General features: G+C 39.1%; 1 non-coding gene across 1 annotated transcript; it reads right to left on the bottom strand.

Moving 5' to 3' along the window:
• Window positions 1–33698: 33698 nt before the first annotated feature.
• TRNAP-UGG (transfer RNA proline (anticodon UGG)) lies at window positions 33699–33770 on the bottom strand. The gene has a single exon. It is a non-coding gene; the product is annotated as a tRNA-Pro (tRNA).
• Window positions 33771–72089: the final 38319 nt, after the last annotated feature.

Genomic DNA, 72089 nt, shown 5'->3' with positions numbered 1-72089 from the left:
AGGTTATACACTTATCTTTGCTTATGACCCTAGCATATAACATAGTAACAAAGCTCCTGAACTCAGACATCATAATTACTCATCGATTTATTTCTCTGAAATGTTTTGGGACTTTGGGTTAAAAGGACTCTATGATTATAAGAAACTGATATTAACTTGCAGGAATTTGAAGATGTGTATACTGGATAAAATCCAGGAAAGCTACCGCATATAATGTTGCTAGAGTTCCACTTAATTGCCATGAAAATACTGAATGTGATTCAATATAGGGCCAATCAGTTCCACTCAGATACCAACGCAGCAATACAAAGCCACTTCAATAATTCCTATACCTTCCAGGGCTAAGGTGGAAGTCTAAACCAGCTTAAAACATGTGAGTATAATCCTGTATGAGACTTTGCTTTTCATACCTCTTTTGGCTGAAAATGCGTCAGAGAGTATTTTATCATTCTCACTATTAATAACTGAAGAGAATTCCATAGTCAGTGAATATCTTGTTACAATCCCCTGGATGTGATGTTCAAGTCCATGAATAGTCACACACTAGTAGCAGACAAATAAGTAGACAGAAATCAGGGTGTAGACCAGAAAGAGATAAAATATAGGATATCTCAAGACACAAGAGCCCATGCTTTCCACAAAACCTTTAAATAAAGTATTTAAGCATATAAAGCATTTATTTTAAAAGAAGACTTTTGCTGAGCATTGGCTAGCAATCATCCCCTACCCCAGAGTTGTCTGTGTTTTGAGAAGTGTGATCTCCTCCTCTGGTAGGTAAATGCTTCATTCACTGTGATCCCTATAGGTTCCTGGTATGTTTGTTGTACCTTGTGCAAGTCGAGCTTCTTCTTCCCTGACATCAGATATTTCTTTTTATTTAATACAGATTTATTTTCTTGCTTGAGACCAGTTGTTCTTTCTCCATTATTGTGGAAATTGTCACTGTTCAGGCCCAAAATGCCCCATTTTCGTATGTTATTTCAGTCATTCTCATATCTGGAAGGCTGTTCTAAGGCCTATTTCTTTCTTTTTTATTTGTTTCATAATCATCCTTTGACTTCTTTATAGGACTGTTTCAGCATTTGATTTTTGTGCCACTGTTTCTTTCCATTATTGTAGGTACCACTGAACTTCAGTGGTACAATGGTGAATATGCATTTACCACCGAATCAAAAACTTTCATGTTTGCTGCAATATTTTTGACATTGCTAAATTCTAACAGCTGTTGTTTTGGTTGTAAAATGTTTTCTACAGGGTCTGCTGGAAATGAAGGGGTCTGGGTAGCATGCTGTACTAATACTTTTTTTATTTTGAACAGAACCATCTCATCCTATTTGGCTGCATTGTCCATCATAATTTTAAACAAATTAAATTGTCCAGGTCAAAATCGAATTCTATCCAATGTTTTCTGTACCTGGTGGGGTGGAGATGTCTCAGTTTGATTTGACTTACCACCTTGGTGTATGCGGGGCCCATTTCTGCCCCTGGCAATGTATGAGAATCAATATATAGGTTTACATTACAAAGAGATTCCTTGTTAAAAATACAGGTATATTAGTCACAGAAATTCTGGTGCAAATTGGTCTGGTTCTCTCAGATCATCGAGTCATAAAGCTTAACATCAGCAAACTAAGACTTTTTCCTACTTTCAGACATGCCAGAATTACTGTTCTCTACCATGTGAACTTGCAGTGAACTGTCTATTCTAACAGGCTTCATCTTCATTACAGGATAATATACGATATAAGTGTGAATCAGTAATTAGATGTTAGTGGTCTTGAAGTGTGATTTACTACGAGGAAGTTAAATTCTAGCATAACAAATATACTACTGTTAGAATGTTGACAGAAGATAAGTCTGAGAGTTCCTTATATCTTTAAGAAGTGGCTTCCTAATAAAATCAAATAATTTAGATATCTAGATTCTAGCTCAAGACTTATTTGACATTTCATTATCATATGAATTACATTTTTAGCTTGGCAAGTTTAGACATAAAACTTAGGTACTATGTATTATGTGAAAAATTGAGTAGGAGAATTATAAAGATTCTAATATCTCAGCATTTTTTTTGCTTTTATTGATCACTGCAATCTAGCTGATGTGTCAGCAACCCAAAAGCATTCTAAGTAAGTTGATATATTAAAAATGATACAACCTTTTATCTAGATTTATATTAGATGCAATCAGATGACACAGTATTCTGATATACTTTGTGACTTTCAAAATTGGTTATGTCAAAATCAAAGGAAATTGGACTGAATAATATTCATATCTCAGTGCTAGTTGTGCTGAGTTATTCAGGTATTTACTGCAATATTATCCCCAACACTTATTCTGAATGAAAGCTTAGGGACTTATAACTGTCTTAAAAATGAGCTTTTAGAACAAATAAAAAACATAAAATTATTTGTATTTAATTATAGTCTATGCTTAGGTGATACAAAACTTTGTAACATATTTTGATTTTATTCAATTTTTATTAAGTTATATCCTGAAAAATACAAAGAAAAACTGTAGGTAGCAAATCTAACAGTTATGTATTAGGATATTTTTTTAGCCCTGACTAGTTTAAATCAAATGTATCTGAAACCTAGTGTATCATGTAATAATCTGTGTGCAATCTGTGACTAAAGCAAAGTGATCTCATGTTGCTTAAGTTATATATGATGAAAAAAGAGAAAGACTTTTAGTTATTAAAATGTATATAGTTGGTAAAACAGCAAAAAAAAAAAAAAAAAAAAGTGATGTTCAACATGAAGGTAGTTCTGTTTTAGAATAAATCTCAGCCAAGTCTAAATTAATGCCCTATCTACTGCTAAATGTTTCATTTTTATCTCGAACACAAATACAACAGGGAGCTGAACGGCCATGCAGATATGAATTTATTCCTTGTTTTGAGCAGTAAGTTATGGAAAGCTGGGGTAGTACAGTGAGCCTAGAGGAAACATGGGCTCATATTCGTATTCTGACACAAAGTTCTTCTGAGGTAAGTAGGGAAAAAACAGTAGGTTCTTACCCAAAAGAAGGGAGTGGTTTGGAATTTCAGAAGACCATAAAGTCCTGAACGCTAATGCAGGCCCAAGAAGACGTCTATGCTCTCCAATTCCCAGTACCCTTAAAAGGAATTATTGTAATTTGCTGTTTCACATTGTATTCTAATGTCACATAATATACTAAAAGCGAAATCTTTTTCTGTTTCTCAATGTAGCTGATGGCATAAAATAGGCTCATCAGGAAAGAAGCTCAGAGCCACCAAGGTCAGCTCCCCTTTTGGGTGGCCTTCCGGGAGCGCCTGACTTCTCCCAGTGGTGCGTTCAGCAGCAGATGTCCTCTGGTGAAGCGAATGCCTCCAGGATACCTCAAAATATCTTACGGTGCCTTGGTGAGGCATATGAATAACTAGCTTGGAGAGTGTATTTTTTGTCAACTAGACATGTTCCTGGGCCAGAGAGTCTGCTCCCGTTATGCTGGTTTGTTCTGTGGAAAGCTGCATCCCAGATCACAGCAATCTAGGATTTGGATTGGACTGGGTAGAATTTGATTTTGACCTGGGCAACTTAATTTAGTTAGAATTATCACGAACAATGGAGCAAAAAAGGATGAGATAGTTCTGTTCAAAATAAAAAAGTATTAGTACAGCATGCTACCCCAGATCTTCCTTTAAGTCCAGACCTATAACCCTTGGCATGGCAAATCTTCCGGTCACACAGAGCAAAATGTTGGCTGAGCCCTCACACATTTCACTGGGCATCAGGGACCCGGTCCAGCCACGTACATGACCTCCTGGGAGTATTTCCTGACAGGATGGGAATGTCTGCTTGGTGCAGGAGGGGTTTCCTAGGCGAGGGAGCAGATGGCAACGAAAGGGGAATCCTAGTAGATATAAGATCATTCTGTAGGGCTTCAGGTCTTCTTCAGCCCTGCAGACTGTCCTAGAAAACTCTGGAGGGATAGAGGGTACAGAGGTTGAGCTCTGATAGAGCTGTAAATTGCACACAAAGGAAATATCAAAAAAATCATACTCTTCCCTCTCCCCCCCCCCCCAAAATGGTAGAGGTCTAGGCTGTCTCTTTCAAAATAGCACTGTGAGTAGAAGAAGATGGAGGGAAAAGTGATGATGAAGCAGTGAACTCAAAGTAATGAAGATGCAGTCTTTAGGCTAAGACTCACTATTGGGACCTGCATGTCTAAAAAATGCCAGGACCCATCAGGGATCATCTTCAGCTTTGGCATTTTTGTGAGAAAACAGTATAATCCTTAAGGAAGTCTGATGTGAGAGGAGTGGGTACCTGGAAAGCCCCCAGGCCAGGTCGCTTCTTCACAGCATTGAGGTGGATATCATGGTAAGTATATTTGCTTTCTGACTTCAGAGGGTGCTTTTCTTGCTTTGATATCCATAGGGTTTCTCTGCTGGGGCAGCAGACCTTTGCATCTGTCTGATCTTTTCTATAGGAAAAGCAAAGCTGGGCTCCAAGTTCTCTGCCAGGTAACTTCTGGGCTGCCTGATGGTATCACATCAAAAAAAACAAACAAACAAACAAACAAACAAACAAAAAAAACTCATTTCTTTTCTACACTAGTCTCAATTCTTCTTCATTTTGGACACCAGGAACACATTTTAGACCTCAGATCACATTTCAGTTTCTTTTTCAGATTAGTTCTATTTCCCTATTGCTTCATAATTTTGGTGTGTGTCACACACATAACTATAAATATACATTGTTTCCTTGTTGTTATTAATTGCTTATGTCTTTTTAGGAGAGGATTGTTTTCCAGAGGGAATATCACTGGTGTAGCTGATACGAAAATATTTTGCTTTTTTTCTGCATAGATGTTACAGATCACCATTTCCAGCAATATTTCAGGGAGGAAAGTGAAAAAAATGTAATATTACTGTCCATTCTGACATCTAGCCTATCTGTTGTGCTGGTTCTTGTAACCGTAGGAGTATACAGCAAGTTAACCAGCTCCTCTTTTCAGTGCAGCAAGGTAGGGTTTAATTTATAGTTTTATATGAGTTCCCTCATTCTGTCAAAACACTTTTTTCTATCATCTCCTATAGCCCATAGTGTCTGTCTGTGTTCCCTTGCATTTCTTCCCCATTACCATTTCCAGATTGAATGTTTGTTGCATGGTCCTGACCACAAAATCATACTTTTTTTTTTTCAGCTTCTGTTTCTCCTGCTCTCTTCTCATTTTGCTGACATATTGCATCTTCAGAACTAAGGAAGATTTATCAGGAATATGCTACACTTCTTCCAAATCAGGCCTTCTTTGAGAGTAGAACAAGCGCTGAGTTGCATTTAAGACTGCTGGCCCTTGCCCAGTTTTCAATGAGAGGATTTTATACTGGAAAAGTGATGCTTGTGTATGCTGCCAGAATGTAAGTCCTCTTCCTATTCAGGGTACAGCTCAAGCAATCTTGGCTCGGGCTTTCCTGCCTTGCTTCACCAATCCTTCCCAAGAAGTTGTTCGAGCCCATTCGTTTCCTTATTTTTCCCAAGACAGGAAGCCATTCAAGCAACTATAAAAAGTGACCATTGTCTTACCCACTGTAGAGTATAAGAGTATAGAAAATACTTTGTATTGAAGGTATATAAAACACTCAGTGGCCAATAAAACTAGCTGAGCTAAAGCCTCTGCTAGCCTACGAAAAGGGCATCTTTGGGTCAATCTCTGGTATGAAGGACTGGAATTGTTTCCATAACAGAAGGGGGTTCTGTTCAGGAGGAGAAGTATAGGGCTTTTATTTTAAAATACATTTTGACTAGAAAAAGGCAGGTAGAGGGTTATGAGGAAGTTATGCGCAAGAGACAGTCCTCTCGGACTGGCCTCAGGAACAGGGCCAAACCACTAGATGGGTAGCTGTGGGGCATGATCTTTTCCAGATGAATGAGAAATAAAGGTTTTAGAGGTAGGTGTGGAGGACTGGGATCATAAAACTATCCTGGGAAGGCTGAAATATCTTAGTAGACTTTTCCTCTTTTAGGGACTGAGAAGAAGCTCTACCTGCCACCCCAGGGGTGGGGGTGAGGGTAGGGAGGAAGCTTAGGGGAAAACAAAAATTCATAAATGAGACTAATGTTTGGAGTCCAGAAACCAACACATAAAACACAAAATGAGGACTGTAAATTATACATGGACAGAAAGGTCTTAGTCCAGGTGACACTACTTTCCTTAATATTTCCTAAACATTGTCTAAATTTGCTTTATTCACTGTTCTACATCCTTACAGTGTTTTATAATGCATGCTAACTTTTTACAGCTTTCTGGAAGGTTAGTGGTTAGCAAAGGTACTTTGATCTTACTGAGCACTGGAGTTGTGAAGGCTACTTTGCGTCTGGTAGAGGTGAGGGCTGATTTCCTGGTGTTACCCACCAAGAGAACTTGTAGCAGCAGGAAATCACAGGGATGCCGGATTATCGGACAAGGCTGCCCTTTAGTTCCCTCTACACACTTTATCTGGTTCCTCTTCTGCTGCCTGCTGTCATGGCTTGTGTGGAGACAGCACTGCAGAAGGCTCTGTGTTTAGCTGAAAGGGCTTTTGCATTGGTGCTGCTTGCTTGACTAAAGTAGGAGTGAGATGGAAGGTACAAGCAGATGCCTGTCTGCTTATAGGGAGTGAGTGCAATGGGATCAGAGGGCATTTATAGATGGGCTTATGGCTGAAGAGAGCATTGACAATGTATTCTAGGGTCCAGGTGACTTAAGTTTTATAATAGTGTAGCTCTTCTAATTTCAACATATACTCCTAACTCACACTGTCTTAAAGGGGATTGGCACTTGAGGCGTGAAGCTCAGGTATGAAATGTCAGCTACATCTTTATGGCATCCCAGGTTGTCCAGAAAGGACCCTTACATTGACGGAATTGCACTGAAATCAGATCAAAACTTCTGGGAGATCAGTACTGGCTCAGTACCTTATGCAACGTGATCTCTTCCTTCAACGAGCCTTAGGGGCTTCAAAAGCACAGCTTCAAAGAGAATTTAAATAACTTGATTGCACAAGGGGGTTGACCACTTACACATGTTACAACCTGTGCATGACATCACCATTCACTGAAATGATTCAGGACAATGATCTGATTTCAATAGAATGGGATTTCACTCCTCCTCCTGGGGGGAATGTGAATAGGAATCATGGAATCATAGAATCGGAAAGGTTGGAAGGGACCTTTGGAGATCATCTAGTCCAACCCTCAAATGAGTGGCCCATACAGAGATCGAATTTCCTTAGTGCTGTGAAATACACCTACAGATAAATCCTGCTGGCATTCAACACTGGGGGTCACCCTCAGGTCAGAGTTTTAGACTTCACACTGTGTTCTTCAAAGTTTCTCTAGAGTGAGAGCTGAGGAAAAGTTATTTTGGGAGTTTCTGAGGTCAGGATCCCCTAACCTAATCAAGGCTATTATGAGGTTATCTGCAAAGATGGGCCCACCTTGTCCAGTGTTCTTGTGTAAAGACCTGCTAACAAAATACTGATTGGGGATATATATACATATTTTTCTTTCAAGAGAGAAAGCTCTTACATTTAGGCTGGAAATGAGACTGTTTAAGCTGTTGTTCATTTTGCACTGGAGCTGCCACATCTGCAGCTGGGACTGTGCCAAGTCTCTGATGGAAGAATAAGCAGATGGACTTCTAACCTTTACAAAGGGTATACTACAGCAAAACAAATGGGAATTGAATTAGTAAGGCTGTTCCCTCAGTTGTTTATGTGAAAATGCGGAAAGTTCAGTCATGTCTTTGTACAGGATACTGTTCTGTCCTTATTTTTTCCTACTTTTATTTTATTTAATTTTGGTGTGAAAAAGAAGGCGTCTTCCCCAGTGGTGTCACAGTGTGAAAGAAAAGTCTTTGTTTCAGCTATGAAATTTCTTAGTGGGACTTTAAGCAAGCACTAGACTAGAATGTGGGCCTGAAATAATTGAAAGAAAGGTTCATAAAGCCAAAGGTACAGGCATTCATGGGGAATGGAACAGATTTTGTGTGTGTGCGTGTGTATGTGTGTGTGTGTGTGTATTATAACTGTGATTCAGATGAACAATTGAAATTCTGCTCCTTAAATTACATTTTTCTGTAGGGTATGATCCTTGATTCTCTCATTAGATTTGATGAAGGTGACACTTCTTGACCTAAGATCCAAGTCTAGAGGGTGATGAATTCTGTCTTACTAGCTCACGTGTTTCACTGGGAATTTTGCTTGGAATGAAAAAGGGTTACTACTGTCATTATTCAGTGTCAGCAGTAATTAAAAAAAAATCACAAAGGAGTTAACTTGGAAGAGGAGCAAGAATTCAAGAGAGGAATCTTACTTAGCATCCTGCTTGTAACCATTTCTTTCAGACAGAATATACGCTTTCTGCTGCTTTTTGCAGTCAAGGGAAGCGTCTGCTTTTCTGGTCTCACACTGGGGAGATCAAACCAGACAAGGCTCTCTTGACTATGTTTGAATAAAGAACAATACACACAAATAGCAGAGAATAAGGCTTACATAGGTCATAACTTTAAGGTAGAGTACAAAATAAAAAAGTTGCGAATAGGTGCTACTGACAGCAAAGAGACTGTTAACTCAAAGAATTAATTTCATATTTAGTAGAAAGTCTCCAGTCTGGTTTTTGAAGGTTGTCTTCAGGTTCAGCAGCACTACTGAAGTGCCTCTGGATAAACTAAGCAAAATCTCATTAAAATATAGCTCCTGGTGAGTCTCATAAAGGCTGCTTTATCCAGAGCAAATGATAACAATAAAAAAAGGAGCGTGTCTCATTGGCAGCTCTGTAACAAATCCTGCTTTACATGCCAGAAATAATATGAGAATGAGTGACTGAGCAGAGCAGTTTTGACCATTTGGTCAGTTAGGTTCCAGTCAACAATGCACATTTTAAATAAGACTGAATAGAGATGGAATTCAGTTATTAAGGTTATAATAAGAATCAAATAATGATATTACTACAGGCTGGGAGGAGTTTAGTCTCAGAGTGAGTATATGGAGTATATGGAGTCTTCATAGACAAAGATGCTGAATATGCTGTGGCTGAAAGGAATGTTTTGATTCTTAGAAGGATAAAAACACAGAACTGCTGACAAGGGAGAGAGGATGAAATCTGCTTTGCATTTAGCAAGGCTTTTGACATGGTGTCTGATAGCCTCCTTGTATCCAAACTGGGATATTATCTTATGGTAAGGGGTTCACTAGGTGGGTGAAAATAACCGTCTGGATCATCAGGTTTGGAGGAGAGTGGTTAATGGGTTGTCCTCAGTCTGAAGACCAGTAACAATTGGACTTCCTTAGGGCTCTATTCTGTGACCTAGCCTATTTAATATGTTTATCAGTGATCTGGAAGAGGAGATAGACTACACCTTTGTCAGCTTTATAGATGACACCAAACTGGGAAAGGAGCCAATGTCTGAGGACAGGGTCACTATTCAGAGAGTAGTAGGTTAAGCTAGAGAGGCTGGCATTCACAGGGCACCTGAGTGCATTCCTGTTCTTCATCAGCAGGAAACTTCAGTAAAGACGGCTGGTTTTGCAAGGATTTGCTCTGGTTCAGCTATGATTGTGGGACTTGAAGCAGGGAAGTCCTATGGCTTGTGCTGTACACAAATTTGGTCACCGTAATGCCTCTGGCTGTGCTGCCAATAGAGGGAAGGGAGGGCACAGACATAATGATATGTCTGTAAGGAGGCTATAAGCATGATGTCTTGGGAAAACTTATGCCAGTCTAGTGGAAATATGGCAGGAAGCATGCAGCAGTGTGGGCATTATGATATACCTCTTAATCTCTTAACTCCGAGGCCATCAGAATTGGCCTCATCAAAGAAGGGTGTAAAAATGTGAATCAAATATTTAACTATTATTTGAGAGACATCTTAATTTCTTAGTCATCATTAAACAATTATGACTGCTTATCCAGTACCTAAAAGGATACGTTGTATATACAAATGGTCTTACAGAATCACACAGAATCACAGAGTAGTTGCAGTTAGAAAGGACCTCTGGAGATTGAAAGGATTGATTGCACGGACTTCTGATAGGTTCTGATCAGAAGACCTTTATCCATATCAGAAGGCAAAATATATATATCGATACAGTAAGCACGAGTCGTGCACGCGACATACACAGCGCAGTGGTTGGGTATACAGCGACAAGCACGTGCTCCAGCTACTAAAGCGATTGGTTATGCCCCTTGATACAATTTTCTCACAAGCAGACACCACGGTTGTCTGCTTGGCTCATATTCTGCATTCTTGTTCTGTGTTTCTCACAGCACACCTGCCTCTAGTCTCAGTTGAAGGACGAGTCGCCTAGCTCAGTGTCTAACAAACCCCACAATTCCCTCTCTTTTATTTTCAAGCGGCCACACGTCCTTCAGCATGCCCTCTATCATGCGTCGGAAACATTGCAATAAGCAGTGAATAATCAGCATTAGAGTGCAAATAACAAGCAATATTAAAATACGGAGTTTAACAAGTTCTTTCACCTTTCCTACGATTTCTAGGCCAGAGAGCCAACTATCAATACCAAACGAGCTGTTGTAGATCACTCGTTAATTGTTGGAGATGCCGTACCTGCGTAAAGATGGAATGGGAGTGATTGGACAGGTTCCTACAACACATGCCCTCAAACTCATCACACCCATGTCATTGGACTAGCAATAAAAAGTTGGTTTTATCAGTATCACAAAAGTCTAGGTTATCAGCACAGTCGGCTGCATAAGCCTGAGTGCTGTGCTTTTCTCGGCAATGGGCTCGGGTACTGTTTAAGATCATAGCATCAAGAATGAGACCGGTTTTCGGTCGTGTAATTGCACCAAAATGTGGCATTGCGATAGAGCACAAGCGTAGCATTTATAACTTGTTTGGTGGTCTGGTTCTGGCAAGTGTAATTAAAACAGAGACAGGCATCCGCTCACACAGTTCCTGAAATGTCCAATTCCTGTGGCTCCCAGGGGGTGGGAGGGAGATGGGCTGCCCAACTGTCCCAGTTATCAACTGCCGTCTGAGAGGTTTTGAGGAGGTCACTTATTGGCAAGGAGAGATGGATCACCGTGCCCCAACTTCCGAGGGGTACACCCACAAGACACGTTGTGAACGGGCTGGTCGGTGTTGCCAGTGACAAGCATAAAGATTGTTGTCCTGTCATGTTGGCGAGGGTGACCTAAACATTTGGCTATGGGAAGACGGAGAGCCATGCTGAACCACAGGCGATGATGGCAGCGAGGAGGACGAGGCCAGGAAGGGTCGAACTCCCCGTGCCGGAACCCATCGCGGCCCGTGACCTGTGGAAACATAAGCATACCCTCGGCCCCATGTGATTAGTCGGTGAGGTCGAAGTGGTTTGCAAGGTGTTAGACAATCTGCCAACGCCCACCAGGCCCCAGGACGATGTAACTGTGGGCCAAGTAGCTGGCCAATCCGACGAGGAAATGACGGTCACATCTGCTCCTGTATCTATAAGCATGGTACATTTAATGTGTAATGGGTGATGCTGTGTATTATGCACCGTGATAGAAAGCGTTGGTCCCTGCTGTGCAATGTCAGTGGCCCAAAAAATGGCTGGGGCTCCTGTGGAGCCAAACCCAGCAGATCCTCTTTTCCTGTTAGTTGTTCTGGGTACTATAGCTTTAAACAACATTAATTGGGCAATCCGAGTGTCCTTGGGCACAAACAGTGGAGGCGACAGAGGCCATGCCATTGCGTGAATCTGCCCTTCATAATCAGCATCAATCACACCAGGTAGTATAAACAGCCCTGCCAGGGTCGTGCTCGAGCCTTGGAGCTGACTCTGTTACAGGCCTCTATCATTTCGACTAGGGAGGCATTTGTAGACATAGCTTGCAGGACCTTTTTTGCAATCCGTGTTAGCATTTTCTACTGCTAGCTTTAATAGCAGCACCTCTTTTGCTTCTCGGTTATCAACTTGTTTATCTAATGCATCTCGGAGTCGGTCAATAAAGAGCATATACGGCTCCACAACTCCTTGGAGTATTTTTGTAAAAGAATGAGCTGGCTTCCTGGTCTCTGGGATTTTTAACATAGCTTGTAAGGCTGGAGATGCAGACTGCCTTAAAATCTGTGGATCTAAACAGGCTTGAAGCCGCGGGTCCTCTAGAGGTGCTTGTCCCAAGAGCTGCGGCAACCCTGCAGTTTTACATGGATCGCCGACGGGTCTATCTAAGTTTTCTAGAGAAGCAGTATAACATAAATCTCGCCACTTTTGTTCCCATAAAAGCTTCTGTGTCGGGGTTAGAATCATTGCTGCCAGCTGACGGAGATCATACGGTGTTAAGAGCTGTCCCGTCAGAACATTGTCTAGCAGTGACTGAGAAAAAGGGGCAGATAAGCCCCATGTGGTCACTGTTTTCTGTAATTCTTTAATCAAATCCCACTGAAAAAGAAACCACTCACTAGGGCCCTGTTGCCGGACCTGGCCTGGGAGTGCCAGGCACAGGTCATCCCCAGCGGCCGCTGCATCACGGTGCAATTGCGCCCAACGGGTCCGGGGGTCAAACCCCCCTAAATCCTTCCTTGTTGGCTCCGGCAGCAGCGCAGGGGTCTCTGATTGACAAGGTGCCTCAGCCCCCCCTTTCCCCTGCGTGAAAGACAGCAGCGGAGGGGAGGGACCACAACGCACCCGCGGTGGCGATTCCGTATCTAAATCTATGAGGTTAGTGTTTAACAGCGGGGCTGGATGGTCTCCAGAGAGTTTAAGAGCTTTCGCAGTTTCATCTGTCTTTTTACTTTTTTCAGCTTGCCACGTTCGCAAAGTTTCTATTATCAAACGCCAAGTCGTCATTATGTCCCGGGCGGTCAAATCCCCCCAAGACGCAGCTTCCCAAATCATCCATCTGACCTGCATTTCCCCATGTTTCAAGATCAAACACCTCCGATACCGTGGACGGGGCCCCTTTTGCTTTTAACCATTTAAGTAAAAATTTCACTGCTTTCTCATCATAACTAACACCTTTCTTAGCTAATATCTGCAGTAACAACTTAACGATAGCTTCCTCTTCTGTCGACAGATTAGATCCCATAGGTATGCTCCAGCTGCTCACCTGTAAACGGCGATTGCCCAGGCTTCTTGCTGCTGTCCTGCTGTGAGCGATTCGTTCAGCTGGAGACCCTTCCGGATGCTCCTGTCAGTGCTTGTTCAACCCTATCACGTCAGGGTCAGCATTTGAAGGGATTGATTGCACGGACTTCTGATAGGTTCTGATCAGAAGACCTTTATCCATATCAGAAGGCAAAATATATATATCGATACAGTAAGCACAAGTTGTGCACGCAACATACACAGCGCGGTGATTGGGCATACAGCGACAAGCAAGCGCTCCAGCTACTAAAGCGATTGGTTATGCCCCTTGATACAATTTTCTCACAAGCAGACACCACGGTTGTCTGCTTGGCTCATATTCTGCATTCTTGTTCTGTGTTTCTCACAGCACACCTGCCTCTAGTCTCAGTTGAAGGACAGGTCACCTAGCTCAGTGTCTAACAAACCCCACAGGAGATCATCTAGTCCACCCCCCTTCCCCCTCCCCTGCTCAAACAGGTTCACCTAGAGTGTGTTAGACAGGATCACATCCAGGAGGGCTTTGAATATTTCCGGAGAAGAAGACTCCCAAACCCCTCTGGGCAGCCTGAAAGATTAGATTCCATGCTGATGGTGGAATAGCACAGAAATAACTTATTTTCACAGCTAAACAGCACTTTACAGCTACCATCAAATTCTTGCAAAGCTCTGTAATTGCACTTCATACTACAAACTAGTGCTGGATTTATTCTTCATCCCAAAAGGCTCTTCTCTATACACATTCAGAATAGTTTCCACGGTTATTCCTGTACCAGTAAACTAAACAGTGTCAGGTCATGGACACGTGCTGTGGGATGTGATCAGCTATAGCTGCTAAGCTGTTAGTGCAGTTCTGGCACAGCTACTAGTGTTTTCAAAGAATATGCTCAGATAAGGCTTGGGAGGTGGCACAAGCCATTGACAGTTCCCAGTAAACAATCTGAATGTGGCCACTCTGTTTTTGAAGATAAGAGAGTTAAGCCAGAAAGCTGAAAGCTGTGCGCTGCCAGTTGGCCTCAAAGCTGGAGAACGGTCCCTGGCCCATTTCACTCAGTAGAATAAACACAGCCCTAGTTGGTGTGTTCACAAATCTGTTTGCAGCAAACTGGGGCTCGAGAGGTGGTCTTTGCTGCCCAGCCACCTCTAGCTTTTGGTGCATGAAGTTGCAGTCCTGTGAAGGGCAGATGCTGTGCTGCCTATTCTCTTCTTTGTGCAACCTGGTGCTGTTACAGTGTGAAGGGATATTCCGAGTTGCTGCTTGTGCAAATGAAAACTTGTTGCAATTAACACATATAGAACGAACATGGCACCAGATAATTACAGGAAGATATTTTTGGAAGGATAAAAAATAATATTTTTCTTTGGAAAATCGACGTCCCTTCACTCTGCCTTTTTAACCAGTACTTGTACTTGTCACTGCAGCCTTCCCGTTGAGACCACACATCCCCTCTGCAGGCCATTAGCTGTCTCTTTTCATTTGTGTTGCCGTGCTGTAAAAAATGAAAACAAACACTGTGGGATCACAAATGCGTCCATAATTCTTTATCTTGCAATTTAAACCAGAAGCTAATAACAAGGAAAATGACTAATACTGGAATAGGTTGCTGCATATACAAACAGTGCAATAATTGTCTCTCAGTCTGAAAAAAAAAAGATAATAAAAATGTTTTACAGTGCTTCTTAATTGTACCAAAAATTGAAAATCAAGACTTTATTGCAGAAAAAGGAAGCATTAATCTGTCTGAGGCCCATTTTATGGAGAATGCTTCCTGGGGAGGGATAGTGATAATTACTTATCTTTAATAGGTTTCTGGGTTGTGGCACCAAAATGTGGTGGTGAAGGTGGTGTAGTGGTTATTTATGAGCCCCTAAGCCACCACACTCCATTACATCCCACAGTTAATGTAACTTTCAGATCTGCATTTTCAGCATGTTTGTTTGGACCCCTTTTAATGTCCAACTGTTCCAGCTAACCGAAGGAAATGTATTAGCTGAGTCATCCCAAGACGTCATGTGAATTTGTTGCCTTCCTGTGCAAAACATTATGCTGGCGGTTCAGAGTACAGAAGGGATTGAAAAAACTTGGGGATGGCCATAACTCATGGGAATCAGGCAGACAACGTGGAAAGATAAATATCGTAAGAAGATACTGTAGAGCAGCAGATCAAGTGGCCCTGTGACCAGTGTGGCAGCAAAAGCATTTAGGCAGGAGCTTGGCTTAAATAAGGTCTAGTGAGGGGAGTAAAAGGACAGCTCATATAAAGCAGAGAAGTGGAGGAGACTGAACTCCTCCCATTTGAAAGTAATGGCAAAATTCTCATTGACCTTTCAATATCAACAACTTATTAGGATATATTTTTTGTTTTGTTTTGTTTTTTGTTGTTGTTGTTAAAGGGTTAAGTTAATGCTTACTTTAACCTAACTACTGAACAATAGTAATCTTTTTAAAAAACTTGAATTGATAGAAGTCATACCTTGGCATTATGTTTTAGTAGGACACCACCACTTGTTCCCTGCCAACTGTTGCCTAACTTAGATCTGGCAAATAAATTTTATTTTTCCCCGGGGTTCCCACATGACCTTGTAAAAACTTATTTTGTTTAATGGACACGAGAGCTTCATTTAAACATAGATGCTTCTGTTTCTTTTTTTTTTTTTTTTTCCTTTTTTTTCCACTTGCAATTATTCTGCACTCTCTAGAGATACATTTATTGCAGATATACTAACATAAACTCTGAGTTTGGTTGACGGCTCATAGAAAGGAATGAATGGTGCTAAGCAGCTCTTTTTAGTTATTGACACTTAACTCTCTGTCTCAATGGAATAAAGTTCAGTCCATCAATGCCAAGTAAAACTGTATAGATTACTTCTCTAATTTGAGAAAGCCTGGCTTGCTGAAAATGAAAAAATTCTCCACCAGATCCAGATACCAGGTAGATGCTGAATATTACTTTTCTTTCTGTTTTTTTGTTTTGACCTTAGAAATCATTGTATTTTCATTCCAGGAGATGAGCATAGTTTGAGGACAAGTGATAATAAGAGAATGAGATTGAAAAATAGGGCAGGCCACTGGCAGTGCTGAGCAACCTCTTGTGTGGGTTTTGGGGGCTGGCCTTTTTGCATTCTTCCCACACTCTCTAAATGCATCTTTTTATAATATAATGTATGTTATGTGTTATACTATTGTATACATTGTATACACATTGCATTATTATTATTTTTTTACTATACACCATAATAATAGTATTATTAATGTTTTTAATTAATGATCTCTGTCTCCGTATTGCACGCTTCAACTTGTTTGTAGATCTCTACCAGGAGGAAACCAATTACCTTACTCTGGATGACAAGAACATTTGACATGCCAATTCAGCCTTGCGGGAAGAAATGCACACATGACATGCAGATGAACAGATAAGAAATGAATAGATATACAGACATACGAATGAAATAATAAAAGCAAGGCACCTTGGTAGCATCTTCAATACAAGGATATTAAGAAACACTAGTGTAAATGGCTTGTTTCAGCATGAGCAGGTAGCACTATTATGATGTTTACGAAATCTTGGAACTGAATGGAAAAATCACTATGATTTATTTAGGTGATCACTATGATTTAATCACTGTAAATCTAGGGCAGAGCTGCTGACAGAACCACCCCACCCTGTCTGTCCCCGGTTGAACTCTGACTACCCTCAGAAATGTGCTGTAATGGAAAAACAAACTCCCTACATCTGAATTACTTGGGACCAAAGCAGTGATTTTTTTTTTTCCTTCTGGCTCTTAAATATTGTCATCTATCATTGTTAGAAGTACTTAATGACACGTTAAGCATAATTTATCACAGCCTACAGCAGTAAAAATCCCTAATCAGAAAGCCCAGACAAGAGGCTAGCACCTTTCAGACTAATCTGTATAAGAGAGTTTAATGTGAGAACATATATTAATTTCACACAAAATGACTAGTAGAGGTTTCTGGCTTACTAAGATGGTGGTGGTGATTGGAGTAGCTAAGGGACAAGACTAAAGCACAGTAGCTATTTTGTTCTGTATAGTGAGAATTGTCCTCTGCTGACTAATATATGTGTGAGCTGTACACTAGCTCTCACTGTCTGAATGTGAAGAAACCCACATTCCCCTGTGATTGACCACCTAGCACAAGTGCCTTCATCCCTTCTACACTTCACTATTTAGAAGTAACCATCTCCTAATAACAAGAAGGCCTTAACTTAGGCTCAAGATAAATATGGAATGTCCTTTCATTACAAACTAAGAAGACAAACCATGGATACTCTGTTCTCACTTGCCCCCCTCATGCCTGGAGAGCTTCTGTGAGATGGAGACAATCTTAAATCAAGTATACATAGCACTTATCCAGGCAAAAAGAGGGGGAGCACTATACAGAGATGACAAAATTCCCACAGTGGGAAGAAGGAGCAGAAGGGAGTAGGACTCACCGGAGTCAACACATAGCAGTTTGGACTGAGCAACATCTAGCAGGTATCTGAAACTCCTTATGGAGTTAGCTCAGACTAGACCTACAACATGTGGTTAGTGGATGTATTCTAATATAACGCTTCCTGAGGCGCACTGTCTGAGCAGTTGCCCAGACCTTGTCAACATTTTTCATCTAGGGAGGCCTTGAAATGAAAGATGAAGAGTTGTGAAACATCTTTCAGAGAACTAAGATATCTCCATGAGCCCCATACTGTCAAACTAAAGCAGAAATAATGTTTCATTTCATGTACTTATCTGAATATCTAAGCTAGATGCCTGCACTAGACATTGTGACTTTTTTCTCTCCATATTTCTTTAGCTCTGTCTATCCCAGACACACGGTGAAGGTTGCCAGCCTTTGTTCACTCACACCTGAGCTAGCATCTCTGCACATCTCTCCATGGAGTTAATAAGATCAAATCTGGGGAGGAGAGAATATAATAGATTATGATCCTACTATATGATCAAATATATTCAGAATCTCCTTATACACATGAGATGTCACTTTGCCTCCTAGCTGCTACAACATGATTACTGCATTATGACTCTTTAATAACATAGTGATGGGGACATCAATGGTGCAAGTAGGATGTAAACTTTATCGCTGAAATTCTGTGGAGTTAGTATGTCTACCTGCTCCCTAAATAGATAGTCTCCACATGGATTTTTAATATTTTCTGCTTCCTATGTCATTTAATTTTTAATCAAAAAATCAATAGAATTATAAAAGTCACAATCCTTTCCCTTTCTGTGCAATCCAGTGCAAGGGTACCTTTTCCATTCAGCTGACAGCTCACAGAACATTGCTGGAGCTAGGGTGCTCTGCTCTGAAACCCTATGGAATCCATGCTAACTCACTAACTTTGCTGAAAGCTAGTAGCATGTTCATGCCTGCATCTAGTGCGGAAGGACCGAGCTGGACTTGCACAGGGAGGGCAGGTCAGTAGTTTTCAGTAGCTGTGGAGCATCCACCATGCCATCAGGTGTTGGCTGTTCTTTGTCAACTACTGTTTCTGTCCTTCTGCAAAGCTAACTTGTTAGGGTCTGAATTGGTTCTCTTTCACTTTTTAACTAGCTTGTATTCATGTTATGTTCCTCTGTTTTTATCTTCCTCTCTAGTTAAACTAAAAGCTCTTTCAGACAAGGATGTGACTTTCCTGTGTTCTTGTATCTGTCATAGGATGACCCTGATCAACACTGAGACTTGGTACACTTTTACAACTGCTACTAGTAGCATTACTACTAAAAATTCATGGTACTATTTGAGCATAAGCCTCCTGTGTCTTTTAGTGCCACTGACATAGCTGATATTGTATTATGATATTGTATTCATATAGCTGATACATAGCTATATGAAGCCATAGTAATATCATACTTACATGTCCTTATTAGTGCTGGTTGAATGATCATATTATCCTTGATTCTCAACTATTTTTATTAATTGTCTTGGTGAAATTAGCTTGCTTTTGTTTAGAAGTCAGAATTAGTTATCAGGATTATCTGTGAATGTATGAGCTTGAAATACCTTCTTTACTTTAGATTTTAATTCTAAAGTAGAACAGATACTGGGGTATAAGTACAGGTCTTGGGTATAAAGCGTATGGACTTGATGGGATACAGTTGTAAAGCAAGAAGGGAAAAAAAGTTTACCGCTTGTATCAGATGTACAAATAAGTCATACTGAATTATACTGAGACTATTGCCAACATGTGCATCAGTGAAATTTGTGACTGCTAAAGCACTCTTTGTGAGAGTGCATCTTTTTGTCTCTGTGGAAGTTGTTCTGGTACACAGTTTCATAGAGCATGCTGTGAGATTGAAAAGAAAAAAGACAAATTGTTCTGAATAGCTTTGAGAGGGAAGGATTTGGCATAGGCACTGTTTTAGCTTGTTTCTTATTCTGACTGGCTTGAAAAGTATAGGCTTTTTGGGTGAGTAACTGGTGAGCTGAAAGCAAATAGAATCAATTTCAAACGGAGCGTGAGTCTGCATATTTCTGGGCTTCCTGTTCTGATGAAAAAACCTGATGTCACTAACCTCTGCAAGGATGATATAATTGTAAAGCATTTGCCCAAATACAGCACAAATGCTGTCAGTGCTGATTTAAGATCACTTAAAATCAGATTTTTTTTCAATGAGTCAGATGTTATTACTAAATTCTAATGTTTGACAAATCTCTTTTCTGTCTACTAATGTTGCTTTAAATTACTTACAATTCTCCAAATCTGTCAGTTTTTCGACCCGCTTGTGTTGGCTTTACTTTCACCTTTCTGCCTCCAGCAAAACTTGTGTTTGGGGAGGGGGGAGATAAACAGCCCTGCAGATGCAGGTTCCCATGTTTCCCATTCAATTTCTCTGAAGAAAAGCAGAGTGGAGATGTCTTATTCCACAGTTTCTGAGAAGACTCTGGGTCTGGGCAATCCTTTTAGGGTTGAGCACACAGATGTAGAGCTGTTTATCCCCCACGTAACCCTATCAGGATCACCGCATGCAACGTTCATATGCAAGACTTTGGTGAGACCAAGGTTAGTGAGGAACTTACCTGGTGACAAATCCACTTTAGCACCAGGCTCTGGTCAGGGCAGTGCCTTAATGGTGCTTTTGCTAATATGTGAAATAATTTATAACTGCAAGATGGAGCAAAGTGTTGTCGGGCAGCAGTGAAATCTATGATACTTCCTCCTTCTATGGCTGTTTTTTATTTATATGTGTGTGTGTTGTGTATAAATGTACAGAGTACAGTTTGATAGCCTTGTGGCCTGAAGACTGTAGGGAAAAGAGTTCTGTGCTATCATCTACTAAGGAATTGAAAGTGGGGGCCAAATAGACAACCTTTGCTTGCTCAAGTGATGACAATGCAGTGATAATGTTTAGTTAAAATTCATTCAGATGTGAGGAATGGAGCAGCAAAACTTTGCTTGTCAATGAGGATGAGAAAACAGTCAAAAAACAGTCAAAAACATGTATTTTATAATGCCTAAGAGTGCCTAAGAAGTGACAGAATTGAAGGGAATTTCTGTTGTCTTCAAGCTGAACATCCCACAGGTTTTCCCCTTCTTCCTTTCAGGTGAAATTCTGTGCCTAAGATCTCAATGACAGTGCTCTGCTGATACTGCAAGCAGTAAGATTTGAAAGGACTCCAAGAATAGTCCTTCTCTACTGCTCAGTGACAAAGTCTTGAGTGGTGGGAGTACATTAAGAAGGGACCATTGCAGAGAGAGCACAAGGATGGAAAGTGGCAGCAGCTTCGTAAGAGCCCATGATACAGGTGGCATCCCAGTGGGAAGACGTGTGCTCTTTTCTTTCTGAGGCTGAGGATAAGTCTGCTAAGCGAGCACCTCAGTGGTGGGAAGGACTCTGAGCTGTGTGAGCCTGTGTGCCTACAGATAGAGAAAGCAGAGGAGACGCACTGAGGTGTTAGTAAGATGTCCGTCCACTGGCTATTCATAATCACAAGCAAATAAGTCAGGATCTCTATCTCTATCTCTATCTATATATACACTGTGGGTATAGGACTTGCTGTTCATATACACTGATTTATTATCTTGATTTCCAAATTTAATTTTCTGTTCCTTTTTCTATTTATGAAACTGCTTTTGTTTCATACTTAAATCCAGACATAGGAAGTTATCGCAGTAAAATTCCCATTTGGGGAAATGTTTGATCTGATATTCTCTGATTTCTGAGTGGATATTCAAGCCATAACATTTTTACTAACCTTCAAAGGATTTTCTCAATATTTGTATTAGGCTTTTTTTTTTTTTTTTTTTTTTTTTTTTTTTTTTTCTGTCAGCACAACTCACGTAACAGGTTGTGAAAGTACCTGGAAATAAACTTATCCACATAAAAAAACCCCTATGTATGCATCTTATATTGACACAGTTAGGCTGCATATGGCTGAGAACAAGAGATTGTTCCTGCCAAACAAATTTACTATTTAATTTTAGCAAAGGCAATATGAAAGGAGTGAATGGAAGTAGCAGTGTCGAAGAATAACTGGAGGCAAGTAGACATGATATGATGAGGTATTTAGTGTTTTGAGTTCAAGCAGATAAAAAGAAACAGTCAAATATTTGGGAACCAGGCTATGGCTACCCAGATTGACAACAAGCCTCGGCAGGTTAATGAAGCGTATGCACTACCATAGTTTCAAAATTGCCATTCTGAGGTACTTTATCTTGGAGATTAGAAAATCAATATTTGCTTAAATATATGGTGCATTCCTAGCAAATAAAAGTAGAACAGCGTTTTTTTCCTTTCCAATAGGAACTGACTGGTAATTAGTCATCTGGATGGGATCAAGAGTGGGAGATCTACAGCCACAGTTTCTTTAGGCTGAGACTTGTGGGCCTCCATAACTAAGTGACAGATGATAACCAAGATTCGTTTCTTTGTAGCTTGTGAATTCATTTAGAAAGGAGTCAATGGCATCATCAGCATTCTTCAGAGTCCAGCGCTAGGAAAACTCTGCCCTGTGGGAAGATACCTTGTTTAAATGAAGCACTAATAAAATATTCCATGCTAAACACATTTTCTTGCTCAGAGAATCTCAGAAGAGATTAATTGGTGCTTGTATGGACTTTTAGGACTATATACTTTTAGTACTGAGTTCACAATGGTTATCATAATCTAATCATAAAAATTTAAATTAAATTTTCCAGTAGTGAACATTTCAATCCAAGATAGCTGGTAAATAACTCTACTACTGTATTCTTAATTTGCTTAAATAAATTTGTCAGCATTATATATGTGCTATCCAATTACTTTATGCAATATATTATTACTACATCCTTAATATATTATGGTGATATTAAGTATTTTTTTTGCACATTCACAGCCATGCACAACACTCATAACGGTCACTAAGAAATGATATGATAGGACATTGCTAGTTCAAAATTTGTTTCCTATTTGAAGCCAAAAAACGTGGTGGCATAATGGATTTTTTCAGCGTTTAATGAGTTCCTATGAAGTTTAAGGTAAAACACAGAAGGACTGCCTCTTGGGAAGCTGGATCTTGCATGTAAGTGGTTTAGGGAAGGGACAATTTTCTGTGTGTCTACACAGTCAGGTTTTCTATATTTCCTACAAGTGCATTTGGAGAGAAGGAGGTTTTGAAGGACCTTGCACAAAACTAACTTGAGTCTGACAAGAGAGGCAATAACAACATACGTACGGCTAAATGCTATAAGCCGCACAGCTGTAAATTGTGTTTGTGGATGGGCTACTCTGCAGGTACGTTTCATAAGCAAAAGCAAATTAAAGGACACATCCACAGAGAACATGTTAATGTAAATGCAGTCAGAACTAAGGCTTTGTCTGATCATGGGATAAGCTCTAAGGAGAGATGCCTTGTATGCATAGGCCTTGTAGCTTTTTGTGATGTAAAAGCAAGGGAAAAAAGGGATTTATGGTAGTATGTGTGATGTGAGATTTGTTTATTATGGAATGAGGCACAAGTACAACATAAGCCAAGTATAAAAGCACTACAGAGAGAGCAGCTGAAACTGGAAACTCTTTGGGCACCACCAAAGTGAACACAAGAATTGCTGGTGTGTCTGGCTCTACCAGTGATGGCAGGAGATGCTATTACATCTGCAGGTTAGTGGGGCAGGTGTTCATGTAAACATGCCCATGCCATGTTTATTCACATGCTCAGTGATCCTTTTCTTTATTATAGACTCCATCATCTCGTGAGGTGTGTGAGTCACTGCTCTATAGTTCCCAGTTTCCCCCAGAGCTGTTCTCGAGCTGGGAGGCATTGCAGATGGTGCACTGCCAGTCCTCTGGCATATGGCTGTTTGTGACTGCACATTGCACACCTTGGCCTGCAGTTTTGCAGAGTTTTCTGAGCTCCTTCAAAACTCATGGGTGAACACCATCTGGTCTTGGAGACTTACTATCATCTAGTCTATCTGCTTGGTCTAATACTTCCCATATAACACTTCAAATACATCTTACTCTTCTGATCTGTCTACTGCAAAGGATGTGTCAGGTCTCAAAAGCTCCCCGTCATCCTCAGCCATAAAGTCCACCACAAAAAAATCATGGAGCTTCCCTGCTGTGCCCTTATTATCCCCAAGTGCCTCTTTCACCCCTTTGCCGTCAATCAGTCCCAGCAGTTCCCTAGTCTGATTCCTACTTTTGATACATTTGGAATAGTTTTCAGCATTAGTTTGAGAATATTTGCAAAGTGCTATTCAAACCCTTTTTTAGTTCTCAGTATTTATCTTTACACTCGAGCTGCCATGTTTTATGAGCTTTTCTGTTCTCCTCATTAGAACCAACTTCCTATTTCTTAAGTATCAACCAGTTTATAATAGTCATCTTAACTGTCCTATTGAACCATACAGGTTATTTGTTTGGACTTCTTTTTCTTTTTGAATTTTGAAACATATTTTATCTTGGCTTTTAATGCACTACTTTCTGAAATAACCTCCAGACTTCCCATAGTCCTGCTTTTTGGACTGTTCTTTGTCCCTTTGACATGGCCCTACTCTCCCATCTGGTTTGCTTCAGTTTTACGTAGTTCCCTCTCTTGAAGCTGAATAAACATATGCTGGATACTTTCATTCTACTCTGTCCAGCTACCGTGTTAAACCGGCTTGTACTGCTGTTGTTACTAGAGAGATCCTGCTTCACTTATAACCCTTCGGATAGGTCCTGTGCTCTACTCAAGATCAAATTCAGAAGAGTTACATCTTTTCCAGTGTTTTTCAAGACCAGTTGTTCTGGGAGCAGTAATTTATTGTGTCCATAAGAGATACCTCTACATCGAAGTGAGGTACAGATGCAGCTCACTGGTGGGTAGCTGAAAACTCCTGTTATTGCCTCTCCTAAATTTACAGTTTCTCTAATCCTACATAACACTTCCTGATCACTGTCACCCTGTTCAGGGCACTGGTAGTTAATAAAAACAGTACATGTTACTATTAAGATCTGTGATTTTTTTTCCTGTGAAGACTCTCTGGAACTTTTATTTTACTGATAACATTTTATTAATAATATTAATAATACTAGTACTATTTTAATGCTGTTACATTTAGATCCTTCACATATTGTGCCACTCCCCTGCAAACACAACTTAATATATCATTGCTATAAGGTTGGTAACCTGGTAACGCTACATCCTGTCGGTTATCCTCCCCAACCATGTTTCTGAGATGTCTAGATATCAGACTTACCATTTGACCTGAGCATTTAATTCTACCATCTTTCTTTTTTTTTTTATTTTAGTTTTCTGATAGTGAGATAGAATGTTTGTAAGTTCTGTTCTGTAAGTTCTGTCTTGCTGTCACTTAAAATTTGCATGCGTTAATCAAATGGCATTGTAAGTGGCCTAATTCACCTTCTTTATTTCTTGTGTTTGTGCTGTGATTACCCCCTGTTTTTGTGGGAGGTACACTGAATCTTAGCCATAACAAACTTGTAGGTCACATAAGTCTGAAATGGGCACTCTTACACTGTCAGGTTTGGCCTCACGTATGGAATGGGCAGTATTTCAGAGGATGCTACACAAAGGTCCTGGGCTTCTGTGTTTGCCTTCCATCCTGCATTTAGCCTCATGTCATGTCATGTTAGCCTCATATGTCCCTTGTGCTCCCTATGTCAGTGGTACTAACATGGACCAAGGCAGTTTATTTTATGTATCCTCAAGTACAGCTGGGTATCTAATGGGATCTGCTACATCTGAAGATGTGCCTACCCATCTGTTCGGCTACTACAACTGTAACAGTTGTTCAGGGTTTGAGCTATGGTAGTTATTGTATGGGATCTTAGGACTTATGTTCAAACTTCTTATATATTCTAGAAAACAAAAGCTTTCTCATCATCAGAGATAAAAAAAATGTTAATTTATTTACAATATGTTCATGGATACTCTATGATATTTTTAAGATCAGACTGTTATAAATGTGTTTGATCAATTTGGAAATCTAACTTAACAGAGTGACATAAACTTCTTGTCTTTGAAACATATGGGTCTTCTGATAGAGCCATCAGATCTAACTACCAGGACTTTGTAGGGCTCTAAATGCCACTTGAACCCTGTATAGGTAGACTTAGCATCATAAAACAAGACAAGAAATTCAGGCTCAGATTGCAGTACTATTTAATTACTATTAAATATGAACCCAGGCAGTTCAATAGATAATCTGTGTTAATGAATATATTGAATAGGTCATCAAGCAGATAAATATGAAGAGCAGAAGGCTGCAATGACCCTTTGCAGTCTCTTATTCCCTCTGCCCTTTAAACATCCATCACTGTTTCTTTTCACTGCCTTCATTAAATTAGTTCCTCATTAATTGTGAAGGTTCCTTCCCTATTGTCTGTTTCAGCTTTGTGGATGCATTACCCATAGTACTTCTAATGCTGACACAATAACCTGATAATAGAACTGCTGATTACTGTAATATCAAGCACTGGAAAAGTCCCACAGGTCAAATTCACCTTTGGTATAACCCTGGAGTTAGTTTCCTGGGGACAAATTTGTCACTTCACATATAGTAGTTCATTTAGTTATCAAGCCTGTTCACTGCTACTGAAAGGGAAATTGTTTAGATCACAGGTTATGTAAGTGTTACATTATCCTCTTCTTTCTTGAACTTCATGTTCACTATCTTTCAGCCAACATAGCTGTTCTTCTATTAGAAAGGATCAGGATTTTTTTTTACCAGACACCCTAACACTATTTTTAAAAGCTGCATTCATTTGACTTGGCATTTCTCTGGGGCTGAGACAATGGACACACGTAATTGTTTGAGAATGAACCTTCCAAAATCTAAGAGTTCACCTCAGAAAAGGTTTACATGATCAAAATGAAACAGGCATTTTTTTCTTCTCTTTTCAAATTCTGACTTTGTAAAAGACAATCATGTTACAATTATATACTATATTACATTTTCTGCTCACACTGGTTTTAGTAACTATATCTGAGCTGAACTATAGCCTATCATTGCTGTCTTCATTCACATAACATGATATTTTACTGTATTTTCACATACTTTGTCAACAGTGTTTCTCCTAAAAGTAAGATATATTTAATAATCCAGACTTGGAGGCTAAGTACATCTCCTTTCTTCATAATGTTTCAAAAGATAATCTAATTCAGCTTTGATACAGAAAAATAACTTTATTTGTCTTAAAAGATTTAAGGGAAGATGTTGCTGCAATCACATATAGGTAACAGAAGAAATTTCTGAGACAAGATATAGTGGATCCGATATTCACCCCTTCTTCCACTAAAAATATATATGTTCATTAGGAAGGATTAATGTCTCATGACCTAAGTATCTAAAAGTTAGACTTTTGGGCCCCTTATACTAAAATCCTTTGTTAGTCTGGGCAGAGAAATCAATGTCTTCAGAGAATGACTTCTGGACGGAGAATGACTGTCCAGAAGACAGACATCAAAAATAGATCAAAAGTATTGCCCCATGGAGGTGCTTATTTCTGCCATCTTCAATCTCTAAGACTTCTGCAGTGGAGCAAGATGAAGCTACTGTCCCAAGTCCTGAGCACGGTGGCAGGTCCTGCAGCCTCTCCCCCAGGAGTCTGGCTGCCTATGCTCGAAGCCAGCTCCAGCACGGGTCAGACTGCTGCGAGACAGGGAGATGCCACCACGGGGCTCTGCCCTTGGCCCGCTGCCCCCAGGCTGCAGCTGCCCCCGGGCACCATCACTGCTGTTGCCTGGCAGTTATCTTAGGTTTCCAAAACTTATTTATAAGTATATGCAAAATCACCATGCAAATAAACTAGGGAAAAGCATCACCATTGTAATGGCAAATATTTTAAAATATCTAACCTTTATTCCAAAAATCCACCATTTAAAAAATCGATTAGAGTTTGGGTGTCCAGTCTTGTACAACTTAGACAAGCCTAATCAGAAATGGCTGAGTTTTCCTTCACTGGACATCCGGTGCTTGAAACTCTCGGAAAGCTGGATATCTGCAAATCAAATCACTATGACCATTCAGTCTTTTCTGAAAAATGTTGGCCTGCAGATCTAGAGAAATAAAGTTACTAGCAGTTGCAAGTGGTTAAAACTTCTGAAAAGAATGAACTGCTGAGGCTCATGTTTAAATATGAACTTATGTTTCTAAATTTAGACAGTCATTTTTGAAAATGTTGGCTCATATCCATATGACCTAAATAAGTGTCCTGATTTTAGGACAGAGATGCTGAGACTTTCAGCTCTCATTAAAATCAATACCTTGAATAATAATGACTGCTGTTTTGGAGAAATCTTTTGGATGCTGAAATACTTATTCGTATTTTTAAATCCAAGGCAGATAATCACGCTCTTATGTGTGTTATTTATTCACAGGCATATAAATGTGTGTTTTGTTGACTTGAAGGACTTATGCTGTGACTTATTAAGTACAGCTGACCTAGAGGAAATGAATTGAATCTAAGCAGGAAGACACGACAGAGAAACTAACTGGAATGGAACTTTAATTTTCTTTCTTCTTTGCCCAAAACAATACTAAACAAAACTTACAAACTCCTTGGCAACCTTCCTTTTGAAATGAGTTTGGGTGGAAATAGGAGCTTTACTGACTCTTCTTTTAAGTGAAACAAAGGGGTACTGCTGAACCTTTCTTTTTCCGAATGTTTTAACCTGCTCTCTGCATATATTGTACGTTACTAGAAGTCCTTACTGTTGTGTTCCAGTTATGTGTGGATAAAGTACATTAAAAGAATAGTAATACATTAGTAGTAGACTAAAAGAATATGCCCATCTATGTTATCTAGCTTTCATTTTTGGTTTATTATCTAAATGAAAAAGAGATCTACATTTTCCTCATGTTTTTTAAGAGCAAGTGAAGGTCTGAAGCAGAAATGCTGTGAACCCTTGTTGTTACAATGCAGACATGAATAGTGACACCGCAGTATTTGTAATATTCAGGCTTTTTTTGCTAGATAAACACTAAAAGAAATCAGAAGACAAAAACATCTGTTACAGCCTAGGGACATGCAGTGAAGCTGCTCAATGTTACTGCTAGCACATCAACTAATCATATAGACATTGTTAAAACAAAGATTGTTTTTTAATCCTATAGAAGCATAGTATAATAAAAGTTTAAATAGCCTGCAAACATATTTGACATTGACATACAATGCCAATAAATAAGTGCTGTACAATAGACTGTGAGCCGCAGATGGATGAGCAGAAACGGAACTAGTTGTAGTTTTCTATGAGGCACTTGCTATTTTTGAAGCAGGAAACAATAAAAATGACCTGGTGTTTTATTTTCTGTGGCAAAAGAAGTCTTGTTTAGATTTTTAAAAAACATATTGTAGGGAAAAATGAATATTTTATATTCATCCTATTTCCAGCCCATGGAGCACAGATGGATTAGAAATTATGCTGCATCAACTCTGATTCAAAAGCTCTTTGAAGATGAGCTGTGGGTATTATCTAGCACTGATACAGGATCAGCTATTTTGAACAATAATATCTTGTCCTTTATCATTAAATCTGATTTTGTACATCAGTCCATAAAAGAGCCCATACTTGGTGTGTATATGCTACAGCGATGGCATTTGTGGAGAACAATAAGTTATTTTCATTAAACACTTGGGATTAATCAAACAGATTGTCCTCATGACACTATGTTTACACACATTCATTCCAAGATATCATGTTAAGACATCCTGATTACAGTAATTTCCACAATTGCCACTTGGAAAACTTACAATATTTGCAGCAGTTTATAGAAGGAAAAGGTGCTCCCTAACTGAAATGCTTTTGCTGTTATGTAACTGAGATATCCAAGAGTACTCTTAGGACCCTGTTCTCAACAATGCCGAATATCAGCAGGTTTAATAGCTAAAGTCTCTGGTTCAGGTTAGTTGTAAAATTAATTCAGTAGGAACTAAAAGACTACTTCATTTTTTCACTAACTGAGAATAAGAGCACTTTTTCTCCTCTCCCTTGCCATATTCATCTTTGCTCCTTTACTATAAAAATCTACATGTTGGGTTATTTCTACCATTAAAAATATCAGAATTTTGTGTGGATTTTTTTTTGGAAGGGGGGGGGGGGGAAATTGACTGGCTGAGAAACAAACAAACAAAAAAACCTACTGGATGGAAATATTTTACCACACACTTGAAAAGAGCTGTCAGCACCTATTAACAAACCTTCTAGGCAAAGTGCTCTCTGGTGCTTAGCATTCTTATCTTGTTTTAGCTTGATAGGTACCAGGGAGTAATCAGAGCCTTGCTGACATGGGGTTTTGGTGGGCACTGAAGACTTTGATCATCTCCTGGGGACCTCCCATGTCCTGCGTGAGTTTCATCATCTGGCACTACCTGGAACGTGTAGCCCAGGAAGAATACTTGCAACACAAGATCCTAAGTGAACAAGCATGCCGTTGTTTTTGCCAAACTAAGAGAAGAGGACATTTTAAGGTCTATATGCTCTGCAGCACTCTTTTTCTCTCCCTGTGTTCTGCCTCTATCTGATAGCTTTCTCTGCAGGTCCCTATGCCTTTTTTATATCATTGATAAGAATGTATAAGCCTATAATGCTTTCCACTGTGTCACAGTGAACTATATGGGAAAAGGTATGCAAGTCCTCAAGGACCATATGAATAACTACTAACATTGCATAAAGCACAGTGAAATCTTGTGGTATTGATACAGGAGTTGCACTTTTTACTTTTTCTTTTTTTAATTATAGTAGTTGAAGAAAATATAATTTTGCACGCTAACGAAGCATTAAAATAATGTTGCAGAGCAAAATAAATTCCTTTTTGCATCCAAACTCAAAAAAATTTAGGTCATCTTATTATATGTCAATTAACCAAATGGTTGAGGCCATCATCAATTGTTTTATTTGGATAAATTTGCTTAATGTTTAAGTCTTTTATTATTATGCTAGAGGCAATTGACTGCTATCATTTAGTGTCAAAACTCAGAATGAAGCACACAGAGAGAACCCAGGAGATTTCCTTTCATCGTCTACTCTACAGACGTTCTTTTTTTGTTGATATAACTGTTTTAACTATTGATGAATTTTATAAGAAAAGAAAATATGAATCAAGGTCATCTTTCCATTCTACTGGCTTGCAATATGTGGAAATTGGTCATACTGGGTGGTCTTCATGTATGGATTCAGACCTGTTAAGGATTTTTGATGCTTGTGTGATTCTAATGGAAAAGGGATTTTAAATGGAAGTACAAGCCAATATGACTGGTTTCACTCTATCCTAAGAGCACAGAAGCGAGACATCCATTTACCTTTCTATTCCATATAAATATATGGATAGTAGGTCTGGCTGACTGTGAATTAGTTTCACCTGATACTGAATTTGATCAGAATTACAGCTCTTATGGTTTGATCAGACTAAAGAAGTGCATAGAGATTCAGCGGCAATGAGTATTTGCTGGTGCCTGTATGCTGAGTAGGTGTACAAAATAAGAGGGCAAAATACATCATCCTCCTTTGTATCCAACAGTCAAATCTGCTCCCAATTATTGCCATCTTCCAAGTGCCAGGATCATTTCTTTCTTATTTTCTGTGAGTTCATATCATCTGTACAGGGGTATAGTTTTATATTCAGAAGATCACTTACAAAGTGAATGCTACACAGAAGCTCCTAAAGTTTTTCTTAGTCCTGTTCAGGGGTGTGATGGATTTGCATGACTCACAGTGCTCTAAATCATAGAATCTGGACTAATGATTTCTCAAAAATTGTTTCCAAGGTAGAAGAAGCAATTATCTTTTATCACCAAGTCCTGCTTTCTTCATTGCAATGAAAAACAGTCCCTGGGTCAGATCTGTAGCCAATGTCAGTTGGTTTAGCTCCAATGAATACAGAAAATTTCAGTGACTTAATCTGGTGAGGATTTGATGCCCATCTCGTTCTAGAAGTAATCTAGTACACATGATGTTAAAATATGCCCCATTATACCAACAATCACAGAATCACAGAATCACAGAACGGTTGAGGTTGGAAGGGACTTCTGCAGATCATTGAGTCCAGTCCCCCTGCTCAAGTAGGGGCACCTAGAACGTCTTAGACAGGATCACATCCAGGTGAGTTTTGAAAATTTCCAGAGGAGACTTCACAGCTTCTCTGGAAACCTGTTTCAGTGCTCTGTCACTCTCACAGTGAAGAAATTCTTCCTCATATTCAGGAGGAACTTCCTGAGGTTCAGTTTGTGCCCATTGCCTCTTGTCCTGTTGCATGGGACAATGGAAAAGAGTTTGTCCCTGTCCCCGTGACACCCTCCCTTCAGGTACTTGTACACATTGATCAGATCCCCCCTCAGTCTTCTCTTCCCCAGGCTGAAGAGGCCCAGCTCTCGCAGCCGTTCCTGATGGGGCAGGTACTCCAGACCTCTGATCATCCTTGTAGCCCTCCGCTGGACACTCTCCAGGAGCTCCATGTCTCTCTTGTCCTGGGGAGCCCAGAACTGGACACAGGACTCGAGACGAGGCCTCACCAGGGCTGAGTAGAGGGGCAGGATCACCTCCCTCCACCTGCTGGCAACACTCTTCCCAATGCACCCCAGGACAACATTGGCCCTCTTGGCTACAAGGGCACATTGCTGGCTCATGGTCAGCTTGTCATCCACCAGCACTCCCAGGTCCTCCTCTGCGGAGCTGCTCTCCAGCAGGTCATCCCCCAGCTTGTACTGGTGCATGGTGTTATTTCTCCCTAGGTGTACCCTGCACTTGCCCTTGTTGAACCTCAGGAGGTTCCTCTCTGCCCAACTCTCCAGCCTGTCCAGGTCTCTCTGAATGGCAGCACAGCCCTCTGGTGTATCAGGCACTCCTCCAAGTATGGTAACATTGGCAAACTTGCTGAGGAGGCACTCTGTCCATTCATTCAGGTCATTGATGAAGAAGTCGAACAAGACAGGATCCAGTACTGAGCCCTGGGAAACTCCACTAGCCACAGGCCTTCAATTAGACTCTGCGCCACTGATGGCGACCCTCTGAGCTCTGCTTTTCAGCTGGTTCTCAATCCACCTCACTGGCCACTGGTCTAACCCACACTTCCTGAGCTTCTCTAGGAGGATGTGATGGGAGACAGTGTCAAAAGCCTTGCTGAAGTCAAGGTAGACAACATCCACTGCTCTCCCCTCATCTACCCAGCCAGTCATTCCATCAGAGAAGGCTATCAGATTGGTTAAGCAGGATTTCCCCTTGCTGAATCCATGCTGGCTACTCCTGATCACCTTCTTCTCCTCCATATGCCTGGAGATTGACATCCAGAATGAACTGTTCCATCACCTTTGCAGGGATGGAGGTGAGGCTGACCGGACAGTAGTTGCCTGTGTCACCCTTCTTGTCCTTTTTGTAGATTGGAGTAACACTGACTTTCTTCCAGTTCTCAGGAACCCCTCCAGTTCTCCATGGGCTTTCAAAGATGATAGAGAGTGGCCTGCTAACAACATCTGGCAGCTCCCTCAGCACTCATGGGTGCATCCCATCCAGGCCCATGGATCTGTGGACATCTAACCTGCCCAGAAGGTCTCTAATCCTATCTTCCTCAACCAAAGGAAAGTTTTCCCTTCTCCAGACTTTCTCTCTTATCTCCAGGCTCTGGGATTCCTGGTGGCTGCCCTTAGCAGAGAAGACTGAAGCAAAGAAGGCATTCAGTAATTCTGCCTTCTCTGTATCTTCATCACCAGAGTCCTCGATCCATTCAGAAGTAGGCCCACATTTTCTTTTTTCTTTTTCTTTTTTTTTTTCCTTTTTTTTGCTTTTCAAGAAGCTCTTTTTGCTGTCCTTGACATCTCTTGCCAGATTTAATAACTTAGCCTTCCATACTCCTCTGACAATGTTCCTATATTCCTACCAGCTGGCCTGTCCCCTCTTCCACATTCTGTGTACTTTCTTCTTCTGTCTGAATTTTGCCAGGAGCTCCTTGTTCATCCATGCAGGTCTCGTACTCCCTTTGCTGGGCTTCTTTCTTATAGGGATGCACCACTCTTGAGCTTGGAGGAAGTGATGTTTGAACACAAGCCAGCTCTCCTGGACCCGCCTTCCTTTTAAGGCCCTGGAACCAAGGGTCTTAACATGGTAAAAGCCCTGAGAACTTTAACCTGTGGCCCCTAAACCAAGTAGGTTCCTGAAAAGGCCAAAGTTTGCTGTCCCTTGGTCAAAGGGCTCGTCCGGGATTTGAACCCGGGACCTCTCGGACCCAAACCGAGAATCATACCCCTAGACCAACGAGCCGCCTTACAATAACAATCCTGACGTGCCTTTGTCTTTTCTTAGGCACATAAAATCAGATTTCCTGAGAGGCATCCTATTCCTTCTTTGCAGTAAGCGTGCTTTATAAGATTTTAAATAAAATATTCTTCCTGCTCCTGAGAACTGAAGTAACGTGCATATGATTTAATTCTGATCTGACTGGCAAACTAATTTACAAAAAGTTCAGTCCTGTATGATGCTCAGTGAATTCAGCTCTGATGGGTTTCAGATTAATGCCATTAAAGTAAGATGTTATGCCATTGGATATTCTAGCAATGATATATACTGCTGTAAACAGACAAGTCTATTGTAAGAATATCCTATTCTTTTTCAATTGGGTTGATGTTTTTGTGTCTTTAGATAAATATTTGGCTACCTAGAGTACAATTGTACAGGGGAAGTATAAGAAAGGCTAGGTGTATCTTATGGTCATTTTTGTTTCATAAAAATAATGCAACATTAAACTCTGATATTTCAGATCAGTGCACTTGCATGAGTAACTCTGTATTTAGGCACATCAGAAGTTCATAAGAAAAGGTGATTTTCAAAAGATCTTCAGAGGCTTAGTATGTTAGAACTTCAGGGAAATGGAGTTACTGGGAATATTTTATGGAAAATTGCTGAAGGTGTCACTTTGTCATCTAGATTTCTCCTTTGTACACAGATGATGCGACTGATGATGATGATGGTCTGCATTTGGTTCCTTGGGTGGTGACTAATTGGAAATAGCTACATCTGAGGCAGGCTGCCTTTACAGTTAGTGCAAATAAAGACGCATTTTTGAACACAATCCAACTAATCAAAAAATATACATCTAATACTGGTCAAATAAATTCTTCCTTAAAGGGACCTAATAGACAGGAGTCCATTCTTGACTATTTCTCTGTAGGTACTGAAGTACATGTTTTGTCTGAAAAGCTCACCTCAAATACTATTAAGATATTCTGAAAGACTGACCTTGACTAGACTGATCCACTTTTGAAGTTGGCTCTGCTCTGAGCAGGAAATTGGACCAAATGACCTCCTCAGGTTTTTTCCAAGCTAAATTGTTCTATAATTCTAATAAGATTTATAAGAATCAGAAAATTCAAAATGAAGTTTTAAAATTCAGTTTGATCTCTGCTCCTATCAGCTGATCCCTTTACAATATCATCTTTCAAATTAAAATATTTTAAAATGAGTAGGCTAAGAAGTTATGAGCAGCTAGTAGGCTGTACTGACTGTGATTACTTACTGTGATTACTTTGTGAAGTATTTCCTTGTTTGAGGATGATGAATACTGTTACAAGGAAAGACAGTTGATACTGTGTCATTTAAGTTCTATATCCAGTGTACAATGATACATGTAATGGATCTAAATCTAAATTTATCTCTGGTGCAAAATCCCCCTTGAAAGGAGCAAGTACTTCCAACCTTTATCCTTTTAGAAAATATATTATGAAAATAATCTTTTGTTCCTGGAAACAACCTGAACTGAGCCTATGAAGAGTTTCAAAATGCATGATTGTTTCTTTCTTTACAGATTTTAGCTGTTTGATTACTCATATGAATGGTACTCAAGTTTGGAGATTAAAAACTGAGTTTCTCCGCCTTTGTTAACATGACTGGGTAGGAATAAGGATCTGGAAACATAAAGAGAAAGATTATCACTTGTAAAGCATGCAGTTCAGTCTGATCTTGCTGAAGTTTATCTACCTGGATTCCCAAAATGTACCAGTTGGAGATGGAGTAGGTGTTACTTGTGACTTAGTCACCCTTTAGATCCTGTGGAGGTCTAAAATGAACACAACACAACTCTAATTTATCTAAACTCCCTTCTTCTGCAGTAAAGCCATGGTGAAATCAATTAGTGAAAGCAACAGGGCACCATTTCTGTTGAATTTATGATATTTGGAAACTTTTTTAAAGCCATGAGTACTAGAATCAAGAATCTATATAAAACATGCTCCCCCTCACCCCCAAACCAAAAGCTAATTCATCCCCCAAAATATTCACTATTGTAAACCGAACAATCTTTTGGGGATTTTTGGTGTGTGAAGAAGCTGGAGAGAGGCTTTCTTATCTGCTTCTCTAGTCATATTCTCTCTTTCTATCCAGCAGTTCTATCACAGAATCCCAGAACTGTTGAAGTGGGAAAGGACCTCTGAAGATCATCTAGTCCAACTCCTCTACTCAAACAGGAACACCAGAGCAGATTGCTCAGAGCTGTTTTCAGGCAGGCTTTGAACATCTCTAGGGGTGGAGACTTCACAGCCCCTGCAGGCAACCTGTTCCAGTGCTTGAACACACTCATAACATTTTTTTCCCCTTATATTTAAATGAAATTTCTGTATTTGAATTTCTGTCCATTGCCTCTTGTCCTTTCAGTGGGCATCACTGAAAAGAGTCTGTCTCTGTCTTCATTACACCCTCCTATCAGATATTCATACACATTGATAAGATTTTGTCTGAGCCTTCTCTTCACCAGGGTGAGCAATTCCAGCTGCTTCAACCTCTCCTCACATGACAGGTACTCCAAATCCTTAATCATCTTTGTGGCCTTTCACTGGACTCAGCCTAGTATGTCCATGTCTCTCTTGCACAGAGGAACCAAGCACTACAGATGTGGTCTAAAAGAGGGGAAGAATCACCTCCCTTGACCTACTGGTAACACTGTTCCTAATGCAGCCCAGGAGGCTTTTGGCCTTCTTTGCCGTGAGAGCATATTTCTGGCTTATGGTCAACTTCTCATTCAGCAGGACTCCCAGGTCCTTCTCTGCAAAGCTGCTTTCCAGTTGACTCCCAGTGTGTACTGGTGCATGGGGTTTATCCTTCAAGGGTGCAGGAATTGAGTCATTGTTGAATTTCAAGAGATTTCTGTCAGCCCATTTCTCCAGGCTGTCAAGGCCCTTCTGAATGGCAGCACAACACTCTGGTTTATCAGCCACTCCTCCCAGTTTTGTAACATCTGCAAACTTGTTGAGAGTGTACTCTGTCCCATTCATTAATGAAGATATTACACAGTACTGGCCCCAATATTGACCTATGAGGGACATCACTGATAACTGGCCTACAGCTGGACTTCATGCTGCTGATCACAACTCTCTTAGCCTGGCACTTCAGCCAGTTTTCAGTCCGTCTCACTGTCCACTTGCCTAGTCCGTATTTCATCAGTTTGTTGATGAGGATGTTATGAGAGATAGTGTCAAAAGTCTTACTAAAGTTGAGATGAAGAACATCACTGCTGTCCTCTCATCCAATGAGCCTGTTACCTTATGGTGGAAGGTTACCAGGTTGGTTAGATATGATTTTCCTTTCATAAATCTATGCTGACTATTTAATCCCTATCATGAGAGTAGTCAATCCCCACCCCCACACACTCAACACTCCCTTCTTGTCCTTTAAATGTTTGGAAATATATTCCAGAATTAGTTGGTCCATCACTGATTCAGGGATTGAGGTGAGTCTGGCTGGTCTGTATGTAGTTTCTTGGATCCTCCTTCTTGAAGACAGAAATAACATTCTTGCTTTCTCTCAGTTCTCACAAACTGCTCCTGGTTGCCACTACCTTTCAAAGGTTATCAAAGTGACTTCATAACGACATCAGCCAGCTCCATCAAATCTCATGGATGCATCCCATCAGGTCGCATGGACACATGTATGTCAAGTTTCTTTAAATGATTCCTAACTTGACCTTCCTCTGTTGAGGGTGAGTCTTCTTTTCTTCCCACTGGTTTCAGGGGCCTGAGATTGCTAAAAGCTGATCTTACCAGTAAAGACTGAGGCAAAGAAGGCACTGAGCATTTTGACCTTTTTCATGTTCTTTGTCACCAGGTCTCCATTCAGCACCAGGCCCACATTTTCCCCAGCCTTTCTTTTGCTACTGATATACCTGTAGAAGCCCTTCTTTTTGCCCTTCACATCCCTCACCAGATTCAACTCCAAGGTGGTTTTTGGCTTTCCTAACCCCATCCTTGCAAGCTCCTCCATCTTGCCTCCATGTTCCCCTCAGGTGACCAGGTCCTTCCTCTGCCTCTTGTATACTTATGTCCAGTCAGAATAAGAATTTGGCCCTTTTTATTGGAGGCAATGCAGGAGATGTCTGGCAAGGTCAATCTATTCAGAATGCCTTGGTCTCACTGTACGGGGCTGCAGCATGGCATTATTTTTAACTAGCATTTCCTGTGAAGGAGCAGGTGATGATGAATCACAGTATTCTAGAAACCAGGGCTCAGAAACCAGGGATGGTGTGCGATGAGTGGGCTAGCTTATAATTTTGTGTTTTTAATGTTGGTATTGTTTGGAGTTGTACTACGTAACAGTAGTGTTAGGTACTATCTGTGAGTCTGATCTTCCAGCTGATGGTGAAATAAAGACCTCCATAAAGGTGATTCCCATGATCTCAATAAAAATCCTGCTCAATACTGTTCTATTAAAGAACCAGTTTCTCTCCATTGACTCTCTTCGAACCCATGAGACTTTGCCTAAATGAAAAATCTTCCTGTTTGCTTCTGCTACATTCTGTTCTCCATGTTTTTACAACTTCCTGTTCACAGCAAGAAATGCAAATTCTCCCTTAATACCTTTGTTAATGTGATTAATGTCTGTCTGGTCAGGCACGAGAAAAAAAGAAATACCAACTTGGATCATGAGATTTAGAATCCCAAATGACGGTGACATTCTACATGTCCTGTGGACAATACTGAAAGGTTTCTGAATAATTTGTTCTGAAAATTCTTTAATCCAAGTATTTTTAAAATAGCTCTAAGTAGGGATTTCTGCCAGTAGTAAGAATTTTGTTTGGTTTAGGTACTTAAGATTTTGGTGGCTAAGTCTGAAGTCTGAGCTAGTCAGCTTCTCCATTGGATCCACTTTAGATCCAATTTTAAAATGGTATGAACAGCTTGATTCTGTGGCCTACCTATAAGCATTTGGTGCCACTTAAGGTGTGCATGATTTTTCTGTCAGGACACAGACTGACTACAGGTCATCTGACAGACTGCCATCACTAGGTGGGCTATGTGGATGTCCCAGATATCTCTGGAAACCTCAAGTGGCATTAGATACTTATTTGCTAAATCAAATTCTTTATCTCTTTTCTGATTAAAAAAAAAAAAAAAAAAAAAAAAGCCAGGAATGAATAGGTCTGGCATGTCTGTCCATCAATCAAGTGTCTAAATTGGAGATAAAAATACCCTGCCCTGTGCTCTGGGAGACTAGTGTAAGTACGATCCGATGTGAAAACTAAGCCTATCAAGGCAGGATTTGTTTTAATTGATATTGTCTTGGTATATATCCTCTTAAAAATCTAAATACTATTGATTCAAGTGGATTTAATTTATCACTGGTGCAACCCAATTCTTTTCAAATGATCCTCTGCTGCTCCCTCAGGAGCCTGACAAGCCAGCTGACAGAAAATCGTTTAGTTGAGAAAGAGAATATTTAATAATGCCAAAGGACTCAGCTCAGGTATTTTTCTAATACATGTTTTTAATGCTAAGCATGATTGATAAAAGGGATCAGAAACAATGTTAGAACTACTGAATCTGGGTGAACATGAGAAAGAACATTTGCTTGGTGATACTGACCCTGACAGACTCATGTGATAATCCTAGGAAGGAAATAGAAAAGTTGAATTGTTGGTAATCAAGCTTAGATGATTTCTTTTCAGTTCTTTAATGCAACAGCATTTGCTCCCCCTTCTCTCCTATTTGCTAGAACTATTGTTGCTCAGCGAGTATCAAAGAGCTGAAAAATCAATGTAAGGTGCAATGTCTGTGAAAGGTCAGAAGTGAAAAAGAGTTCAGTCTAATAATATTTTAAAGTCCTATGGAAAGAATATTTCATAAAACATTTAAAAATCAATGGCACTTTCAGAATACTTCAGTTTGGTATCAGTACTGAACAGGAGATAACTTAACCGAGGAGGAGGAGGTGTGAGTGGGATGCTCAGACTTGTACTGCAGTTTCCCTCCACTTGAACAGTTTTCGTTACCCTGCATTGACTGGGGAAGAACACTGTTGTAGAAGGCTGGAGAGATCCCAGCCGCTCTCCTAATAGAAATGACTCTCTCCAGTTTATTAGTTGCATGCATACTGCAGTAATTTAAAATGCTGCAGTTGGTGTGAGATGGCTTCCTGCTGCCTAAACTTCTTTCAATTCTAATGAAGTATATCAGCCTGAGTATAGAAAATTGCACACTCCTTCATCTATTGCTTCTGTCTGGCTTCATAAAACTATCGTATATTGCTCAAAACAAACACATTTAGTTACTTCTAAAATGTAATTCTGATTGTTAAAAAACTAATGACTAGAGGATCAGAAATCACTTTGCTTAATTTCCAAATTAAAAACCCTAACAGCCACTGCACATATAGTTTTGTAGCCTATGTATATTATGACAGTATTTTTCATAAATGACCCTTATCTTTCCTGTTTGGATTTTCTTCCTTTACTTATTTGCCTGATAATAGATCTTTCTAAGCAGCTGACACTCAGTCTATAAGCCACTGGCTTCTTTTTTTATTGCTTTATTCATGCTTTCTTGGTTTTCATCAGAAATAAACAATTTTCCTGTATTATCCAGCCTGTGTCAGATTTGTTCTTCTGAAAAATCCTTCTGTCCTTTTCTTGTCCATTGGTAGTGAATTCTACCTAGAAAACCTTGGGGGCTGATAGAAATAGCACTTCAAATGTCTGTGAATGAAGACAAACGGGGTCACACTACTTCTTTAATTGAGCTTCTGCTATAATAGACACCCAGCCATAATGACATTGTTGTTGATCATAGCACAAACATCTAAAGTGTTTTTGTAAAATCCACCTGCTGTTTGCCAGGCTATAAGTCTCTTGCAAATTGCTGGGTATGATTTATAGCAAGAGCCACTCAGAAGTTACGACTTAGGAAGTGCTTAGGTGTACAAATATGACCTGATCTGCACATCACCAACAGTGGACAGCATTTGATTCAGCAGAAGACTCAGTGATTTTTGCTATTTCCCCTGAAGAACAGGCATAGGGGTTGCCCTGGTGCTGAAGATGTGTGCCATGATCTGTTTATGCTCCTGCCCAGGCCTGCAGCAGCCAAAAAAAGGGAAAATGGGCATGGAAGAGACCGCAGTGTTTGAGGGAAAAAGGGAAAAGGCTGGAGAACCCTGGACGGCAACCAACTCCTCTTATACCCTAATAATACATTTTCTCAGGACATGAGTTAAACAGATTATCTAGTGTTTCATTTCATACATATGCATAGTAGCGGCATATCAATAGACACGTCTATGCCACTGCATCTGTTAAAAGACATTCACTGTTCTCTTGGGAGGTGGGAAGCTTTAGGGGCATAAAATCCAATTTTGAAGTTACTAAAGTTGAATTGACCATCTGAACAGAAGCCAGGTGGCAACCTGACTTGCAACCCAGGACACGTACAGCTTACACAAAGTGGCAAGAAAGCACTTTAAAAGAGAAAAGGTAATTGTGGCAGAGGTGGATGCAGGCAGTTTTGGTAGATATGCAAAAGTTTTCCAAACACAATGATGGTGTTAAGTATATCTTAATGGTGATAGGCTTATTATCCAAGCATGCTTGGGCCATTAGTTTAAAGACAAAATGGGTTCTGAAATAGCTGGGGCTTTTAAAACAATTTTTAGCAGGGAGTATATGCCTCAGAAATTACAGGCTGACTAGGGGAAAGAATTTTTAAACTAGTCTTTAAACAAGCTGTTAAAACAGTATAATGTTCACCATTTTGTTACTAATAAAGAAATAAAAGCTTCCGCTATAGAGTGTTTTAACAGGATGTTCAAAACTGAGATGTGGGGATATTTTACAGCACATAGCACTTTTCGCTACATCAATGTGTTGTCAGAGTTTATGAAGAGTTATAGTCACAGCTTCCAGAGAACTATCAGAACCAGGCCTGTGTATGTGAACTCTTTAAACTGTGTAAAAGTTTGGAAATTTTATATGAGGTTGTGTTTAAAATTGAAGAATCTGTGCCTCTGCTCGGAAAAGGAGACCACATCAGGATGTCTAGAACAAAAGAGAGACTTAAGAAAGGTTATGAGAAGACATTCGTGGATGATATTTTCATAGCTAAAACTGTGAGGTGGGGACAGATACCTGTGTTAAAAAGGATAAAAATACTTACATTTTTTCTCCTGCTTAGGATCTAGCACATATTTTGGGGCCCTCTTTGAGGGCTGCTGATAAGAAATTTGGTGAACTTCAGCAGAAGGTTTAACTTGCTTTTACCGTACCAGGATCTTGTAGAGCATGAGCTTGTCAAGGGTTTTTTAGTTTTATTGTTGTGTTGTGTTCTGACCAGCAGCGACAATAATGAAATCATTACAGTGATGTATGATAAGCTGCACCACATGTCAGCAAATCACCAGTGTATCAACATGATTGGCACTGAAATAAAGATTAACCAGAACAAGTAAGTGTCATTTTGCCTTGGGAAGGTGATTGTAGAGCTGCATCTTCAGTCCTGGAAGTCTCTGATATTTTAAGAAGCCATACCAGAATAGTAGTGGTAAAGAGTTATGGGGACCTGGCCTTGTACAAGAATTATTACAGAGCCCAGGATGGCAATGGTCTCCCTGGTTTTGGAACAAGCATTGGAGGTATATCCTATAGCCTGTTTAGAAAGACAGTCCTGCTTTTGAAAAGGGAGTTGAAAATTATAATGACACATATTAAAAGTGCTGCTAGAGATTTTGCAAAAAATGTGTTTGGAAGTGTTTCCAAGGCTGGACAAGTCGGAAATATCAGGAAACCAGGAGGGGTCAGAGCTTGCTTATATTCAAATAAAAAGCCTTAAAAGAAAGAGAACCACACCCCTGGAGGGAAAGCCTGCCCCAGCCCTTCAAAAGTAAAAGAATGGGGGGTACCAGACAACAGTCTGACCAGGACAAGGAGAAGAAAAAGAACAATAAATCAGGCAGAATGGTGGAAAAGAAAGAGAAAGCCCAAAGAAAAAGGATCCATCCTACTGCTAGAAAAGGAGATGCATTTTAAAATGGATGGTTTTTGTTCACAGCTGCTCAGAACAATGTACCAAATCCAAGCTGGATTTGTCTGAAGTGTTCCTGGTGCCAACCAGCTTTGAGAAAAGCTTATTTACTGAGGTGCCTCCACTTTCTGCTATTGCGGAGTCTGCACCTCTGGACTTTTTCGAAGCTGGCAGTGGGGAAGATTAATGGATCTGAACACCACTCTACCATACTTTTGTTACAAGATTGTAATAGCTGATGGGTCCAGTCTTGGTGCCGGTGAGGCCATGGGCCTTGTGAATTACCCACTAGCCTCTACTTTCAACCAGCTGGATGTTATGCTGAAGGATGCCAGAGCAACAACTGTGACCCTTGCTATGCCTTAACTGAGCTGCTTTTCAATTACAACCACGGCACATTGTCCACACACTTCTCCGTGAGGCTGTTCTACAAAGATGCAGCCAGGCAGCAAGAAGCGGTCATGCTCGGTAGGATTGGTAATCAGGGGTGCAGGCAATATTCGGCTCTGATGGCCCAGACGGTGAGGATCAAACCATTGGAGCCCCTTTACAGCGATTTGTTAAAGTTTTGTTAAACAGTGTGGATGTAAAATTAAGTCGATATTCCACGATGATAGGGTCTGTTTGGCAAGCTCCCTGGCGGCAGAGGTTTGCAGGCTGATTATTACCTGCGCCTTGCTGTTTGTGAAGAAAACATGCTATACCTGGGGTGTGTTGCTGCCAATGCTTAACACCCAGTGGACTGGGCGAGCCTGAAACTGTTCAGCATACCAGTCATCAGCAGCCAGGAAAATTTGTTTCTGGGACAACTGCTCAAGCTTATTTTTATTGGGTTCATAGGTAACAATTCTTTTATCAGCAATTATGCTAAGAATCCTTTCATCTTTAAACTTTATGATATAAATTTTGTGTGAATGGTGAACAAACACTATTGAAAAAGCTGCAGTCTGATTTTGGGAACTGCTGTTGTATGGGAGAATACATGCAGCTCATTCAGATGATTAGCAGCCGTATGAACAACCATTCCCTGCTTGTGGATGGGGAAGAGTTTGCCCAGGGCTATTTCCCATTTGCCTTTAACCAGTCTCCAGACTAAGAATGTGCTGATCACTATTCCTTGATTAAAAGAGGCAACCTGAGAGCAGAAGTATGCCTGACCACCACCATTAATATGATTGTGCATGACGTATGAATATTTATTTTCAACATTAAACTTTACAAAGTGAGCCATTGGGTTTTAGGTATCTTTCGCTTCCTAGGTGGTGTGTGATGCTTCTCAGTCCTCCTCAGTCGCTCATTCTGAGCTGTTCCAAGAGATCCCAGTTCACTGCATTATCCATGGCAGAAGATGGAATAGTCACTGCAGCCATGGCTTTCATAAAAATATCCTCAGGCTAGAAGGGGCGTGAATCTGAAGAACACCTCAAACTAAATCAAGCTGGATGGACCCTTGATAACATCCTCTTTGTATACAAAACATCCCTAGTTGTCCAAACAAGAAATAGGTTTGTGTTGCCCTAGTTTGCCTAGGAGCACTCATGCATTCTTCATCCACCATGGATGCACATCATCCAACATTTCCTGAACAACAGAGTCAGAGTCCTCAGAAGTCTTGAAAGATGTTTTGTTTCCATCTCATTTTGTGCTGAAAAAACAAAAGCAATCTTTCCTGATCATTTTGCTTCGTATATGCCAAGTACTTTTGAAGAGCAGCTGTATATACCTTAGTTTTTTTCATAAGCCATCAAGACTGGTTTTTGGAGAATGTCCCTGTTTCAAAAATCCAAAGAGTAGACCATGTCAGCCTGAATGTATTCCGTGGATAACAACAGCACCTTTAGCAGCAACAGCTTATTTGTAAGCATCAGGTACATCTTTTTTCTTCATATTCTATCTCTACTTTACCAAAGCCCTGTGATAAATGGAAGAGCACAACTTAGAAGAGGACCAAGAAACCCACAAGTCTGCTTCACTAGCAACATCTTTCTTTTGAAGGACAGACTTTTACAATCAGGTTTTTAATGAACTTGTGGCCTTTTTTAGCACGCACATCTGATCAGCTGTTAATGGAATGTTCCAGGTATTCAGGGCAATTTCAGAAATGGTCTTTACCAACTCATTAGAAGCAGTGCAGAGCAGTGCTTTCCTCTGCCAGGAGAGGACCAGATCAACAGCTCCAGTTACTCCCTGGATGCTGAGACACCATGTTCCCCAGTCTGCTCTGAGAGCAACACAGGATGTGAGTCTATCTCCTCTTTATTTATTGCTGAACATTTATTGTCCACCTTCTTTTTTTTTTCCCCCTCAGCTGTTCTGATGGGAAGAGACCAGTTCATAGTTTAAAAGTCTCAGGTGTAGAAGCAGTTAAGCTGCCAATCAGGTACCCATGTGGTGCCTTTGTAGTGTCTTCAAACACTTCTAAAAAGAAGTAGACCTTACTAGGATATACCTGCTTGGCTAGGGACACAACCTGGAGCTTATCCCAAGGGCTCTTAGATAACGTCATATAGTTTGTGTTGAGGGTGATGGTCTTTTTACTCTGGTAAAAAACATTCTAGAAAATGTACAGGATGCTAACATTCCTGAGATGTAAGTAATAAAAGCTTTCTCAATTTTGTCATTCTCACAAGCAGAGTTCATCAAATCATCATTCACAACCTTATTTGCTTCATTACTGAGACTTCCATAGATTTGAAGAATCTCCATTTGTAGAGCAGCTTCTGATACAACAGTTGCCAACAACTTTAACACTATATGATGTTCTCAGGCATAACAGAAAGTAGGTGATCTGCATTATCCAAAAGACATTTTACAAAATAACTTTTCCCACAGTTGCTAGGCTCTGCCAGAATAGTGAAGAAGGGGTGCTTCCAGCAAATGTCTGTGATCAAAAGTTATAACAGAAGCTTTTAAAATTTTCAATCAGTACTCTCTTGTCATAGACCACCTTCTGTGTCTTCCAGAGGAGCCTGGTTTCTAATACCCACTTCTGCTTGTTTCTGATGATAGAGGACTGCTCTATCATGATCTTTTAGGGTTGTCATTGTCTGGATTTACACCGTAATCCAACACAAGATACCCCAGTGCCTCAAAATTGATCCTGTCTCTGTTTGTTGCATTTAGAGTCATGCCTTTAAACTGTGACAACACTTTACTTCAGGCTGCAAGTAGGCGTAAGATTTGAGCCTGATGACACAAACTCAATAATGTACTCATCTGGCAGCAACTCATTTATCAACTCGCCTATATAGTAACTGAGCAGGAGGTTCCAGTCCCCACCAAAATGCACAAATATCATGGAATCCATGTCCTGATAAGGGCAGTAATCTTACAAGGCAACTAAGAGATTATAAAGCTCTGGGTGGTGCAGTGGTGAAGCAAGCTATGAAAAAGTTAGTGTTGCACTGCAGGGTTACATGTCCTTTGGCATATTTCCATCAGACGGTGGCTGGATTCTCATCAACAAAATCACAGAAAGACACGTCCTAAGCTGGAGAAAAGACATACCCATACAACTCCTCTGGGTCTCTTACAGTGGTGGTGCTGGGTAAGTTGGACCTCTGTTTGAATTTTTCCTTTAAACAATCCAAGAAAACTCTGTTACTCCTCTGTTCAAAATGCCAAACTTTATAGATTTCACAAATGCTGTGGCCCTTCTCCAGAGGCTTGTTCAGTTCCAGGAAGCACCAGGTGCTCAGAAGAGTTCTCTGTTCATTACTGTGGGTGCAGATGGCCTGACAGGTTTCAGTGCAAGTGTTGCTCAAGGGAAACAATAGCTTGCTATTTACTCTCATAGGAAGCACAGGCAAGAAGAGCCCATGAGGTGAGCTTTGCTTTGTGCCAAAGTGGGTCCTCAGGGTGTGAGCATTCTCAGAATGCTTTGGGGTGCCCAAGAGGGTGTTGATTTGTTTTGTTGATGAAAGGAGTCTTTCGTCTGAAGGAAAGAGTGCTACCATGTTAGGTTTGGTATGTGGCCATGCAAATAAAGGCTAATATAGTATCCTGAAAGGTGTCTATGCAATGATAAGCCTCATCTTTTCATTGCCCTCTTTCTCACAGAATGTGGAATATACCATCACCATGATCTCTTTCCTGTACGCTCTGCAGTCTTCCTCAAAATTTCTACATCTTGCTGGTAATAGCAATTCATTTCTTTTTGCAAGTCAAAATCTTTTCTGATTAGATGTTTGTCATACCAAGAGTTGCTTTTTCTCCTCAAGCATCATGTTTTCTATCCCATAATATTCCAGTCACGAAAGAGGGACTACATGACTTTAATTTTCAACAGTGTTGGAAAAAGAGGAGAAATAACCTTTGCAGCCCTCAATATCCAGAGCTTGGGGATACTTAGCTTTGTGGGTGAAAAAGAGTCTATGAAATGTATACTGATGCTGGGTACTACCATGCTCAGGAGTTTACCACCTTAGATGATTGGCACATCAGTTTTTGGCACATCCATTTTTTCCAACAGAAGGTTGTAATCCATCACTTTGTCTCAAACAGAATAGTACATACCCTGTGAGTCATGGCATCATTGCTCATGTCCATCCTGTCTAAGCAGGCCACCTGGAGGGTGCCATGAGGCCCTGACCTGCCTATCTTCCAGATGGCAAATTTGCAAGCCCAGAAAATGATCCTGGGATCAGTGTACCTAATGACACCAAGATCAGTCAAGACTGTCTAGATATTTTCCTGCAGGCTATCTGTGAGGTGTGATGGGCATTACATGAACTACCTAGTGCTTACCACTGCAGTAGATCCTACATTTTCAGCCTAGTACAGACATGACATTTGATTTTATATTATTATTCTCAGAATTTATTGTCATTCAGGGTGAGCCACGATGGTAGTGTCTGAACCCAACTCAAGAATAGACCTTGCCCTTATTATTCTATTGGTGATTGTTGCCTTATTTGTGTTTTCTTATTGTATTGATTAACAATTACTGTTACTTGCTTATTACTATTTCCTAAAAGTCAGTAACTTACTGATAAAATATTTTAAACTCATTTTCTCTTAAATACTAAAAGGAAATAAAGATCAGTTAAAAAGTCCTGATAGTCTAATTACTCCTCTGTGGTTTCTTTTAACTATTTTTAGTGTGTTCTTCATTTTATTTGGTATCCATAAATCAATATGTATGTAGTATTTCACATAAAATAGAGAAGACAGTCAAACAGTGAGCTTGATTGAACTAGGATATAAATTACTGAATTAGCTAATGTAATTTACACTTTGGAGTTGTCATTAAAAAGGAGAACATTTTAACCACTAGTAAATGAGCAAGTATTTACTATATTTTAATGGAAAAACTGATGGTAAGTTATTGATTGGTGCTTCTCTTTCTGCATGTTGTTACTGTTTCTTACAATTTTGCTATTTTTGTCATGTCCTAGAACCTGGACAAGACAGGCAGATGATTCTATTTTGGAGATGTAAATTGCAAAACAAACCCACATTTAGATTCCTGTGCTTTTCCTCATAGATATAGATATTTTTAAAGAAATGGTTGGGAGGTAGATAGGCTTTCAGTGATGTTTCCGTGCCTAACTCTCCTCTGTATCTTGCTTTGGATCACAGAATGTGTATCTAAACTATATCCTCAGAATGCGTTGGTTTTGGAGAAGGACTTTCCGAGATGGGAAGAAACCTTTGTGCTCCACCTGGAATGGTTCCAGCCTGAGCACTTCCACATCAGCACAACCGTGCTGGAATTCAGTGCTAGGAGCAAGCTTGTCCTCTCAAACTGCTCCAGCTTTTCTAGACAGCTGCTGCTGAGCTGACCCACAACGAGAAGCTGATGAATTGCAGCTGCACTCTGTCCACTGTGGAAGAATTCTTCAGGAGGCAGGCAGCAATATTCTGCATTACATTCCTGAAGGTGCTTGGAAGGATATCCCTGAAAAAATGAGATACTGTAAGCAAAAGCAGAAATTATAGAATGACTAGAAAATTTGCCTCGCAAGCGGAAGATCATGGCACCTAGTCTGTAGGTGGAGGAAGCACACAGCTGCTGTCTGAGAAGTCAAGTCAGACTGCTGCTGTCACATGCATCCCATCCCTACAAAGCTGAGAGGTGTAAGAGCATCCTGGGATGCTCCATCACAGCGTGAAACAGACTTTCATACTTTTAATTAGTACTGGATCTCAACTGTTTCCACCCAATAGAAGAAAAAAGATGAGCGGTATCTGCCATTTTTTGCAGACAGTGATTCTGTTTCAGTTGGCTCTGCTTTTGGTAAAAATGCCTGAAATCTGCTTGCTGTTACCTGGAGTTGTATAACCAGAATACACCATTGTGTTTGCATTCACTACCCTGCAGCAGAGAGCAAACGGAAGTCATCTGGTAAGCATGTACCATAAACAAAAAGGACATCATAACGATGGTCATCTCTCCACACTGATAAATCCCAGACACACCTGTCTTGAGCTCCTTTGCATAATCAGCAAAGATATTAACTTAGATAATAGCACCATCTATTGAGGATTTACATTAATATTTAGTGTAGATTTTAAAACAAAATTTGCGAACTCACTTGTGTGGACCTTGCAAATATAAATATGTATTAGGGTAATAATTATAACCTTATATCTGGAATGTGATTATAATTTATTAGCAATGAATAAATAAGATTATCTGCCTGCTAGTAATAAGTTTTTCCATACTGGTCAACAGTAATTCTTCCTTAAGGAAACTTTTTTTTTTCCTTCTTTCAGATGAGAAAATAATTTTGCATTTCCTGCACTTTGACTGGAGAAATATAGCAGCCCCTAAAGTTCTTATACCATCTCTTTATAACACATTCAACATGATTCTATTGGAACTCTATTTTCATAAATGCATAACCTTTATTTAAAAAAAAATTGCTATAGCCATAGCCAACAATATGTGTTCACTTTGTTTTTGAAAGGTTCTCATTGTCTGCATTTAAATTATTGAAGATTTTGTAAGTAGGATTTTCAAAAGCATTGAACACTGTTAGTAATGCTTGCATTAAATGTTCATACTTAAAATTCCACACAACTCTTTATAAGGAAGCAGCAAAACACCCTGTATGTGAAGAAGATCGGTGTTGTTGATTGGTCTCAGGTCAAGAAGATGTGGTTAAAATCTTGTCTCTGAGACTTTTCCTGGTGATTTCTGAGAAGCTTTTAAAAAATCTTGTCTGTAAAATGGAGCTAGGGGCTAGGAAGGCTTCTCACAGTGCTTGTCTTTCTAGACTGTCTACACTATTCAAGGTATGGTTATAGTATTTCACTAGTCTTCAGAATTATTAGTCTCTGAATTTACTAGGCCCCTTGGCACAAGATTAATAAATAGTGTGCATAATAAATATGCACATATTGTTTATCTGAGTTTCCTTCTTTCAAAAATGATTTTTTTCTTAAATTACAGTGGCATTGTTTTTAGAAAGCAATTTTACCTCTGCTGAATGACTTTATGAAATAGCAAAGCAATCTAAAATGCAATTTGGCTTCAGCATTAATTTTTTGGATTCTCCACCACAGACAGCATCCTTCCCTGCAAGCTCCTATTTATCTCATGTGTCACCTCAGTTTTGGGATGACATCAGGAACAATAGAGCATTTCAGAGACTGCTTTTTAAGCATCTCATTAAACTGGATGGAGGCTTGAACCTATTTCCCTGCTGAGCATGGAGCTCACTCTTGCTGGGTATTGCTAATCTCACAGGCCAAGATAACTATCCTTAGACTCATTAAGATGTTTATAAGAAGCAACATTGCTAGACTGAATGTGACTGCAATCAGTAGCAGCTTCTGCAAGTTTATTCCACCTAAACCGGTTTTACCGTTCCTTTCTCCCAAACCTGTATGAAATGTATTTTGTTTTTATAGAATTGTATTAATAAATATTTGCAGTGAGTCCAGTTTGTATATATTTGTCAAATGCTGCTTCTAAAGCACTGTTTTGTTATAGCAATAAAAGCAGAAAGTACAATTTCTGGTTGCTTATCCCCTCACATCTGAGATCTATCCTGGGTGAGAAGAAAACTACTGGAAGAGATTCCTGTAAAATATTAGCAGTATGTCATGGTTGTTTATCTTTGCAGACACTTGAGCTTATCAAGTATAAAAAGGGAAAGTATATTGTGAAGAAAAAATACTTGTTTTAAGATTTTTTTGAGGAGTCTCAAAACAAATCTAAAACTCTTGGAAAACACTTACTGGGAAGTTGTCGATAGAAAAGTTAATTGCTCAGTGCTTTGTGCTATTTCTTGCTTATGTCCTGTTCCTTTTGGCTGGTTTTCCTTCTCTCTTATGGAACTGTATCATCGTTTTGACAATCTTGAAAGAATGAGAGCTACTCCACATTATACACTGGCACAACTGTCAGGCAGATCAGGAATGTTTTCTTAGTTATACTTGTTTGTGTGAGATATACTCACTGTGTGAGAGAGCCTGTGTATTTGTACGTGTGTATCTGGATGTAAAAAACAATGAGAGAATCTGCTTGTTTCCTTTGGTTTACGGCTGGTAATTTCAGCTTTGTTGGCTCAACTCTGTTTTAACATTGCATCAAGGCATATTTGAAGTCTTATCGGCATTCATTAATTTTTATCTGCCTTCAGAATCCTACATCATAACAACAAATACAGGCAGTCCCACGTGCTTGTATCAGTTGTTGATACTAAAGTTTCATTAGGTTCAATATCTTTCCATGACAGAGCAGTTAAAATACAGAACAGTTCAGTAAGCCTGGAACAAAACTCAGCTTTTGGGCACTTTCAAGACATGTTACTTAAGGCTTTGATTTCCGCATCCAAACCTATTCAGCATAGTACATAAGCACATCCTTGCAAGTACATATATGATTAAGTGCTGTAATTCAGTGCCTTACTGAATATAGGTTTAACTGTATCCAGATATAATCAAGAAATGAATTTGGTGCATTTTTTAACAAGGTAACTCTATCTATTGCTTTGCTCTGAGTTAATTTTATTCTCTCCACCTCAGACTATGAATTTTTATAAATGCCTTTTCTGCTACCTTAAGTGACTTAAAATTTATATTTGGATTTTTAGCAGGGCCATGATCTTAAAAGATAACATTATTAAACACTTGATCTACCAGAACCATGAGACTGCCCATTTCATGCTGTCAGTTAAAGACATCCTTGAGGAACTACAGTTGTCTCTAGACGTTGTGTTTGGACATCTGCACACTGCATGCAGAAGGACAGTCTCGTTGTCAAGACATTTTGTTGGGAGCACAGTACATCTGCCTTTTACCCTTTATTTTACCAAAGACTTTCTCAAAGACTTTGGACAAACTGCTTCTCTGCACCTCAGCCTGTCTTCTGTAAAGACTATGGAATATGAAGATAGTGAAGAGGCAAAGGTTAATCACGATTTCTTATAATACAAGAATCTGAGGCTCAAATAAAAGGCAGCAATTTTAAAACTAAGCAAAAGGAAACACTCCATTAAACTGTAGAAATCATTGCCATGGAGTGTTATGAAGGCTGAAAATATGAGTTCCAGAACTGACGGGGCAAATTCATGTGAGAAAGGTTCATTAATGGCTATTAAACTCATAGCTGTTGATGTGGCCTAAGAGTAAATTTTTTCATAGATTAGCAGAAACTAGGAGAACAAGAGCAAGAGAGTTACAAATGGACGTTTCCTTTCTTCTTAATTTCTTTTGCCGACCAATGTCAAATGCAGAACAGTTTGGTCTGACCCACAATGTCTGTCCTTATGTCCATAAATTACATTCTTAAGATTAACACATTGAGGGGAGGAATCCAGTTTCTTTCCTCCCGTTTTTTTCTATCATCTCCTCTATTCTGTTTCCAATCTGTCAAAACATAACACTTGCATAACTTCGCATACTGTGAGCGGCACCATTAAATTAAATGGGCTCCTTATTGCGCATAGCCATCAGATGCACACACCCTGGTAAGCCCGAGGCTCTAGCTGGGAAACTAGGAAGCAGCTCTTTGAATAACAGATTGTCTTCTGCTATTTTTATTCTCACAGGCCCCTAGAATAGTGAAGCCCTTAGGACCTCCTGATGCTACTTTGGTATCAATAATTAATGTTAATGAGAACCAATAGTAATGGGATAATTAACTCTATTAGACAAAATGAACTGTCATTGGATAATAGCAACATTTTATCTATTAGTTTTGAAAGGAAAGCAGACTTTCCTTGTTAGCTCTTTTGATTCTTGTTTGTTAGAGAAAGATTTCTTCTCTTTCGCTACAATGAGAAGTATGTAAGAACATAGGATTGAAAGAGAGCTGCTAGGCATAGTCCCCTGCTATTTCTAATGAATGTTTCATTATCTCTTTTATAAACTGATTAAGGTAGGCTGTTTCTTCCCACCATTCCTCCTAGAGGATGTTCTAGAGTTTCATTTTTCTTCTGGCTTGAATCTTCCCAAGCAAGTTAAGACTATTTGGTTTGGTGCTAACATTGCCATTTCACTTAAATAGTTCTTTTCTAGTACTTACACCCCAATATGTATATGAAGTGTAGTCATTTCTCAGCTCAGAACTTATTTTGCTGGGTTAAAAAATCAAATGTATCTAGGTTTCATTAGATCGTCTCTATGTTCCCTGGTAACTGCTGTTTAAACCTGGCCCTATCTGAATTCATTTTTCTTGAATGTTTTGCATACTCTTACAAATGAGACATCATTACCTCATCACTTACCCACCCCTGGGGAAAGGTCACTGCTATGGAGAGGAAATTCTATCATTCTAGTACTTTTAAGAGTTATATAAAAGCTACTACCTGTTGGAAATGTTTCCCTTGATTTATACTGCTAGCACATTTGTATTTTCCGGGGTCATCAGATCGTTGGTGTGTAGACATCCTGTGATGAATAGATGTATCAAGGTCTTGCTCTGCCATTTCCAGCTGATGTGCACCTATTATATAGCAGAAGTTCAAATGAATAGTCCCTAAGAGAATGACCTTGCTCTTGGTATTATTAGATTTCATCTCATTACTATTACTCCAGTTCACAGGGTCACACAGTGCTACTTTATGAGTAAAGTAGTTCTTTGTTGACAGTGACTCCTAGCTTCATCATCAGCAAGTTTTATGAGCATGTCTCTATCAAATTCATTAATGAAAATATTATTTATTACTTTATATAAGTATTTTCCTAATGATTTATCCTGAATAAGAAAAAAAAATTCAATAACATTTTTTCCAAGGCTGACCCTTGAGCAACTGTATTAGCAACTCACTTCAACATAACATGTGGTTCTCTCTTTTTCTGGCTGTTTTTTAACCTCCCTTGCAGAGTTTTGTACTAATTTCTAGTTTAATTTATCCTTTTCCATGTATCATCACAGGAAATGCATTACTTAGCTTCAGTTAGATGGGATTTATATCACTTTTTTTCTGTGATGGTAACTTATTTTATCAAAGAAATGTAGGAGAACAGTCTGGAATAGTGTACCTTTGACAAAATTAAGTTGTGTTATGTCCTATTCTTCATCTACTACTCTGTCCTTCATTATTTATTACCAGGAAACTGTAAAAAGCCCTGATTATTATTGAATCACAGTTGTGGGCCTCTGGGTTCCTGTTTCACTCACCCTCCAACTCCACTCCTATAAGAAAACTGTTAAATATACCTTTAGAAGACCAATCACTGGTCTGTGATACCAAAGAACAACAACAACAACAACAACAACAACAAAAAAAAAAAAAAAAAAAAAAAAAGAAAAAAGAGAGAGAGAAAGAAAAAGAAAGAAGAAAGAAGAGTGCTGAAGAATGTGCTAAATGTTTGCTCATCTGGTCTTTGGATTTTTTTTGCCTGATAAAATTGGCTGAATGGCGTACACACTGGGAAGTGGTATCAGTAATTTTACTCCTGTCCTTAAGTATATTATTAGATAAGTAGATAATCTTTTCAAGCTTTGCTAAAATCTGTAGTGAGTAAATTGTGATACTTAGGAGAACACCACGTAAATCCTAGGTTTTGGTTAATTAAAGTTAAATAAGTTATTTAAAGGGTTTTTCAATGTTTTGAAGAGATCAGCAGAATCTGACAATTCCCAGGGCTTTAAAGGAATGTTTTGGCTGAGTATGAGGTTCCCTTCTCTGTACGTAAAATTCTGAAGACATTAGAAATGGGGTAGAAACCAGTGCATAGCAATCCTGTTCCTGAGATCTGCAAGCCTAGCCAAGTCAAAATAGTAAGACATCATGGAAAATGTTCACTTTAAAAAGTTAAGCTGCTGCTTGCCTTTTAGCTTATGGGTGCTGTGAACTAAGATGCCAACAATCTGCTGCAAGTAAATTCAAATGTGATTACCATACAGCTTGTCAGGAACAGAAATGCACTGATAAATAAATAAATAAGTGAATAAATACTGTTGAAGCAAAGTCTACAAACAGCTCCATCAAAACAAGCCAAGCTGTCAGATGTTTTCCATATTTTCAGGGCTCCTTTTAGTGTAATAGATAAGCAAAGACATGAATCCATGAATTAGATGGCATTTTTTCAGAGCTTCTCAAGAATTTAGGATGAAAAAGAAAGCTATAGCTGACAGCTTTGTAGCAGATCACTCCCTTGGTAAAATACCTATAGGGAAGAAGACAGGAAATGTTAAGACTTTCTGGAATGAAAATGATCAAACTCATCAGATTTTATTCAACTTTTAAGCAGGATATCCCTATTTAGTCCTTGGAACAAGCATGGCTTTTCTTTGCAATCACTAAAACCAGGTTTAAAACAAGTTGATGTCAGCTGCCCAGCAGATAGCTGACAAACATCATAAATCACTATCCTCTCCATTACAATGATCAAGAGGTGCTAAACAGCATGTCCAGCTCTATGCCTATCCTGGCAACCAGTTCAGCCTCCCAGAAACATTCACAGGGGAGCTGCTTTTATGAGCACCTTTCAATCTTTATTCATGCTGTATTGTATCTTCTGTAACTCATAAATTCATTCAGATGGATGGCATTGAAATTTCAGATCTGACTCATCCTCTTCAAAAATCCAGGCAAAGAACAAGAGACTGAAGTAAAATACTTGAAAACTGTAGGTGTATCTCTCTTGTGTGACCAAGAACCGATGCTAAAGTGAAACAGCACAAAATGAGTATCTTTGGCATTAGATCAGTGAAAGACAATTACCTAAGTAAGGCACCATTTGCAGAACTCTTAGCTATAAATGGCATCTGGAGAACACCAAACAAATGAAAGAAGTCTATATAAATGTAATTTGGGAGCTAGCTGGCACTGCCAAGGAGCGTGGTGAGTACACCCTTAGGCTGTCAACACAAATATTGATTCTCTGACAGCAGAGTATTGCTTGTCTGATGTAACAGCTCTAATACAAAGCTAATGATGCTTTGAAGGAGATAAATGGGGCATTAAACTTTTCTTTAGTTCCTGACTGCAAGTACTGTCAAATATTCTGCAAGAAACTACAAGATATGAAGTGGATGTAGTACAGAAATACTTGAAAACTACTGACAATAAAGATTCCCCAAAGACATAAAAGCTGCATCACTTCATGTCCTAATATTCAGGAAATTCTGCCAGTACATACCCAAATCTTTTAGCAGAACACAAAAATGACATTAAAATAGGCAACCTATCATATTACTATCAAAGAACTTACAGTTGATTCTGGTTGGATTTTCCTTAGTTGAAAATTGGTCAACTTGCCTGAGCATCTGAAAAATTCTCGGGAGATGCAGATTTCCTTTACATAAATTGAAACTGTATTTATTGAGTTTCTGTAAATCACAGCCTCATTCTTACTGTGGTAAACTTCAGACTATCAGTCATACTCTTAAAGCTCATACAGTATGGTCTTATGCTGGAGACATCAAAGGAGCCCCTGAGGCCCTCTTGGGCTCTATTAAATGATTCAGTAGTTTTGGCATGAATTTATAATCTGTTCTTGCTATTTGAAATGCCACACAATAAGAAGAAGGGAAAGAAAAAGAGAGACTATGTTTGTCGGTCTTTGTATTACTTCCAGCTTATACCATAAAAGTTGTATAAATATTGAAAGAGAGCTCAGGAGGTCTTCTAATTCATCCCTGCTGAGACAGGATTAAATATCCCTAGCCTGAGCCTGATAAATGGTTGTGCAGTATGTTCAGGTGGCAAGAAGTCAGAACTGGCTGTTCTGATGATGAACTAACCTTACAAATAGAAAGCTTTTCCTATTATCTAACCTGAAACACCCCACTGTAAATTCTGGGGTTATGTCTTGTCCAGCCTTCCATGGACACAGAGAACAATTTATCACTGTCTTCTTCATAAGGACTTTCTTCTTCTTCTTTTTATTTTTATATAGTGGAAGACGGTTGCCTTGTTTCAGCTATGTTGCCTGCTTGGTAGCAAAACCAGGGCTGGTTCCTTCAGCCTTTTCTTATAGGTCACATTTCCTAAACCCTAAGTCCTCTATGATTTGCTGATAAATTTATTAATATTTTATTGCTGAAGAAACGAATTCTTTCAAAATTGTGGGCTGGAAGGTTATCTTCCTCCCAAACTTGAGGCATTGAAATTTGTTTTCCTTTTCTATGGGGTAATTCATGTTTGCTTACAGTCATCTCCTCCTCCCAGCCCAATATTATCATCCTTACTGAAAACTGCAGTAAAACAGTCATTTTGTGTGGCATAATTTCTAGCCTATCTTTAATCCTTACCTTTAACATGACATGCTTGTTTTTATTGTCATTTCTTTCATATAGGGAAAAAATTGATTTTTGTTTAATATCCTTTGAATGAATAATTTAAAAATTTGGCCTAAATTAGATCAAGAAAAACATGAAGAATATTGTTTGCTAGATTACTTATTTTACAGATATTGATTTAAGAGAAATTAACTGTACTGGTACAAAAGGCTTGTTTAATATATCAGCATTTCGAAGGAACAATATTTGTGACATTTTTGAGAGTACTGTAAAGTTAATCTGTTAATTAGACAAAAATATATTCAAAATATTTTTAGTAAATTATAATCTTTGTGTAGCATTTGTAATATATAATTTACTGATCATTCTTTGTATCCAGTTTAAATGTAGTAGACAATTTTTATCATACTCAGAAATTCATGTTCAGTAAGAAATCGGGATTTTTTTTTTATTAGTCATTCTGCTGTTTAGATTGCTGCTCTATGAATGTAAACTTTGCTACTGCAACTTTAAAGTAGTTACATATAAATATTGGACTTCCTGATAACTTCAGGTATAAATTACTTGAGTGCAGGCAATCAGTAGAAAAGATTCTCGCTATAACATCACTTGTAGCTGCTGTTACTAGCATCAGTCTTTTAGAGAAGCAGAATAATTATACCTCTAGAAATAATCATTTTCTGTGAATTATACTCATTGGGGACATATCCCCTGCTGTGAAAAGGCCTTGTACTTAAAATCATCCAAAACAGTGGAAGTGTAACTCAGTTCATGCTGTAGTTGTTTATAAAAGTAGATAAAAAAATAAAGATGGGGAGACTGAATCAGTCCAGAAACAAAGGCCTATTCCTTCAGTTGAAAGATGATGCTGAGATCATGTCTGCTCAACAAGTGCAGAGGACTGGAAATCATGAGCAAACACCTTTGTGCCAGAAATAAGGTCCAAGTCCCGAAAAAACGAGCAATCCAGTAAAAGAATGGCCTGTTTTACCCGTTGTCGCTGTACAACGCTGCGATGCAGAATGAAGGGAACAGTATTTATCTTTGTGACTGCTAACCCGGCTGTCTTCGGCCGCAGCGTTGGTACCGAGCTCTCACTACCCCAAGGACGCTGAGGGAGAGACACCCACCACCAGCGTCCTCACCACACAGATCAACGCTGGAAACGGGAGCCTTGGTTCCTTCAGCTGTGTCTTCCTTCCTGCTCTCCTTTGCTTCCTGTTTTGTTCTCTTTCTCTCTTCTCCTTTTTTTAAACAGTGTGATACAGCCAGGTGTGTGATGTACTCTGCGATGCTGCAGTAGACAGAGCTGCAGCCCTAAGCAACGTCTGAAGTGGCCAAAGCTGACGCAAGTTGTCTGGGTCTGGGTCTGGGCTGATGCCTGTATTTTCTGAAATAGTTATAGGATCATCACTAAGAGTAGAAGTTTCTGGTTTTTAGGTTACACCCAAAAGATTTTGTTTTTTTTTTCCCCTTTTTCTTGCTCGGCTTACAAGAGGCCTGAGTTCTATGAATAACATTTCCAGCATCTTATCTGGCATTCTATGTTTATGCCTAAGGAGTTTCTGTTTTTATGTAATTTAAAATATTGTCCAAAGGATGCTGAAACAGGCTTATAGGAGCAAAGTTTATTAGCGGATCTGTGGCTGAAGGCATATATCGATGCTTAGCAGTGAAAGTTACAGTGCAGCAGGTGGTGACGATGAAGATGACATGACAAATTGTTAAAGTGCTTTTTCCTAGCACTATACACGTTCGTAGGGACCTGCACACTCCTGACTGGGGTACTCCTCTAATATAAAAACAACCCTACAAAATGAGGGGATAAGAAAAGGAGAAAAAAAGAAGAGGTGTTTCTTACACATTGCTTCCCATGATAACTTTGGTATAACAACAGTACTGGGTTTTGAAGATGCAAGACTATGAGAGCAGCAGCATGAGGATAACAACATGAGAACAAGGGGAAAATATCACTGTAGAGGGCTAGGAAAAACACTGCCAAAGCAGCTGTAGTGAAAGGTACAAGTGAAAGCCAGTGAAACTGGAAGGACTTCCATCTGCATTACTAAGGTTAAGGCACCTAAGGCACCACGTAACGAAAGGATTCCCGGGTATACTTCCTCTACAGCGCAGTGGAAGGGGGAGGTTGTCTGAGATGAAAGTCTTACCTGTTTAAACTCATAAAATAATTGCAATACATGGTTGTAAGGGATTTGCTCAAGTTCCCCTCCCCACAATGGAACCAGACCAAATAGCTTCAAGACACATCTATTCTACCAAATTGTCTAACCTCTAGTTAGCTGTTTCCTTAAAGGTCTGCTGAAATCTAACCTAAATCTGATACATAGAAATTAATCTGATTATTCCTTGTAGTACAGCAGGATCTATTATTGTCTGACATCGTCTCTGTAATGGGCGCTTATATCTTTGAAGACTGTTGTCAGCCTTCTCATTTCTGGACTACCGTTCGTGTCCTTCAACCTTTCATCATCATTCCGGGTTCTTAACTCATCTGATTCTTACTGGCCTTTTTTTGATTCTCTTATTTTCTCTTTTCATTTCTTAAAGAGTAGGTCACCCAACTGAATGTGAGACTTCATCTTGTTCCTCACCCAGAACCAATGTTGTTTCTTGTCTTTTACACAAGAAAATCCTGCTACTACTGCAGAGAATGAGTTCTACTTTCCTTTGCAACAGTATTATATTGTTGACACACAATTAGCACACAAATGTGCTGATTCTTTTCCTCAGTTTTTCTCCATGGACAGATAAGCTCCATTATTTTTTCTTGAAATAATTTTGCATTTCAGTCTTGTTGTTTTTGGGGCACTTTAATTTACTAAGATGTTTTTCAGGATTAATCTTGTCTTCCCTACTGTTCACAGCTCTCGCAACTTGGAACTTTTCTTCTAAAGTACCAGCATACACTTCCGAGTTGTTAGTGAAAATATTGGTTATGGATCTAGATTCAGTTGCCTGAGGACTCGCCTGGAGTTTTCCAGTTTTGCAGTGAACTTGTGACTCACTGAACACAGTTTTTTCAATCAGATATTTGCCTATTTTATTTAGACCACATTTCCTTAGTTTACTCATAAGATGATACGGTACATTGTCCAAAGCTTTACCAAGTACCAGAAGTATCACCACATCTGTCCCCTCTGTTCCACTGGGCCACTGAATGATGTTAATTTGGTTGTATGTGATTTCTTTTCAGCAATTCTATACTATCTGTTTCAGACATGCTAAGTGCTTATAAATTGCTAGTTTAATAATTTTAACATAATATTTTTCTGAGAATCAATGTTAGTCTAACTGATCTGTAATTCCCTGGGTCTACTCCCTTCTCTTTTGTTTATACACGTAGATACCACAATAGCTAATATACAGTCCTCTGGCACCAAGCTTACTTTTCATGTGGTTTTGGAGATAATTATTAACAACATTGGCTTTATTCTTAAGTCGTCTAGGGTGAATTTCATCAGTTCTGGCTGACTCATATACACCTAATTTATCTTAGTGTTCGTTAACCTGTTCTTCCTTTGGCTTGCATTATTGTCATCTCATGTAAATAAATTTAGTTTAGTGTCTGTTCATATATATATATATATGTGTGTATATATATATATATATGTATGCATATATATATATGGGTGAAGATTGAAGACAGGAAGGCCCATGCTGCTCTTTGTCATGCCCTTGTTTCTATTACTGTTATGATTTCAAGTCATTGTTACTGTTTGATTTTCAAGTCATTAGAAGTCCCCTGATGTCGTTGATGCAGCTATAATAGTTTTGTACTATACTTCTGTCTTTCCTCTGGTATAATGATGCTCTTGTGCCTTTTACACAATCTTTTTCTGAGATAAATGAAAATGATTAAACTCTAAAGCTGGTCCAGAAATCCAACTTTTATAGCTATTTTCCTTGCTAGAAGGTAATATTTCAGCTGTCTTTTTGTATCTTAAACAGATGCTTCAAAAGCATTTTAAAGTATTATAGTTGTAATATTAAGCAGGTTAAAGGTTGCTACCAGACTTGTTAGTTTTAATACTACATGAGATAGTCATCTGGAGAGCTGATACTCTGCAACCCATCCTCCTTTTTGAAATGAACATATTTCATTTGCAATTTAAAGTGAATTACAGCTATTTTTTTGCTATATGGAAAATTTCATTTTTTTGGTCAAAGTTTGAATACTGAAAAAAGGTTAGATGGAAGCTCTTAATCAGCTCTGACATGGCTGTTTTCGGTTCTTCCTCTAGTTCACTCTCTGCTGAAATTTCTATCTGTGTTGCTGAGCCTTTTTCTGAAGTGGGGTTGGCTCAAGCTGCCTCTTATTCCCCGGAAGCATGATAACCCTTCACTTTGGAATAGAAGATGTAGAGCCTGAGGTATATCTGCAGTGCCATACACGATGATGGTCTGTGATGTTTTACTGATTACCTACTTGATAATTTTCATTCTGACACATTAAGCAATGGGTAAATCATAGATGAAAGTTGAGGTGGTCTTTGAGGAGCTGTCGAAGACCATGCTGGATAATACTTTAGTATTCAGAAAATGAAAAGCCATCTTTGGTGTTATTTTCCAGCAGGATTCGTTTTATAGAGGACACAAAACAAGGCTGGGTAAGCAATACCTTCTTATGACAGTTGAGGAGAGAAAGTCAGAGAGGGATGATCTTTTCCAGTCTCTCCATATTTCGTGACACTCTTGAATAAAAAGGTTCAACACTTTTATTACACTTTCAGATGAATGGGCTTAGGATGTGAAATCATTGGAGGCCATTCTTTGATCAAATTGACAGGTAAAATAATAGGAATTGTTGGGCATGGGAGGAAGGAGGAAAGAGACAGTCCTACAGAAGAAAATGAATAAGCAAAAATGTCTCTTCTCCAATATGAATGGGTAAAAAAAGACATTTGTTAAAATTAATCTATTTACTTTTGCTAATCATGAATATTTCCCAGATATAGCTAATTATTATGAATGGTTTTGGTTTACAATAAAAGCTTTTTTTTTTCCATATAAGCCATCGTTTTCTCTTTCCTGTTCCACATAATGATGTTAGAAAACAATAACCTGATATGACTGCTATTTTCATAACAGATTATTATGATAACATATATGGATTAATGAGACTTTTCCTGGGTAAAGATTGTGACAATTGGCCCTTGAGATTTCATTAAATGGAGTCAGAAAAGGAGGAACTAATTATCAAAGGGGGGAGATTTATGTTCCTTTAAACATGTATGTTGTTGGGAATTGTGTCTCTGTTCTAATGCAGAAATCAATAGCATAGCAACAAAATGATCAAAGAAAGCAAAATACAATCAGAGTAGTTGTGCAAAAAGCTATTTCAGAAATAGTCTGCCTTTGTTCCTTAGGATAAAAAGCATTTGCAAGTCAGTTTAAAATGTACTTAGAAATATTGGGCCAAATTACCTCCCCTACAGAAAAATTAATGGATGTAAGTGTTATCTCTGGGAAATACGTATTTGTTTTAAGTAGAGTAAAGGAGAAAAGAGAGGTGATTTTAATTAGAACCTGATGATTTCAATTGCCTCAAATTTCAGCCACCTAAGTGGAGGCTCTTTAAGGACATTGGATTTCTACAGAATGAGTGTGAGGTTTTCTGAAAATCAGACCCCTTCAGGGAATGTCCGTACTGGCATCTAAAAAACTGACTTTTTGCTACACAGTCCATTCTGTCACTGCAAAAGACTGACTATTTTGCATCAGATCTACGTGTTTTCTTTGTTATAGGTTTTTTTTTAATCCCCTCCCAAGAATGTTGTGAGGGATTGTTGATGGTTATATGAATACAACAGCAATGAGTCCATACATCTAACAGAAATAGAAGAGTGATATAAGTGGTTTGAGAACAGAAGGTGCAGAAATTTGGGTAACCTTCTTTTGCATGTATGGAGACTAACCTAAAAAATTTCAGTTTGAGTTACTGACAAGGTCATGCCACTTTAAAAGAACAAAACTGAAAGAAAAGAAAAAAAATGTCCTTTTCTTTCCCGCATCCCTATAAAGCAGTGTAAGGAGTTCGGTAATGTCTGGCCACATCTGGCATTGATTTCGTGTTCACTGTCGTGTTCTGTCAGTTGGAGATGATGTTACTGTGCTATCCACGGGGAGCAATGACAAATACAATAGGTGCCTCAAAAGTGCCTTGACACTGCTGAACAGTCAAACCGCAGGACCTCACCAATTATACAGCTCCTTTTCCTTGGCAGACCTGCGTGTTAATTCGCGGGTATGAAACTGTCAGCACAGCTTGTGTTGCAGCAGTGACACCAGATCTGTTACACAGACAGTTTTCCCCAAAGAGCAAAAATCATCTTTATCTTCTTTTTCTTTTCTTTTCTTTTCTTTTCTTTTCTTTTCTTTTCTTTTCTTTTCTTTTCTTTTCTTTTCTTTTCTTTTCTTTTCTTTTCTTTTCTTTTCTTTTCTTTTCTTTTCTTTTCTTTTCTTTTCTTTTCTTTTCTTTTCTTTTCTTTTCTTTTCTTTTTTCTAAGTGGCACCAAATGGCATGCCCAGTGCACTGGGGAGCTCATAGCATAAAACCCAAGGATTGGGCAGAATGATTAAAAATGCAGATGACTAACAGCTGCCATTGAGCATGGCTTTGTGCTGGGAGAGGGGAAATCAAGAAGAGTGTCAAGGGCTGGTCACCTTGAATCTCTGACCTCCCTGACATCCCCCTTTGCTCCTGTGGGGGTCCCTGGCGAGCAACATTATGACATGAATTTCTTATCAGTTATAATGCTGTAGAAATATGTAAGAAAGGAGAGAAGTAGAGGAACCTGCAGAAAGTGGAAGACTGGGGAAACTGAAAGAGGCCTTAACCAGAGGAGATTTAGGTTGCAAAGTGCTAAGAAAGAGAGATTTAGAGGCACTTTATGGCATCGTCGGTAGGGTCACAGAGGCACTGGGTTACTGAGGTGGAAACGAGGAAAAGAGTGCACTCCAGCAGAATGAATGTAAAGGGTCATTGAACCATGTCAGCTAAGAAAGACTGAGGAAAAAAAAGAAAGATGTAGGACCACGATGGAAGAAGATAGGAAGAGAAAAAGAGAGGAAGAATTTATTGTGAAAAGTGATAGAAGTAGAGTTTTGAAACTAGCCAATGGAGAAAGTCCTGTGAGACCTTTGGAAAGAGGGATTAATGTTCCAGACTGTTGGAACTCTTGGAAGAAGTTACTGAAATTCATTTGGAACTACTCTTTGACACAGATTTCTATATTTCTCAAAAATCACCTGGCTATTTCAAAGTTCCTGAGAACCTACCCAAGGGCTTCATCCTGAGCTATGAGAGGTCTCACTAGCACCAGGACAGTCTAGAATCACTAGTCTGAACCACTTCAGGGGGACTAAGAGGATGAGAAGACAATTAAAAAAAAAAAAAAAGAAAGAAAGAAAAAGAAGTTTGACTAATGAAATTGATTTTTTTCCTTAATTTAAATGCTTTATTAATAATGTATAGACTATACATTTCTCAATTATTTATTTTAAATTATGATTTAAAAAGTCCTAAGTAGCAAAGTATATGTTATAGTTTCAGAACAGAGAATAGATGTAGCTGGAAGGCTCTCACTTATCAATTGGGAATATATATTCACTTCTTGAAAAGTCCTCTTTAAAGAGTTTGAACCCCTTTTCTCTGCTGTAGTAAATTCCTATCCTATAAAGCCGTATGTAATGCCATCCCTGTCTACACAACTGTCTTTGTCTCTTATTGTAAAGCATCCACCACTACACTCCAGTAAGGCTCCCAAGATAAACTCAACCTTGCATCTGAAAGACAAGCTGGGTTCTCTTTGGCTCCTGTTTACTATCAGCAATGAGGATTGCAGAGGCCACACTCTGTCTTCAGCTGCATTCAACTTGTTTTCTTCATGGGAGTTACAAGGTATAACTGCAGGCAGGATCTGACTTTGTAATTGCAGCATAAATTCTGTTTATGTTGCACAAAATGGAGCAGGATTCAGAGCCATCTCTCTTAACTGCACTGGAGCAGCAGGATAACCGGAACAAAAAGCAATAAAAAAAATTTAGTTACTGGAGTAAGCAGATGACTCCGACTATATTCAGTAAGTAGAACTGTTGAGTAAGAAATTGTCCTGTTTGTCTGCTTGCTTTTTGAGGCAGAAACACTTAATATTTTTCTACTTAGAACAAGTTTCTTAAAGGCCATTTAAATTGTATGGAGGGTTCCATGTTGTGTTGCAAGAAAGAATACACTGTTTGTTATCATCAGTCCCTAATGGGAAAAGTAATGAAAGAAGTTAATTGCTTCTTCAGTGGCCTGAAAGAATTGGAAGCTTTTCTAATGCACAGACACATAACCCTCACCCGTGCTGCAGCTGGTCTTTGACTTTTCAGGTTGCAAAACCTGGTATATTTATTAGTTAATATTCCTGTAAGTCAAACACAGCAGAGAGCACATGTGTTTCAGTGGCTGTACCTGGCAGAGAACTGTTTTCTCCCTCTGCTTTGGTAATGAATGTGCTATTGACTGAGCTGACACGGATTCTTCTGCTGCATCGGTTGCCTCTAAGGGCACATGGTGCTGCAAAGGACGTTTAAAAAACTCTTCAAGTTAAACCACTAGAAACACACAAGCTTCCCAGCGTTTCGTGCGTTTGTGCTGCCTATTTGATAGCTGTTCAGGCTGGCAAACAGGAGTGGCATGTGCCGATTCACTTCCATTCCCGCTGTGGCTTTGTGCTAGTGCGCCGGGGGGGCATCGGCGCAATTGCTGCTCGTTTGCATTTGTCAGAGAGCAGAACGAGGACAAGCTTTAAAAGGCGATTGCTTAACCCCAAATGACAGACAATGAGAAATAGACCTGTTCTACCTTAGTTCATTTGTTTGAATCAAAACTGGCAATGACAGAAAGTCACTGCTGTTTGATAGCAGTTCATTAGCCGCTTTTAAATTAGACGATCGTTTCAGCTGTTTCCTGCGCTGCTCAGGCTAAAGAGCCAAGTCTTCCTGGGGAAGGGTGTCACGTTGTGAGCTTTATCAGCAAACTTCTGTGGCCCTTGACTCCTACATCTGAAGTGAGAGTGGCTGGACTTTTGGGAAGGCAGGTGGTGGGCTGTTGGCAGGGAGGGACTTGAAGCAAGCAGCGCGGGAATAGGAAGGATGATCAGCAAAATGTCTAGGCTCTGTTCAGACACCCTAAATGCAATAATGATTGCTCTTGGGGCTATCTAGTTTGCAGGCATTTCAGTTCCATGATCTCTCAGCAGAAAGCAGGGCACTTTTTAAGTATTATGGAAAAGACTAAATCTGAAGTTAAACACTTGGATAGATCTGCTGACTTGCTGATGCTAAATGGAAAAAGCTTTCATCAAATCAGAAGATATTCAGCATTCTCAGGAATAGTAAGTGTTACAAACTGGATTTTGATGGATTATCCATCTAAAAGTAAATAAATATGATATGAATGTAAAGCTTTTAAAGAACATTACACTTTTTTTTTTTTGAATTATTTGATGGCCTCCCAGTATTACGGCCAATGTTGTGGTTAAAAGCGAGATCTTGAAATGCAGTAGAAAAGAGTCAGGAAACAAATGGTGAGAAAAAGGATTCCAACATCCATACCATATAATTAATGTAGGGATGTTAACATCATTCATACTTTTTTATTTTTTGGATGCATAGATATATGCATTTATACATGAATGTATATAAATAAAAGTTATAGTTTGAATATGTCTGAATCCATGCATTTTCATGAGCCTATAAAGGAAATGTATGGTAGATAATATAATTCCACCTTAGAGAGGAGCTTACACAGGCTCCTGTATTATTAAAACTCTAAACAAGAACTACTTAGTGGATTTTTTTTCAGATTTAGGTAACACATTGGTCTTGAGTTCTGAGCTCAGCTAATGGAAATCTACAGCTATGTTGGCTTCAAAGTTTTAAATGACTTCAGGGTATGTTTCTTTAAGTACTTTCACAACTTTTCACAGTCTGGCAATACTATTTTTCCTCTTCTGAATATTAAACATAAGGGTTTCTAGCATTCTCTTGTACATTCTTCCAGCAGTACCCAGAAAGCAACAGCCTTTCCCGAGCTTGTTGATAAACTAAATGAAAGAGCACATTTTTTTGATGTAACCAAGTGTTGCTCTGTTCTTTACTGAGCACACTTGGAAATGATTTTTCAGCCATGAGACCTGAAATATTTCTCATCCCTCTCCAGAATTGGAGAGCTTCCACTGACTGTTTTATTCATATTCCCTCAAAGTCTGATTTAGTAAGCATTTCTCATGGAATATTCTTGCAGATTATTTGATCTGCTCAGCAAAATGAGTGAAGAATAGAAAATGTAGTACTGAAAAAAATCACCCTCATCCTTAAAAAAGAATTTATTTAAAATGATTATTTATGGACAAGAGACAAATTTCTCTTATTCTTAAGAATACAAATGTAACATTATAGAGTGGATTTTAAATCTAGAAGAAGAATATTTTCTCCCATAAATTGGCTCTCTGAAGGTGTTATTAACATATGGGGTCAGATTATTAAAATAGTTAATTTAGCATTGCAATTAGTATGAACACTAACTACTTATAATTAGAGCTGTTAGAATTTTTCTGTCAGAAAATGGTGATGAAATAATAATGCTGATGAAATAAAAATATGTTTAGGGAATGTTCTGATCCTGTACATATATTTAACAGAAAATTATTAGTCCAAAATGTTCCGATGAAATAAAATGTTAACTTTTCACTTGGTCATCATGACTTTATAATATAATTAATCATTTGATAAAAAAGGCCAAACATTTTTACAGCTTTGCTTTCTGTACATGCCAAATGTATTCTAGAAAGGGTGTATGGATGGGATACAGAGATAGGGTACGTTGTGTGAATTATTTTAGAAAGACAAAGTTTAGAACCCCACCTGTGACTCACCAATTCTTGGTCCAGTAGTTCTGTCTCCAAAGTCTTTATTTTTCTTCTACAGTTGTCTCTTAAACCGATAAATATCTGGGAAGAATGGCCTCTCTTCTCCCTCAGAGGCAAATATCAAAATTCATTCTGCAAAAGCGATGTGTTGAATATAGAAAAAAAATAAACATGAGATGAATTTCTCTTATTTTATCTTTTTCATTTGGATAGTAAAATGGCACCCGTAAGGTTGAAGGCATCACTAAAAGGAAGAAGAGGTAAACTAATCAAAAAGTGAGATCTATATGCCTGTAAGAGCTGTATCTTGTCAAAATTCATACAGAAGATAAAGTCTAACAAAATATGCTGTTGTCTCTACTACAATACGATATCTAGTAAGTATTCAATATTCAGTTAAACATTAACAAAATATTAACATTATAAATTCACAGAATCACAGTATCACAGAATGGTTGAGGTTGGAGGGGACTTCTGGAGATCATCTAGTCCAACCCCCCTACTCAAGCAGGGTCACCTAGAGCATATTGGACAGGCTCACATCCAGATGAGTTTTGAATATCTCTAAAGAAGGAGACTAGACAACTTCGCTGGGCAAGAGATAGGCACAATTCAGTACTGTGCCCATATCAGAAGAACAGAGAAAAGGTATTATTATTTTTGTCATTGTTTATATATATATCTCTACCCAAATAAAAATTTCCTACTGTAGAAACTAGATAATATTGAACCAGAGAATTCATTTCAGCTTTTTTTTCAAAGCAGAATTGTATTTCTATTATTCACTGAATAGAAACAATCCTTACTGAGTTGAAATGTCCCTAACTCTTTATTGCATCACCAATATGGAAAGGTATAATAAGATCCTCCAAAGCATCACTTCAATCATGGGGAGAGCTAAAAGTGTATGAATTGCAGAAGATGATGCTAAAGCTTCATTCTTGAATCTTCTCCCCAAAGTCCCACATGTAGGTTATGTGGGTTGTATGTGCATTTCGGACTGTGGAAGTCTATGCAAGGCTCTCATCTATAAAGAACACTGATCTCTGAGGTGGCACTTATCTATGGGAACTGTCTAAAGATTTTCCAGACTTTTGCTCCTGGATGAGTCCAAAGTCATGAGGACACAGAAATGGCTTCTAATAAGCATAATTTTTCCTTCTTCAAGGTATGAAATGGATACTACATATGTTAGAGGTGCAGTGCTAAATTCAACTCTGTTTTTCAGCTCATTTTCTAAGTCCCAGTTCAGGAAAGCAAGTAACATGGTATTCACACATAAAGATGTCACTCAAGCATTAACTTTAAGCTGAAATCTAAGCACATGCTGAAATACACGTGCTGAAATACTTTTCTGATTAGAGATGCTTATGTGATTCAGAGCCTAAAAGCAATTGACTTTGGGCACAGAATTTGTTTAATAATCAGCAGTTCCCTTTATGTTACTGCAGCTTTCTAGACTTCTTTTTTTTTTGCTTTACTTCAAGGAAGAAAAACAAGAAAAGTTATAGATGAGACAATCTAATATCCCCCCAAAAGTTTTCTGAATGATCACAGTCGAACGTTTCACAGAAGCCTGCCTCTTTTGAACAAGACTGACTGAGTAAGCTTGTCTACCCAGCCCACATTTATAAAATACTAAAACATAAAGTCTAGTAAAAAATCCCAAATGAATAACATATTTTGGGGGGGGAGACAACTTTGCAAAATAACCTACCATCTTTGTTTCCAGGTTAAGATGTGCTGGATAAGATAAGGAAGAATAAGAACCTGTGGGCATCAGCAAAGTGCAGTCTTCTCTTTAAAGAGAGCTAGGAAAAGTGTTGATTTATTGTCAAAGCTAAGTGGCAAACTTTTAACATAGGAACGATGATTCCAACAAGCACCCACATTATTCTTCCTAAAAAATTACCGTCTCTATTTTATGTGCTTTCAGTTTTAGACATGATTGCAGAGTTTTGGGAGGCAAAGGGTTAAGCATACAACTGCATATCCCAACATGAATAACCAAACATAACAACAGCGAAAAACATGCAGATACTGAAGTGTTAATATTACAGGGATTCATCTTATTTAATATTTACCATCTAAAACTTAGGGCCTTGGCTAAGTTTCCCACATGCAAGCACTTAGTGTCATTTCAGATGTGGAAGCTATCCTGGCTAATCTCCAGTTACCTGTCCAGAAGGGCACCCCATAAGCCATCCTGTAAGTCTGGCCAGATTTATGAACCTGATGTGGAAACCTCAAACGCTTAGGGGCATCACAACTTCTTCCTGAATCATCTCTCCTCTTGCTACTATTGAAGACAAAATACCAGACCAGATGGACCATTGGTCTGACCTGTAGCAGTCCTTATGTTTTCATTAGAAGCCTATATGTGGTCAGCTGAATTGAGTGCAAAGTGTCCTGTTTAAAGTAGATGTCTAGACTCCATTAGAGTAACTGCAGAGCAGAGAAGTACCTCCATTTCGGAGGTACCCTACTATTTTAGTTACTTCTGCAAAGATGGGATGGTTTCCCCTCTAGAAGTGCCTCATTCCACTGATAAAGAAGAAACATAGCTGACTTGCTTAACCAAACTTTTAAATGGCTAATATTGAACATAGGAATACTCAGTTATAGTACTGTTTATCTATAAGAGCATCCAGGAAGCCAGGTAGAGATAAAAGTAGTTTCACAGACGTGTGATCTGTCAGCTCCACCTGAAACCAGTCAAGAATCTGGAAGTGCCTACTTATTCTCAGCAAACTTAGAGGGATTAATTGAATAAGGACCTGGGCTCTGTTCCTGATCCATGGTGTGCATTATAAATGGATGTCAGATACTACCGGAGCAAGTATTCATTAAAGCATTTGAAATTTCACGTGAGATGTTTTTTGATGGAAAAAGTGGATTTAAGCTATATCTATTTTTATGGGAGAGGAGGTAACAGCTATGGAATTTCTTGAAATTCTATTTAATAAGTGATTAGTTTGTTATTTTCTAAAGAAAATAAACATTTTCTGTAGGAATTTCTGAGTGGGAAGACATCTTCTCTGAGCAGATCTTTGCCAATAGTGTAGGAAATCAGCAAAGAGAAAAAAAAAGAAAGAAGACAGCAATTAGCATAAAGTAAAGTATGATGTTGGGGAAGATTAGTGAAGGACCCAGATTTTTATCTCTGTACTTTTATTCAGCATCAATTGTAAATGTTTCTGTCACATAAAGCAAAAATAAGAAACCTATCCAATCAAAACTCCCATGAATTTTACAGCAATTACATAACCAAAGTTATTCATGAATCTGCAAGGGAAATTTTGCATAAGCAAATGACAGATGCAGCCTTTTGAAGTTTTTTTTTTTTTTTTTTTTTGTAAGTCCAATGTTTTATTTTTGAAATTGTTCTTGGCACTGTAAAATATTTCCGAAGATCATGAAAGGGTTTAAAATAACAGAATCAGACAGATTTACTGATAATTTTCCGGTCTAAATTGGGCACTAATCTTGTGATTGGAACCCTATCATCTTATGTACAAACAACAGGTGGTGAGAGATAGCAAGTTCTTCAATTAGAAATAACATCTCCTCACTTTCCTACAATTTCATAGATATTCTCCAGCAGTCAGTTAAGTCTGTAAGCTAAAGTAACGTAAGAATTACTGCACGAGAAGAGATAAATAGTCCATCTAGTCTGGCATCCTGTCTCTGACGGTAGCTCATGGCAGATGTTTCACAGGAAGGTAAA

The sequence above is a fragment of the Rhea pennata genome, chromosome 1 (genome assembly GCF_028389875.1).
Source record: "Rhea pennata isolate bPtePen1 chromosome 1, bPtePen1.pri, whole genome shotgun sequence".
In the NCBI taxonomy this organism is placed as follows: Eukaryota; Metazoa; Chordata; class Aves; order Rheiformes; family Rheidae; genus Rhea; species Rhea pennata.
This window is presented reverse-complemented; position numbering and strand designations above follow the sequence as displayed.